The sequence below is a fragment of the Neovison vison genome, chromosome 8 (assembly GCF_020171115.1).
Source record: "Neovison vison isolate M4711 chromosome 8, ASM_NN_V1, whole genome shotgun sequence".
Lineage (NCBI taxonomy): Eukaryota > Metazoa > Chordata > Mammalia > Carnivora > Mustelidae > Neogale > Neogale vison.
In genome coordinates, this window is record NC_058098.1 from 37,121,560 (window position 1) to 37,193,648 (window position 72,089).

The following is a 72,089-nucleotide window of genomic DNA, read 5'->3' on the forward strand; positions in this document are numbered from 1 at the left end:
CAACTTGTATCAGAACTTCCTGTGGTACTTTTTGGAAAGTATAGAATATGGCCATCAACCCTGGATCTGCTGAATCCAAATTAATGGGCAGATGGCCCAGGACTCTGCATTCTTCACCAGCTCATTAGATAACTATTACTAGAAATGTTTATACTTCCCACAATAAGATTTTACCTTTATCTGGGTTAGCAAGCATTTTTTTTGAATAAGAAAATTAATGGATTTTTGTCCATTTGTACATCAATATTGATTTAAACTAAAGGGAGCTCAGTTGTATTAAAACAATGGTTATCCCATTGCCTTCAAATATGCCATGTGGACCCAACGTACCTGTGACCTAGCACCATCCCTACTCCTAGTGCACAGAATTATGCAGTTAGTGAACACGGAGGGTATTTCGCCATGGTGGTGTCAGAGTTTTAGCCTTTACACATTTCAAGCATTTAGGTCCATCATTGATATTCATCAATTTTGTGATTTTTCAGCTGAAGGTGACAGAAGCATTCTTAAAACCAGAAATGGATCAAAGATTAAAGAAAAAACAAATTTATTGATAGAACAGAGAGATTGAGCAGGCACAAGAAGAAAGGACAGCCCATTCAATGCAATTAGCGATGGGTTTTTCAGCCAAAGGGGATCACATTGTAACAGAAGGAAAGCCTTTTAAGGAAAATTCTCATAAGTTGCCTAGAGACAACAGAGCACAAGGATGCTTATTGGGTATTTTGGTGCCATTTTCGCAGAGCAATAAGAAGTATCCAAATGCTCATTTTATGCAGTATATTTTTATATTTTGTTCTATAGCCCATCCTTCCCAGGTTACAAGGCCATATTTAAAACTAACAGCATAAAAATAAAGATTCCAGCCTCTTTAAGCATAAAAATTGCATAACTTTATATTTTACAAATGGATGCATACTAGATAGTGTTGAACATAACACAATAAAAAATTAAAAACACATGTAAAATTTAGACACAAAGAATAAAATACACTAATACACTATAAATACACAAAATTTTAAATATAATATGCTCTAGTATCCTTCAAAGGTGTTAAGGAGGAAAGCATGGACAAACAGGAACAGCACACTGCTGGTTTCTTTGCCTGATAACAGGGAACATCTTACCTTTGTCCAACACAGTCTATCAAGAAGGAGTTTGTGACCAATTTTAATTCAAATGAACATAAAAAGAACTGACCTCCTGGGCCTCTTGTCTTTACTTTCTGAGAAGCAAGTTTCTTTGACAACCAGGTGGGGAATATACTGTTAAACATTTCACCTTGTCTCATATTTTGGCACCCCTGTGTCAGACTCCCTGTGCTGATGGTACAGAGGCAAAGGCACAAAGTATGACAGGAGTAGATCTCGTCAAAACACTGTTGAAATGTATTCACGTGAGGGGAGTGCCAACTTTTGATGCCAACAGCTGTCAAAAGTGTTGGATGAGGGGTTTGAAGTGGCGGGGGGGTGGGAAGTTGGGGTACCAGGTGGTGGGTATTATAGAGGGCACGGCTTGCATGGAGCACTGAGTGTGGTGAAAAAATAATGAATACTGTTTTTCTGAAAATAAATAAATTGGAAAAAAAAGTGTTGGATGATAGATAGCACCAATACTGTCATTTTTATAACAAGGTGGCCTTCCAATTAGACTTTTGTGATTTCTCTGAAACAACACAAATGATGATACCTAAATTTTATCATTACCTGCAGGCATTTCTAGGCAGGCATTTAAAGGTGAGGGGTTCGTAAGATGATTTCCATTGAAATAATACATCCTGTATATCTTTATCCATGAAGGATGAATAGGGACTAAAGACGCTGTGGAGACTGGCTGCTCAGGCAGAAGGACACTTAAGAGCAAACTGAGGGCAATTCCCTTGAAGTCGGCCACTGCACTTGACTCCACATTAACAGATCAGTTGGATGGGGTCTATGATACCTAAGTACAAAGAGATTCCATTAACTAACTGCACCTCCAGTTAACATGACTACCCAACCTTGCAGGCTTTGCTGGATTTTTTTTTCCTAAGCTGAACTGAGCTCTACCTGGCATTAAAGAAAATCATCTAGTATAGGGAACATTTCATAGGATGTCAGGAAAAAAACATGTTTATGAAATTTCAAGTGCACTGCTGAAGAGATGAGCTCTGAATTTTTTTAAGTGAGATTGCTGAATATCTTAGGTTATTATCTGAAAGGCATTTTCCACTGCCCAAAATGAATCTTAAAATGAATGTTTGATATTTAAAACAAATAGATAATTAGATATTTAAGATAATTCTATTTTGAAACAAAATGTTATTTTATGCCATTTTCAAATTTGTGGATACATTTGTTTGAAGTGCATTTTGATATTTCAAGATGGATTGTTAACAAACTTGTTGCCATTTGCCACAACCTATTTGAGTCAGGATCTTTTTTAACTCTATATGCAAAAAATATTTAGAAAATGAGAGACACTACATGATAAGGTTGGTATAAGACTCCAAACGCCACTAGCAAGCCCTGATTTTGTATGTTTTCAGGCAACATCTCTAATAATCTCCTGGTTGCAATTAGTAAGTAAATCTAATGAATTAGAAGTTGCAAATAAGTAAGACAACACTGCTTTTATCTATCGAAGGATCACCTAAGATTTTGTCAGGATCTCATTATAAAAAGCATTTGCAAACCACAGTGCTAAGGCAGGAGGAATTTGATTAAAAAGCATGGAGCAGAGGCTCAGATGAGGCCTGGTACGGGGCAATATGGAAGAAGGGACCCTGAGGAAGGAAGGAAGGAAGGAGCCAAGGAAGGAAGGAAGGAAGCAAAGGGGAGGGAAGGAAGGAAGCAGAGGGGAGGGAAGGAAGCAAGAGGAAGGAAGGAAAGGGGAGGGGAGGAGAGAAGAGAAGAGGGAGGGGAGAAGAGAAGAGGGAGGGGAGAAGATTGGATACGAGCATAAAAAAGGAGATGGCAAAGAGAGATTCACCTGCCAACTTTTGCCAGATAGAACCTCTATCCAGGACACAGAAACTGTTAGTGCAATAAAATTTCAGAACAAGTGTGAAATTGATGGTGTTGCTGTAAGATTTTTTTTTCATCCCTGGATCATATGTGATGAGAGACGTTTTCATGACTACAATCATACATGAAAACTGCATCCTAGACCAGATGACTCTACACCATAGATGAAACCTGACACTTAATGAAGCAAAAACTGATAACCTTTCCAAACAGAACAGGAAATCAAAAATGATTATTCATTTTTATGCCTGAGACACTGCTTCAAAGAACTTCAGTGCCTTTCTCTCTTAGGTTTTTTAAGATTTTATTTATCTGACACATAGAGAGAGGGGGAAAGAGAGTCTACACCCACAAGCAGGCAGAGTGGCAGACAGAAGCAGATTCCCCACTGAGCATGGAGCCTGATATTGGGCTCAATCCCAGGACCCTGGGATTATGAACTGAGCAAAGGCTCCCCATTCTCTTTAGTTTTTGAAGGGGGTGGGGGAAGATGAAAAGTTAAACTTCCAGTTAAGGATGAGTCAAATTAGGATGAAAAAAATGTACAGAACACAGTAACCAGAGGGGGGAAAAATTAGTTGTAACTTCACTGGCAACTCAGCAAAGGTAGAAAAATAAATTGCGTGCTCCATAATTCAGGTGAAAGCCCAAACACACTGGGTTTTGAATACACCGCTGTCTTCTCAAAAAAACAATACAATTTATTATTGAAGCCAGATATGAAGAGGTAACCTTGGCGGCAAAGGGCTTGCAATAGCACTACTGGCTCTTGGGGCATTTTAGCAGTCATAAATGTCTGTCAGGACTCCAGTGATAGGAAAACCATTTCCAGATAACTCAGCTACAAAAAGACCATATCATAAATAAATAAAATCAACACACACCAGAATTATTAAGCAAAATTGCTCTCTCTGACCTGGAGTGGTAGGTTGCCACACCACTGAGCTCTCTTTGGCAGTGAAACAGTAACACATATCAGAGAATTCACAGGTTCATATGACTTTCCTTGGCTAGTGAGTCAAAAATACTTTGAGTTATGCAGGCATAAAGAGTAGAAATTATCTGTCCTCCAAAGACTGTTGGGATGTACTAGTTTTCAAATTTAGATGATAATTTCAAATTCTGATGCCTCATGAACCACCACTGAAGGGGATAAACCTTTAGTGTGTTACTTATTTATTGCTACATTACAAATAACCTTAAAACTTGGCAGCTTAACACAAGAGTATTATCTCACATGGTTACTATGGATCAGGAATTCACAAACAACTTAGCTAGGTTAAGATGTAGTCATATGGAAGCTTGACTGGGGCTAGAGGATCCACTTCTAAGGTGTTGGCTACTGATGAGAGGTCTCAGTTTCTCTCTGATGGCCTGTCTGTGTCCTCACAACATGGTAGCTGGATTCCCTAATGAATGAATAATCCAAGGGAGAGCTATGATATCGCATGATGTATCCTCAGAAGTCCCACATTGCCATTTCTGCAATACCTCACTCATTACACTGGTCATCTTGATTCACACAAGAAGAAACTACACAGAGCATAAATAATAGAAAATGGGGACCATTTGCAAAAGGTTGATATCCAGGATCTATAATGAACTCCTCAAACTCAACACACACAAAACAGTCAATCATATCAAAAAATGGGCAGAAGATATGGACAGACACTTCTCCAATAAAGACATACAAATGGCTATCAGACACATGAAAAAATGTTCATCATCACTAGCCATCAGAAAGATTCAAATTAAAACTACATTGAGATATCTCCTTACACCAGTTAGAATGGCCAAAATTAGCAAGACAGGAAACAACATGTGTTGGAGAGGATGTGGAGAAAGGGGAACCCTCTTCCACTGTTGGTGGGAATGCAAGTTGGTGCAGCCTCTTTAAAGAACAGTGTGGAGATTCCTCAAGAAATTAAAAATAGAGCTTCCCTATGACCCTGCCATTGCACTTCTGGGTATTTACCCCAAAGATACAGATGTAGTGAAAAGAAGGGCCATCTGTACCCCAATGTTTATAGCAGCAATGGTCACGGTCACCAAACTATGGAAAGAACCAAGATGCCCTTCAATGGACGAATGGCTAAGGAATATGTGGTCCATATACACTATGGAGTATTATGCCTCCATCATAAAGGACGAATACCCAACTTTTGTAGCAACATGGACGGGACTGGAAGAGATTATGCTGAGTGAAATAAGTCAAGCAGAAAGAGTCAATTATCATATGGTTTCACTTATTTGTGGAGCATAACAAAAAGCATGGAGGACATGGGGAGTTAGAGAGAAGGGGGTTGGGGTAAATTGGAAGGGGAGGTGAATCATGAGAGACTATGGACTCTGAAAAAACAATCTGAGGGGTTTGAAGTGGCGGGGGGGGTGGGAGGTTGGGGGTACCAGGTGGTGGGTATTATAGAGGGCACGGATTGCATGGAGCACTGGGTGTGGTGAAAAAATAATGATACTGTTATGCTGAAAATAAATAAATTTTTAAAAAAAGAAAGAAAATGGGGCTATTGGGGTCATCTTGTAGGCTGGATACCATATTCCCCCAGAAGAAACAGTTGTGAACCCCACTCTTCTCCTCTCTCTCCTCTATTTTAGAAAAAAGGAAACTAACACCCTCAAGTCCAAGGTGCTAACCAATCAGAGCCCTTCAGCCACTCCTATTACACTATAAGAGGCTTTTGAGAATAGAAGTAACTAGGGGTAACAAGATTTTAGACTTGTATAAATTATTGAAGTACTGAGACCAAAGTTATGCCCCAGAGAATCTGTTAGGAAAGCTGTGGTTGACCACAAGAGAATAATGAAGCAACCCAATAAAGAAAGTTGAGGAGTGCCCCATCTCAGAGGAAAGTTAGTAAATAACAGAGACAAGTATTTAAAAACAAAACAACAACAAAAACAAAAAAAAAAAAAACAGAGCACAGAGACAGACCCCAAAGATCATGTGTGCCCACAAGAAAAAGGTTTTCTGTAAAATAATAATGATAATAATAAAATTAAAGTGATACTTTCAAAAGTGCTTTCATATATACTTTAGAGATCTTAATTTATTCTTTTTCTTATTTTCCATTAAAGTCTTGATTTTGTGTAGTATTCTAAAGGACATAAGGCATCTGGCTTCTAACCAGTGATGTGTTGGTAAATACTTAACACCTGCAACTCCGGGGGGGGCGGGTGGAATATATCTGATTTACAGAATTTGCCAATTCGCATGGTGGAAATATTCATATCATGGCTGATTTCAAGCTACCAACATGATGTCACACGTAGAGCTGGAAAGAAACACAATTCCACAACGAGCTCTAGCACATCTCTATTTACAATACATGCCTAACACACAGACGTCTTTTGCTCTCTTTTTGCTTTCGTCCATCTGACCTTGACTCATGTCTTAGGAAGACATCAGCAAACTTCCCCTTAAAGAGCTAGATAGTGAACATTGTAGGTTTTGTGGACTACACACTGTCTCTGCCACAACTATTTCCTTCTGCTATTGTAGTGCAAAAGCAAACACAAGCAGTGTGTAAATGGACAGGCATAAATTATTTTCCACTAAAACTTTATTTGCACAAACTGAAGACTGGACAGTCTTCCGACCTGTGATTGAAGGTGAGCAGATGCCGTGGAAGCAGAGCCTGAGACAAGTATTCGGGTGCATGGGCTATACTGAGGGAGGACGCTGGTAAGGAAGTAGGGGAGCAAGACTAGGAATGGCAAAGAGATGAGCAAGGATATAATAAGATCTATGGCATGATCTCACAGGAGAGCTCTGGCGCATATCCCATGACAGAGTTGTCCTGCCTTGAAGGAAGAGGCTGGGGTTTTATATGCCCATATCAGGCTGATGTTGGGCAGGCTCCAGAGTGGGGGCTGTGCCATACCTCTGAGGGTCTCCATGTCTGGACAAGGTAGTTCAACCAAGGACAGTTGCTGGAGGTTGCAGAAGTGAGCTGTGACCTATTAGCTGCCCACAGATACTCACAATTGACTGCACCAGTGGTCAAGGGAATCAAGCCTGGTACCAGCTGTGTCTACACAGCACAGGTTCTCTAACTTGAGTGAGAATCCCCTAGAGGGCTTGTTAAAATGTCAACTGCTGAGCTTCACCTCCAGAGTTAGTTTCAGTAAGACTGGGTTGAGATCCAAGAATGTGCGTTTCTAAGTTCCCAGGTGATGCTAATGATCCTAGTCCAGGGACCACACTTTGAGAACCACTATACTACAGTATTAATCCCTTGAGTGTGGAAAGCTTAGATGATCCAACAGCCTTACTATGGCTTTGTATTATGGCTATGTATTATGGATACTATGGATATGTATTATAGATATGTATTATATTATGGATATAATACTATGGCTTTGTATTGTGATCTGAAAGATGAGAGGGAAAGTATAAGGGAAGAAAGAAATTTTTCAAATGATGTTTATTCTCTTTGACTTTGACTTCCACTTATTCAATAAATCTTTTACCTGAGAGACATTTGTAGTAAACCAAATGGATTTAATAATTCACAATCTTATTTAAAGAAAATTTAATAATTTTCTTTTTATTAGTGTACTACTTCTGACTGCTGACATCTTCTACATTCCATGAATCACCCCACAGTATCTTTAAGGTAATAAATTATCAAAAATGTAACTTTTAACCTGAAACTGATCCTATCACCCAGCCTGTACAATGCAGAGGAAAATCCAAACTATCAGATCATCCCCAGGGCTTTCAGGGACAGCTGCACCAGGTAGCTCACCTCTAACAAGCACCAACAGTGGAAACAGGGAAGACAGCTGCTCTCGCCACACCTTGGTACAGGTGGAAACAGAGCTGTTTGGGAAACTGATCAAACAACAGAGGCAGAACTAGAATACTAAATCTGTGCTCTAGCCAGGCTGGGCCGTTTAATCCCAACACCTTGAATTTTCTTTCCTTCAGGGAATCTACTGCTGGCAGCCTCCCGAGATCATCTGCTCTTTGAGAAGGAGAAAAATGACAGTACTCTTGATATTCTCCAACTTATAAACACGTTGTGCATTCTATCTTTGCATCTTTATTTCTCCATTTTCATCTTATAGACAGTCCATGGCTAGGTTTCTATAAGAATGGAACTGCAGAATTACAGAACTGGAAGGACTGCTGAGATATCTAGGATACTTGTGACATCTTGACACCAGAATGACACCTCAGTTTGAAGTGTGATCAAATAATTTGTTCTTAATAACAAACATCAGCATTTATATGTTGATTTAAATGACTTGGAGTGGACCTGGGTTATTTTTATGTCAGTATTCTGGCACTTGCATTCTAAAATTTTCTTGAGTAAGTAAGAAAATCTTGATATAAAAGATGTTTCTGAAATTCTACCTCCCTGCCTACGCCTATAATGGAATTTCACTTGGTAATATCAGTGGGCATGTAGACAAACAACTTTTGGTATAACCTCCACAGTCTAACAGAAATACATGCGGATCACAAAGTTAAAACACATATGGAATTTTAATATTTCTAGTTGTCACACTGAAAAAAGTAAAAACAGGTGAAATTAATTTTAATAAATTTATTTCATTCTATATACCCAGAAGATCATCTCAACATACAACCAATATAAAAAACACTAGACATCTTAAGTTCTTTTTTTCACTCTAAGGCCTGAAACCCATTGTTATCCTCTATTTAGCTCAAAGTCAATTGTTTCAGTGACTTATTACCAAATGAGGCCAATGATGACCATAACAGATGCTCAAGCCTAGATTAATCCTTTTAATTCAATGGTAAAAAACATAATCCGAGGCCCAAAGTGACTTGCCCAAGGTCATGAAGATGATTGCAGAAGAAAAGGGGATTTAATCTATGCCCATTCCTGTGCCATACCAATAAGCCACAGCACCTCACTTATCATCAAGAATGGACTAAATTGACTTCAGGGCAATATAGTATGGGGGGTAAGAGCATAGGCTCTGGGGCCAAAATGGTCAGATTCCCACCCTGATTCTTCCATACAATGTGGTCTTAGGCAAGTTACTCAGCTTCTCAGTACTTATTTCCTTATCTGTAAACTGGGGATGTTACTAACAGTACCTGGCTTCCCCAGGTGTTATAAGGGTTAAGTGTATTTATACATATGCAACACACACACACATATAATCATTTAGATACCCATACAGAACAAAGAAAAGTAACAGGAACTTGGGAAAGGTATGTGCTATGGTGAGTGCTGTGAAGTGTGTAAACCTGGCAATTCACAGACCTGTACCCATGGGGCTAATAATACATTATATGTTAATAAAAATATTAAAAATATTAAATAAAAATTTTTTTAAAGTAACAGGAACATAGAAAGTACTATGTAAGTGTGAGCTGTGTACTAAAATATTTCAAAATCTTCTAAGGCACAATTGTAGGTAAGTACAAATTAAACTCAAACCTATATGCTCTTACCCAACAATCCTGAGCTATGTAAAAAGGAAAAGATCTAGTGTATCATCACAGCATACTTAATAGATTTGACTTTTTAATTAAAAAAAAAAATGTTTGGGTGGGGGGAATGGAGTTCCTGATTGACTTCTATTTCGCAACAAATCTAAACATAAACCTCTCCATGACTTCAGTAACTGAGTCAGTTTGGGTGTTACTGAACTGTTCCTGTAGTTTTCTTCCTCATCTCAAAAGGAATGCAGATGTATTTAGCTATCCTTTCCATCAGAAATGCATACATTATGTGAAACCTAACTGAATACACAAAAATTGTGACTGCCCAGAGACATGAATAGACATTTCTGCAAAGAAGACATCCAGATGGACAACAGACACATGAAAAAGTGCTCCGCATCACTCGGCATCAGGGAAATACAAATCAAAACCACAATGAGATACCACCTCACACCAGTCAGAATGGCTAAAATTAACAAGTCAGGAAATGACAGATGTTGGCGAGGATGCGGAGAAAGGGGAACCCTCCTACACTGTTGGTGGGAATGCAAGCTGGTGCAGCCACTCTGGAAAACAGCATGGAGGCTCCTCAAAAATGTGAAAATAGAGCTACCCTACAACCCAGCAATCGCACTACTGGGTATTTACCCTAAAGATACAAATGCTGTGATCCAAAGGGGAACCTGCACCCCAGTACTTATAGCAACAATGTCCACAATAGTCAAACTATGGAAAGAACCTCGATGTCCATCAACAGATGAATGGATAAAGAAGATGTGGTATATACATATACAAAGGAATACTATGCAGCCATCAAAAGAAACAAAATCTTTCCATTTACAATGACATGGATGGAATTAGAGGGTATTATGCTGAGAAAAGTAAGTCAATCAGAGAAAGACAATTATCATATGATCTCTCTGATATGAGGAATTTGAGAGGCAGGACGAGGAGCTGTGGGGGGTAGGGAAGGAAAGAGCGAAACAAGATGGGATCAGGAGGGAGACAAACCATAACAGACTCTTAATCTCACGAAACAAACTGAGAGTTGCTGGGGTGAGGGTGTAGGGATAGGGTGGCTGTGTTATGGACACTGAGCTATGGTGAGTGCTGTGAAATGTGTAAGCCTAATGATTCATGGACCTATACCCCTGGGGACAAATAATACATTATATGTTAATTTTTTAAAAATTGTGACTTCCCAGATTCAACATGGATCAAAACAGTATTTGTTGCCAAAGCAATTCAAAATAAGAACAAGAAGTTCACCCAAAGTCTGGTTTATAGCTAGAAGTAGGTTTTGGGTTTTTTTTTTTTTTTTAAACAAACAGGTGTACAAGGGTCAAAATAATTTTCTCTATAGCAAAAACACAGAAAATTGTTCTGTATAATAGGTCCTAAAAATAATAGTATCTGATTACAAAGGAAGGTCACTTTGTCTGTCTGAGGGGTTTAGTAGTAGTTGTTTGGGGAATTTATAAGGTGAATTTATTGTGGGTAGATTGTGAAATGGGGTCATAACCCCATAGTTTATTTTTAAAACTTTCCTACACTAAACAAAGCTATAGAAATCCATAATTTCACCTCAGCTGGTGACATTTGTTCTTGGAATCCACAAAGTTTTTATGTGCTAAAAGTTGGATTATTTCTCAGGGGCTATGTTTAGATTTATATATAGTGCCTGTTCCCTGAAGAGGCTAAAGTCCTTTTACATATCACCAATGCTATCCTTTGAACTCCAAGATAACCCCTTGGCTGGTGGTTTCGTCAAGAATGAGGAGATTTGGTGTGATTTGTAGAGATCCAAAAATGTTTTTCTACAGCACATGATGGCCATACTATGCCTTAGGGTTATGACTGGGCCTACTGGTCTAATTCCCATTGTTCACTGGGACTATTTGTCTTAGGTAGAACACAGTTTCCCATACAAAAATAATTTTAAAAGTGGACTATGGTCACTACATGCCAGATTTTTCTTCCTCCAGCTGAAATTTAAACACATCTCATTATAAAGCTGTATTAGCTTTCTTTGTCCCTACAATTCAGCTTTTTTTTTTCAATTCAGCTTTTTTCCTTCTTGATTCCAGTCCAGTCAATCTATCTTGACATAGATTTTAGTAACCTTTTAACATCTATTCTCCATGCTCAAAGTAATTCTTCAGTGGTATCACTGTAATGTTTAAAGTCCACTTGGAAAACCTATTACTATTTTTTTTAACCAATAACTTGCAAAAGATTTGGAAAAATCAATAGTTTATTTTCTCTCCAACTCATTTGAAGCAAAATAGCACAAATAAACAATTTCACCAATTCTAGTAATTCAGGGATAGGTACATTAAATACATTTTCAGGGTCATATGTGTAGTTGGTAAAAAAAAAAAGTACTATTATGATTTGGCACTAACACTGTAGAAAAATGAATACTGTAGAAAAATGAATACTGGATCTAGAATCAAAGGAGTTGAACACAAGGTCTGTTCCACATTGCTGACTGTGTGAATTTGGCAAGCCCCAGAATCTTTCCTAGCCTTCATACCCCCAAACATAGAACAGAAGTTAGAAGTCCAGTGGGGAGGTCATTTATCTTCCCAGCTGACCCTTCCTGATGACACTTAATTTGTTCCTACCCCATGTCATCCTCACAGGGCTATCAGTCATGGGTCATAACCTGGCAACAGGGCAAGTGACGCACTCTAATCCAATCACATTCTCTTCTCCAAATTTGAATCACAAATGCGAGTTCACAGAAGGGTAAGTGAAGGCAGTGAGTCAGTTTAGGATTCTATGAATTCCAAATATTTCACTGAGGACTTACTAAGTGCCAGACACAGTTTGTGTATTTCACTTACATTACCTCATTGTCTTACAACTACCTGACCTATAATACCTACTTCTGAGACAGGATATTGTTTTAAACTGGATTTCTCCAAAAAGCAGAATCCATTGGGGGTGAGTAGGCTCTCCAAGAGGTAATTCCAAGAAGCATGTGGTGTTTGCAGTGAGACAGAAAGAGAGAAGAGCCATTTTCATGAGGCACAGTGTGAAGTCCAACCTCTCCAAGGATCCCACATCATGAGGAAAACTATTTACATGCTTTGCGTGAGATTTTTGTATGGTTTTCTTTTTGATTATAGTATCTCGTGGAAATCAAGAGATTATATTTTCCGGTCAACATGGAATGAAGCATAAATGAAGATGAAAACAGAAGCTCAGAAACCAAAGTAATCTTTAGTACTCCTAGAAATCATGGGATGAACTTTGAGATTTCACAAGATAAGGAACAGCTGAGAATATGAAACTGCAGGTTGCACTTTTTTTCCCTATATATTTAAGATCTGGAAGACCTCAGATAACATCTAACTAAACTATAATAAGCACCAAGTCACATCTGTCCATTTCTCCTGAATTTTCCTGATTATTATTTATTCAAGTTTGGGACTATAGAAATGAACTTCTGGGTCTGGATGGATTTTCAGTAAAATATGCTCTATCCTAAAGGTCAACATTGCATGTAAGTTCACCCTAAATATTAAACCACAGCTGGTACTTCTATAATTTGTATTTTCCTCCCCTATGAAACCACTTACTATACAGCTTTTGCCAAGGGTTTGAAATCCTTCAAGTAAGAAATCTGAAATATGATATTCAAATTCTATCTTTCTTACATATTCCAGTTTGCAAGACAGATCCCAGGAAGGAAAAAAACAAAAAACAAACCAGACTTCACTTTCTTTCCACATGGGGGATGGGGGGGTTACTCAGTGAATAGGCTGACTAAGTCCTGACTACATCATAACTTTTTCCAACAGCATCTTAAATCCAAGTTATTACTCTAAGTTGTTTATCTGGTACTTTGTATTGCTTAACACTTGACACTGACAGATTTAGGACAAAGTATAAGTCTTGCTTTATGCTTGAATCCTTGAACAACCTAAAGATAGAAAACAGTAAAGACTGAGTTGATTCTGAGATAGTTGCAAGAAACACTGTCTTGGTAATAGGAGAGAAAGTATTCATTATAGGGAAATGACCAGGTTCTTAAACTTGGTTATCCATAAAAAGCAAACATCATTCTCACTGCTGCCAGGCAATTCACACCCCCCAGATCAAGACTTGGTAAAGGCAGTCACAGTCGACAAGCATGGAATTGAACACTCGTTTTGTGTTCCAAGGGTTGGTACATGGCCTATGGAGTCATAGGTCATCTGGGGTGTCCCTAACTCTTCAGAGCTAGCAAAGTTTGCTCATGTTTCCAGTCTATCTTCAATGGACTATCAAAGTCTTCCCTGAAGACATCTGAGGGAGGCTTGCATTCTTAATAGCCTCTCTCTGAGCAATTTTTAAAATGCTAATAAAATAATCAAGAAAATGAAAACTAAAAAAGAAATCATCCTACATATTTAGCACCCATTAACTTACATGCTTCCCCCCCACCACTACCACCTCCCTGCCACAATCATATACACACACACGTGCATACACGAGCATGTGTGTGCCTAACACGTGAAACTCACTCTCATCAACATTCAAGAAACAAACATAACAAAAGCACCCAGAATGCACATCTGTGTGTAGCTAATTTCATTTAGGATTTAGAATGATAAATTTTGGGGTTTTCTTGTGGCCAAGGAAAACCCACATGGAATATTAGATATTACCTTTCATTAAACTCTTTTACATTCTGCACCACCTATAAATGTCCACTCTCCCCTTTATGTAGTCACCCTGCTCCATACTATATTCCTGACTGTTCTTTTCCTCATTTATCCCCAGACCCTTATTCACCCTAGGAATTAAAATATTTTCTCCTTCACTTCAGTATAATAGTGGCTCTAGCACCTCGAGCTACATATTAAACACTAGAAGGACAATTCTGGTTGTGGGGTAGAGCCCTGCAATCTGCATTTCTTTTCTTTTTTTTTTTTTTTTTAGATTTTTTATTTATTTGACAGAGAGAGGTCACAAGTAGGCAGAGAGGCAGGCAGAGAGAGAGGAGGAAGCAGGCTCCCCGCCGAGCAGAGAGCCCGATGCGGGACGCGATCCCAGGACCCTGAGATCACGACCCGAGCCAAAGGCAGCGGCTCAACCCACTGAGCCACCCAGGCGCCCCTGCAATCTGCATTTCTGATAAATACATTAGACTGCTCTTTTACAACCTCTCCGCAGAACACAGTTGGAACAACTGGTATATTTACTACCTTCCTTTCATATACTTCTATTCATGGTTCACACAGGTCTTTTGCATGAACATAGAGCTAGAGCAGTGGTTCTCGAACCGTAGCGTGCATCATTGGGAAGGCTAGTGATAGGTCTTTGGGACCCATCACAGGACATTCTGATTCAGTAGTTCTAGAGTGGGTTTAAGAATCTATGTTTCTTGGGGCACCTGGGTGGCTCAGTGGGTTAAAGCCTCTGTCTTCAGCTTAGGTCATGATCCCAGGGTCCTGGGATAGAGTCCCGCATCAGGCTCTCTACTCAGTGGGGAGCCTCTCTCTATGCCTGTCTCTCTGACTACTTGTGACCTCTGTCTATCAAATAAATAAATAAAATCATTAAAAAAAAAAAGAATCTGTTTCTTCTAATAATTTCCCAGGCGATGCTAATGCCGCTAGTCCAAGGCAATCATACTGTAGGAACCACTCAGAGGTTTCATTTTCCTAAAAACTTGTGCTCATGTCCTACAATCTTTGTCTGAAATACTTAATCAACATTTATCCACCCTCATCTATTATGTCCACTTCTATTCTATTTCAATTTACTTCTACTCTTTTGCATGTTTTAATGTAGGCTACCTTTCCTAGGTTATTTTGTCTTTCCTTTCATTAGATTGATTTTTTTTTCATTTTGTTTCCACTAGCTTAGAAATTATATTTTCTGCCTCTCTCCTTCTGTTGGTTTCCTCAGAAACCAAAGAGGAGAACTTCCCAAACTCAAGTTTACCAGTATCTCTGCACATCTTCAGACAACAAAAGGACATTAAACACTTATAAATCCAATTATCACACCCCCCCTCTTTTTTTACCAGGTATTATGTCTTAAAAAAAAAAAAAAGACTTATATTTTGCTAATTATTCCTCCTTGCTTCATAAAATTCCTCAGGAATAGTTTCCCTACTGTTTGAAATACATCATCTAGAATTACTTTAGTGAGACTCTAATGGTGATAAATTATGTTTTCATACTGAAAAATTCTATTGTGTTTTCATTATGAAAAATAGTTTTGGGATTTTGGGGGGGTGGATAGAGAAATCTAAACCAACTATTATCTTCTCCAATATCATTGAAACTATGGTTTTACAGTCTTCTGGCTTCTATGGTTATTGCTGTGAAGTTGGCAGTTAAAATGTCCTTTTCCAGGCTCCATCAATTAGGCAGCTGCCTTCAGCTCAGGTCATGATCCCAGGGTCCTTGCCTGCTTCTCCCCTGCTTGTGATCCCCCCTGGTTGTGCTTGCTCTCTCCCTCTCGCTGTGTCAAATAAATAAAATCTTTAAAAATAAAATGCCCTTTTCTCAGGGGTGGGGGGTAAGTTGTGTCTTATTCACTAAACTTTGAAAATCTTTTCTTTAGCATGAAAATCTTTTCTTTCAATTTATATTATTCTGTTTCAAAATTGTTGGGCATCCTGAACCTGAAGATGTTAGTTCTAGAAAATTCTCTGGTAATATTTCTTCAAATATTTCCTCTTCTCCATTATCTTTCTATGTTCATTCTAAATATATCCTTTAAATCTATATCACAGTTAAAAATAATTTTCTCTTCAGCCAGATTTAATGGCTGAACTCATCCATTAACTTATAAGACTTTATAATTATAGATATATGTTTTTCACATCTAGAAGTATTCCATTCCACTAAATGTTACCAGGTATTTACATAACTTTATTTCTCCTTGCTCACATTTTCAATCTCCTATACAAATTGAAATGCATTAAATATCCATTTTATATTCTGAGTTGGAGAATTCTAATGTCTGAAGTGTTTGCTGGTCTAGTTCTCTTGATCCTGATGATTTTTGCTTTGTGTTGTAAAGTTATGGATTATGATTTCACATACCTGAGAGGTCTTCTGTAGACCTTTTCTGAGACCTAGAACAGAAGGAGAGTTTCTTCATTTACTCAAAGTGGGATCCATGGACCACCAGCATCTTCTTCACCTGAGAGATTGACATACACAGAGCCAAGCCCCACACCCACTGTATCAAAATCTGCATTTTCATCATAACCTTCGATACATTAGAATTTGAAAAGGGCTAGTTTAGGGAGGGGAACAGGATTTATAGAGTTTTTTCTGCCAGGCACCTACAGGCATCACCACACTTTATATGAAATTCTGAGCCGGAGGTTTTTTGTTTTTGGTTTTGTTTTTTTGGAGCACATGAGTCCTAAGTCACATGTGGACTAGTTATGAATTCTCAAAGACAACTTCTTTCCCTTCCACCCACAACCAAATACAAGAGGAGCAAATTTCCCTGCAGTCCCATTAGGAAGCAGGAGGTGGGGCATGTTTTTACCTTTACAGCTTAGAGACAGTGCTTTGTGATCAATTTTAAGAACCAAGAGGTGGGTATTAAGGAGGACACACACTGCACGGAGCACTGGGTGTTATACATAAACAATGAATCTTGGAATACTACATCAAAACTTAATGATGTATGGTGACTAATGTAACACAATAAAAATTAAAAAGAAATAGAAATAGAAAAAGAACAAAGAGGAATCCCCTAATACACTGCCCACAGGCTGCAGCTCTAGCTTCTAACATTTGCAAGACCAGGCGGCCATGAAAACCCAAACTCCATATCATATTGGCTCAACAGATGCGTTCTGCAAATCTCCCACCCCCTCCACCCTGTCTGATTCTTATGTTCACTAGTTTTCAGCTTTCGAAGACTCTGCTTTCTTGCTACCTCGGTGATACATTTGAACAGGTTGTTTTTAAATTTTTTGTTCTAGCAGTACAGTCACTTAGAGTAGTCTGACAAACTCCAAGACACAGAAATCCAAGTCTGAGGACTTCCAGTTTCACCATTAAAGAGAAAGCACACCTGGAACCCCTGGGTGGCTCATTCAGTTAAGCATCCAGCTCTTGGTTTCGGCTCAGGTCATGATCTCAGGGTTCTGGGATCAAGCCCAACATTGGGTTCTGTGCTCAGCAAGGAGTCTGCTTGAGGATTCTCTTCTTCTGCCTCCCCTCTCACCACTACCACCACTCTAAACGTTATAAGTAAGGTAAAAAGTTGGGGCGCCTGGGTGGCTCAGTGGGTTAGGCCGCTGCCTTCGGCTCAGGTCATGATCTCAGGGTCCTGGGATCGAGTCCCACATCGGGCTCTCTGCTCAGCAGGGAGCCTGCTTCCCTCTCTCTCTCTCTGCCTGCCTCTCCATCTACTTGTGATTTCTCTCTGTCAAATAAATAAATAAAATCTTTAAAAAAAAATAAGTAAGGTAAAAAGTAAAGTAAAATAAAATAAAAGGGCACTTGATTAAGCATCTGACTTCAGTTCAGGTCATGATCTCAGGGTCCTGAGAACAAGCCCTGTGACAGGCTCCCCACTTGGCAAAGAGCCTGTTTGTCCCTTTCACTCTGCCCCCCCACCAACTCATTTTTCTCTTTTCTCTCTCTCAAAATCCTTCTTAAAAGATATGGAGACACTTGAGTGACTCAGGTCATGATCCCAGAATCCTGGGATTGAGCCCCACATTGGGCTCCCTGCTCAGTGGGAAGTCTGCTTCTTCCTCTCCCACTCCCCATGCTTGTGTTTCTCTCTCGTTGTGTCTGTCCAATAAATAAATAAAATCTTTAAGACAAATTTAAAAAATAAAAAATAAAGAATGCTTGCCTAAGACATAAATGGAAAAAATCATTCATTTGATGACCAGGACACAAAAATGGTATCTATCACTTACTAACAAGTCTCTATCATACTTTTATCTGGGGTCAAATACAGCGCTTTTCACATACTACTTCAGATTTGAATGAAATCTCCCCCCACCTCAGTTATAGATGAGAAGATGGAAGTTCAAGGGGGATAGAGTTTTATCAAGGTCACTCATCTACAAAGAATGAAGATGTGAACCCACGTTCATCTGAGTCCAATATGCACCCTCTAATCACACTCTATTCTTGAACCATTTCACCTGGGTTCACCTTCCCACTAAGTCCTCAAGCTGATGTCCTATCTATCCAACCTCCAGGACATTCTACTTAGGACTCTCAGCCTACAACTGTTCTTCCACCTTTCCACCTCCTGCTCAAGAAGTTGTGGTAGCTTCCTTGATCATCATGGTGATTCAAAATCCACCACACTATCTAATAATGCCAAATCTATATCTAACGTTTCCTTGAAGGCCCACCCAACTCTTCCAGTCCACAAGAACTTTCTTCCCTACTGGCATTGGAGACCCATTGTAGACCCTAGTAATCCTTTACCATTTCTACATGTAAGCTTGATTTCATGACCAAATGAAATTCCTCTAAGATAAGAATAGTGGGTTGTTATTTTATTTTTACTGCCTTCTCTCTTCTCCCAGAACTAAAACATTTATATGCCACTTAGGTATTTAATGCTCATTGACTAATCATATTTTTGTTCCTTTTAGCTTTGGTTTTTGTTTTGTTTTGCAAATAGTGGTAAGAAGCAAAGAAAACAGAATGATTAGAATCTTAGGATTGCAATTAATTTTGAGAGAGAAAAAAATGCCTGGATTATGAACAGTTTTTGTATTTAGATGTACATTCCAAACGCTGCTTTGGTCGACTCAGTTTAGGCAACAGGTAATTTTTAGAGATGATTAATTCCAGGTGGATCAAACCTTAATATCCTTCTGAGGATGATTCACTTCAATTTGCTGCATCATTACTTTTAGGAGGCAGCAAATGATAGCAAACACTATACACTCTTGCACATTCTCTCCAACTTCCCTCCCAAGTTGAAAACCATTTAAAAATAATTTGAGATAAAGTTCAGTCAGTTAGCTAGTTACAGCATTCTCTTAGGGTAGCATTAGCATTAATTAATGTTTGTGGACTGCTTTGAGAATCACAAATGCTATGGAAGTGACTATTAATTTAGTCACTATTAATTTAGTAAAAGCACAAGCCATGAAAGCTGAAATTTGAGGACAGTTACACACTGCAGAAATGTTTTAATATTTAAATGAACCAGTCTGAAGAAAGTCTCTGACTTCCCCTGTTTATAAATCAGGGAGAAAAGAAGTCTAAAGTGAAGAAATCTTAAATGATTTAGAAGAGAATATGGAAGTGAATAAGAACGAATGTTGACAATCAAAGGACAGCTACACTCAAAGATGATCAAAATCGGGGCACCTGGGTGGCTCAGTGGGTTGAGCCTATGCCTTTGGCTCAGGTCATGGTCCTGGGATCGAGCCCTGCATCCGGCTCTCTGCTCAGCAGGGAGCCTGCTTCCCTTCCTCTCTTCCTGCTGCTCAGCCTACTTGTGATATCTCTCTCTCTCTCTGTTAATAAATAAAATCTTTTAAAAAAATGATCAAAATCATGACTGGGGTTCACACATCCATCAGTTGGAGATTCCTCCTTGTGCTGGGGATTGACAGTGACTTGGGAAGTGAAATATGGAGGAGGAAGAGGGAGAGGAATAGAAAACTAAGAGAAAAGAAAAGGGAAAGAAAATCTCTTGACTGAGCTTAAAAATAATGCTGATGAAACTGGCATTTCTCCATTGCAACTCAGTCTGAGAAGCAATTACATCCCAATAAAGACTCCAAATTGAAGATATCTTCTGATTCTCTCTTCAATAACAGTTATCTTCAAATCTACCCACCATCACTGGTCGGCATGTGGAGCTGGGTGAGATTTTGTTCCCACTCCCACCCTAGGTCAATGGCATCCTTTTGCATCCATCAGATGGCTCCCAGAGTTAAGGCTGGCATCCTAGGCTCTTTCTCACCCCCATCCTCCACTTCAGAACAGACTAGTCCTGCTCCCTTCCACACACTTCCTATGTAACTTTTGTCTTCAGGAAAGGGTCCAGGTATTCAACTTTTCCAATAAAGTCACATTAAACCTTTGTCCCCATATATCTGCTATTCTAATGACTGAGATCTATATGCTCTACCAATGAACATTTCCTAAGAAATGCTGAAACACTGAATTTGTTTCTTGGTGGAACTTTCTAGGTAACTTTGTTGAGGTACCATTGGAAATGAGGGGCATAAATTAAATGGCCTATATAGCAACCTGTGATGATATAGAAAAAATCCTTAAAGAGATAAGGAATGGTCTTCCTTCTCTCCTCTGTTACTTCTAACCATAGCATTTATACTACAGGATATTTTTAAAATTGGAAAAAAAAAAAAGTAAAAAACATAACTCCAGCTCCTTTGCTCAACTATATCTACATCTTGCATTCAGTCACAGTCTCTGTATTGTTTACATTATTACACATAACATCACTTAAGTATATTATAATTTTAATAATTGTATGTTATATAAATATGAATGCTTATATTTAAGCATTTTGTAATACACATAAATATATTTGTAATATATGGAAATTAAATATATTAAATGTATTTATAAAATGTATATATATAATATTTTCCATTGATTTTTAATAACGGTTGTTTAGTTATTCTGTCATGTGGATACCCCATAGCTGTCCTTTAAATTTAAATTTTTACTTCTATTATTTTCACTGTATTTGTCCTTATAACATTATAATAAAGACTTTTGGACAAAAGTTTGTCAGAATTTTTCTTAAATGGCGCAAGGGTTATTTAACAAAGTCATTCAAATTTCATGTTTTCTATTTTCTTTCCCTAACAATGGTTAAATATGCAATTGAAAAGAAGTCTCTCCTAGTCAGCATAATCAGGTAATCTTTGGGAGTATGGAGACCATCACATTTTAACTGCATTTTGCTTCTAGTCATAGATTTCAAAGCCTATTTGAAGAGTATAACAAAATGAATTAAACTGTTACTAAAATATCTGTTAAACGCCCAAATGTGTCAGGCGCTGAGAATACCAGGATGGCACTAGAGAAACCAAAACTTGAAAAATGTATGGTCTCTGAAAGTCTCTTGATCCTCATCTGGCCCATGGAATGGACTCACTATAAAAATATGCATGGTCCTTCCCCTCCTGGTATTCACAACACTGCCAGTGTGATGCTAAAGCACTTTGTGTTTATCCCGTCCCTCTTGAGGCTGGGCTGGTCATGTGACTTGCTCTGGCCAATGGAATACACCATAAGTGACTATGGTTGGTTCCGATGTGGAACTCTGGGACTTCATACACCTTGCTTGCTCCCTTGAAACCCTGCTATTGACATATGAATAAGCCCAAGCTATCCTGCTGGAGGATGACCAGAGATGAAGTGGCCTACAGACATTATCTTTGAAGGCCCAGCCCCCAACAAGCCAGTAGGTGACAACACATGCCAACTAAGGCCAGAAGAAATGCCCACTTAAGTCCAGAATCCTGAGCTAAATGAATGTTGTTGGGGGGTTGGGGTCTGTAAAAAATTTGCAACAAATTTGCTAATTTGTAATTAGCAAATTAATACAGCCCATACCCCAATTGCACCAATATGCTTGGTATCATTATAGATGAAGAGGCAATGTAGCTGTAAGCCATTGGTTTCTCTCTTCCTCAGCTGCCTTTGAGCTTGTTGATGACATTAGAATTTCAAGTAGTGTTACATCCTTAAGACAGTTTTCTACAAAGGGGTGAAAACATTCTGATAAATGACAAAGTTCTGTTTTTCTATCCTTAAAACAATGTTAACTCTCTATATGTACCTTCCCTGGGCTGGAATGCAAGGTTACCCAAGTGATGGAGGCGGCTGAACTGTTTTGGTTTGTCTTGTTTTTTGGTTGATGGTAATGGGTGGTCATTTGCGCTGCCAGGGAAGTAACTGCATAGGCATGCTGGCCCCGAGAGGAAATATTACTTAGCCTGTATGAATTGCCCAATGTGTCCAAGCTAATAGTCTTAGCCAAGGAGCTCTTTTCTGCTCTAAGCAGCAGCTTTGGATTTGTATCTCTGGTTCAGTGCCCTTGTGTCCTCTGAGTTTCCTCTCTTTGGTAAGCCCATAAATAAAAGCCTTTCCTGCTCTTGTCCATGTTCCCATCAAAATCTTTCTTCCACACTCCAGACATCAGTACAGCTCAAACTTTAATGTACATAGAAACCACCGACCAATCTTGCTGATGTGCAGATCCTGATTCAGCTCTGGGGTGAGGGGACCAAGAATCTGCATTTCAAACAAGTTCCCAGTATAACATTCTGAATTTTAAATTGGTGTATGACAAATGAATTAATCCCTACTAACTAAAGGCTGGTTGATGGATAACCTGAATTAGAGAGTGCCTAATCTCACTTAAAATCTTCCTGCTGTTGTTTATACTCAGGTGAGCAAATCACAGACTTTACCCTCCAGAAGGAGACAATGGATCTGACTAGCATTGAAAGTCCCTGTGAGGGGTGCTCCAATAAAGGTGTATTTCCGAGTACAGCATCTTCTACTTTTAATAACTCACCAGAAGTCACTCCTAACAGGATGCAATGGTGGTTCCCCACAAACTGGTGGTTCCCCACAAACTCCAAAATTTACACTTGTCTTTTCCTTGTTTCATCCCCAATTATCCTATTTCTGACCATCTCTTACTCACTCATTCCAGCTCTGCATAGACTCTCCAAATTAAGATACTATTGACCAATGTTCCCAAATCTCCCAATTCCTGTTTAATTTGGTGAGCTCCAGGAGCCCCTACACCTAGAGTACTACATTTGTTGGCAGCTCTGCTACTATATAGTTGACAATTTTGACACCCATATTTCTTTAAAGCAGTTATTCCTTTTTTATTTTCCCTAGGATTTATTTATTTATTTACAGACAGAGATCACAAGTAGGCAGAGAGGCAGGCAGAGAGAGGAGGAAGCAGGCTCCCCACTGAGCAAAGAGACCAATGCAGGGCTTGATCCCAAGACCCAGGGATCATGACCTGAGCCGAAGGAAGGCAGAGGCTTTAACCCACTGAGCCACCCAGGCGCCCCAGCAGTTATTCCACTTTAAAAAGCAGGCCTTAACTCTCCACCAGGCCATGTATTCAATACTGCAGACCATCAGTGCTCCAGGTGGGATCCGCAGATCAGCAGCATCAGCATCACCAGGGAGCTTGTTAGAAATGTAAAACCCCAGCTCCATCCCAGTGAATTAGAATCAGCATTTTAGCAAGACTCCAGGTGACTCTTATTAAAATGTGCAGCATACTAGTGTAGAAATTTCAAAACATCTAGCTGCTCTTGCACTGTGCGTTCCAGGACAACGTTTACACTATGATAGAGAAAAGACCTTGCTTCAAACTGCTTCCAGTCACTAGGTATAGGATCTTTTTTTATGAAGATAGTGAGGATACAGCTGCTTATAAGTGACAATGGAATAAATTAAGATATACAAAAACATTTTACTCGGTGTCTGACATGTTGGTGGTCTAGAATAAATCATTTGTTTTGCTTAATGAAAAATATGAAAAATGTTAAAAGATACTGAATTACAAATGCATTTAAGGATAAAATTTGGCAGGGGTGCCTGAGTGGCTCAGTAGGTTGAGCCTCTGCCTTCAGCTCGGGTCATGGTCTCGGGGTCCTGGGGTCGACCCCCACATCGGGATCTCTGCTCGGCAGGGAGACTGCTTCCCCCTCTCTCCCTGCCTGTCTCTCTGCCTACTTGTGATCTCTCTCTGTTCAATAAATAATTTTTTTTTAAGAATAAAATTTGACAAAAGAATTAGACATTTAAAAGTAGTACTTTATGACCACAGAGTAATAAATGTATCATTCTTAAGAGTTTGCTTTCTTAGCTTGGAACTAAATGACTTTTTGTCATTCAAAAAGTATACAAATGTATACATTTGAAAATGCTGCCCAGCTTGAATTGTGCTACACGTAGGATATCACAGACATTTACTTTACCACTCCTCAAAACTTTACTTGGCTGCTTTGTGCTCACAAATATAGCCAATTATATATTTACAATACAGTATATAGAGGTTTAAAAAGCCAGATTACTGGTGATGGCAGCAAGATGTTGAGCAAAAGTTACTTTCCAAAGCATCCAATCTCAATGGAGAGACATTAAACAAAATCACTTGGAGTTTAAAGTTTTCTTGGAACCCCACTTATGTGGCTACAGAAAGGTAAGTCTCTTTTCAAACGGAGATTGTCCTTGACATATTAATTGCCCACAAAACCAGCTTTTGTGTATCTTGAACTCAACAATGAACAAAAAAGCTCAGCATGATTATCCACTTCAGGGCATTAAAAAAAAAATCAATACAAAGATTTATACAAAGCTTTGTGTATCTCCAAAAATATCTTTATATAAATCTTTGTAGTGCTCTACATCTTGAAAATCAACAATACAGGGGGAAATCCCCCAAATGATCACCCACTTGAATGTATCTCTATCATTTTGAATACCAAGAAAAGAAATCCCACTGCTTTCAAATGCTACATGTAGAGTTCATTAACCAACTTCATGTATTATCCTTATGTTTCCTTCTCAATACTAACAAGAGAGCTAAATACATCCTTTCTTCTTTTTTATAATCCATCTTAACTTCAAATTGCTCTTAAGAAAATATAGTGTGCGCTCTCTTGCGTGCACTCTCTCCCCCTCTGGCAAATCTCAGGACCTCTCCCAAAAGTATCCAAAGCTGCTCTTTGTAGAAATCACTTTAGATTCAAACTTTAAAAATAGTCTAAAAACACATGCCACATAATCTGTTATGTTGCACCACATGACCCTGCCAATATTTGACAATTCTTTTTTTTTTATTTTTTATTTTCAGCATAAAAGTATTCATTATTTTTGCACCACACCCAGTGCTCCATGCAATCCGTGCCCTCTATAATACCCATTCTTAACCCATGATATTGTGGATTTCATATGACTCAACCTAACAGTTTCCTTAATTCACACTTTAAAGAGACACTCCACGCAGACATTTTCTAACTACTGTAATGTCAGTTAGGAAGTATTTTTAAACGGCCAAGAAACGAAGTTGTTCTCTGGCAATCCTTAGGTCACATAAATTAGAAGTCCCTAATTTGAATATTTAAGCTACCTGGTAGGTGGACCAGTCTTATCCTCTTCTGATTGATTCTTAGTAATTGGGTCAGCAGCCAGGAAGTTGAGCCCTCCCTTTCATTAGAGGAAGAGAAAACAAGCTAGGGTGATTTTTGTAAAAGCTTCATTTGGAAAAATTTAACAAAATGGTTTAAAATCTTTTTTCCCTTCAGGTAAGTGCTTTGACCAAAAAACGTCTTACACATGGATCAATTATAATGGAAAAACTTGAATAACTATTCATGTCCCTAACTCTACAACTCAATGATAAACAAAGGTATCAGAATTTTGCTCAATAAAGAGCTGGAGTGTGTCATAGAGCAGAACAGAATCAACCGATCCATCCATCCTTTTATGTTTGCTGTCCAGCACTGTAAGAAGTGTTTTTAATGATTACACAGAGGAATGGTAAAATCCTCAGCTGCCTTCAAAGCCATTAAGGAGATTTAGTCATGTTCAGTAGAGCATTAGACGTTTATGTATTTCATTGCTTCTCAGTTTCCTGAAGTCTTATAAATTGCTGATTTTTACAGAATGATGGTATACAGAATTAACTTTGATGTGGGCTGACCAAAAGTCTATATTCGCTACTGTTCTGAACAACAAGAAAATTTTTTTGAAAACTGATTTGTAGTATCCCTCCTCTTTCAGATGGTAAATGAAATCCTTGGTTTCAGAGCATGGGTCTATGATCCAACGACTCACAAATTAGTACGCACAATCAGAAGGTAGAGAGACTCACCTGCCAGACCCAGAAGAAGCCCGTGGAGTTCCTCAACTTTATAAGATAAGGTCTGTGAGCCCACTCCACAGTGGGTATGAAAGTTTTCCTAAACTCAGTAACCACTGTCATCACGTAAGAAAACCCCTCCCACTGAGTGTCCCAGATAGAGGAATTTCAATTTCATTTCAATTTCCAGGTGAAAGCAATTAACAAGCAAGGCCCAATCTCTTAGGAAAAACTGACCCCAAGCTTGCTACCTCACCTAAACATAACATTATCAGAAGCAAACAACCAACCAACCCTGAATTATCAAAGGTTTATCTGCTTAAAATCCACCATAATCCAAACCGAACACAAAAGCAAGAAAGGGGCCTATTAACACCTATTACACTTCTTTTAGAGAGGAGTAAATCATATCCATGAAGCAGTATTCTTTAAGAATATCTAAATACGTTGAAGGGTAAGCGAATCTGACTTGAGAAAAGGCTTTAAGAATTTATGGGCACTTCAAATCTCCACGACAATGCAAGAAATGATATAAAACAATTATCGTTTTATATTCATATTTATTCATAGAAAGAGCGAACTACCACGAAGTTAGCTCAACACTTTCAAAGAAGGTATAGCTCGAAATATTCCCTGGTCCAGGTGTATTCAAAGTGGGGTTCGCAGCTGAGCATGTATTTTTTTCAAAGGGTGCAGTGGGAGCCCACAAGATGCACTCTGTGACCTTGGGTGTACCTGGGTCCGGATCGAGCGGCAGGGAGACGGTGGACTGAGCGACAAAGTTGTCTCAGAGAAGCGCAGAACCAAGCCCCACACACCACAGCCCTGACCACCCTTTCTGGAGGAAGCCAGACCTCCGAACGGTCCGGGGTTCCAGGCCTGGAAGCAGCAAGTCCTGGGATAAAAACATCCCACACGCCCCTGCAGATCTGGGCTCACACCGCCAATCACGCAAACCCCAATGCGCCTTCTGCCTGACCCCTCCCAGTCCCAGTGCTGCCCACCCAGTGGAGCCTCAGCCATGGGGCCACAGCTGTATAAGGGAGGCCTGAGACCACTAAAGGGGAATGGGCCACCACGCATGATCCGCGGGAAATCTAGACCCTTCCAGGAGCCTGAAGGCCTGGGAAATCTCCCCCAGCCTCTGGAGGGCAGCCCTGGGGCCCCAATCTACACTTTTGGAAAACTAGGCACATAGAACAGGAATGGAAAAGAAATGCAACCTTTCTAACAGTTCAGCTGAATCATTTTATGTCTGTTAAGTCTAATATTAATATATTTTTATTTAAACTTTTGTCTTTTTAAATTTGCTGAGAAATTCATGGGATTCTATAAAAATACCGGCCCACGATGGATGGGAAATTTAAGAAGTAATAAACTGAAACGAGAACAAAAAACAGGTCGTCCCTAACAGAAGTCACTATCAATCTCCAGTTTCCAAATAAGTCTTTTCTAAATCTAGGCGTTGCTAGATGCTTCCATCTTTTTTTTCCCCCCAAAGATTTTATTTATTTATTTTTTTGCCAGAGATTACAAATAGGCAGAGAGGCAGGCAGAGGCAGGAGGAAGCAGGCTCCCTGCTGAGCAGAGAGACCCATATGGGGTTTGATCCCATGACCCTGAGATCATGACCTGAGCCAAAGACAGAGGCTTTAACCCACTGAGCCACCAAGGCGTCAAGGTACCCTGCTTTCATCTTGTTTTTAAAGACACCAGGTGAAAAATAATTTTATGACTGTCCCCTTGGAGTTTCTATTAGTGTTTGGTGCCCTCACTATTAGGAACCCCAGGCTGGTAGCTAAGGTAAGTCAGGGGAGCATTATGATGAATTATGGGGACCCCCCGCGATAGACGTGAGGAGCAGGCTACCACGTTCTTCCTATTTCATTCTCCAATATTGAGAAGAATACTGCCTCGGGACGCCTGGGTGGCGCAGTTGGTTGGACGACTGCCTTCGGCTCAGGGCGTGATCCTGGAGTCCCGGGATCGAGTCCCACATCAGGCTCCCAGCTCCATGGGGAGTCTGCTTCGCTCTCTGACCTTCTCCTCGCTCATGCTCTCTCTCACTGTCTCTCTCAAATAAATAAATAAAATCTTTAAAAAAAAAAAAAAAAAAAAAAAAAAAAGAATACTGCCTCTGTTCTCTATCCTACTTCCCTGCCCACCACAATGCCCCCTTCCTGCAGGAGACGGACAGAAAGTGGAGCTGATTGATTTTTACCTGAGCTAAATTTTAACATGGTTTCAAATAATAAGCAGTCCAGCATTGCATTCATTTGTCTTTTGGTTTTGTTTTGGTTTTTTCCATAACTACCATGAGGCTGGAATCACATTTGCTTATCCAAAGCTCACAAGAGCTTCCCAAACACTTGGATGAGATGCACTCGTCTAAACAGGTCACACCAGGAGTATGGCCCCTGTGTTGGGAGACAGAAAGAGTGTGTTTTGAAATTTGGTTAATTGTGATTGCTTTGTCCTTCAGTCTAGACATTAAGGGTTCTCATCAATTTATCACGAGTGGAATCTTTTAAGTCAGCAGAGGTTCTAATTATGAACCGATTAACCTTAATTAAGACAGTTCTTGTGTAAGCACACCCAGAGAGTTCACTAAACAAACAGCTTGACAAATGCTGTCATTTAAAATCCTTTCCAAACATGTCACTTTCTTAATTAGGAAGTCAAGTTGTGAAGACTCTATATTCACAGACATTATTTGGGAACTTAATGTAGCAAAGATGGGGTCCAGTTCCTCTTCACACTCCTGAAATGCATTGGTTACAGCTGAACATGCTGCCATAGAAGGACCCATAGGGCAGCCCCACAAAGAAGGCTGTTCTTTTTGCATATTTGCTTCAGGTGGGAAGTAAAAATGGTATCAGATTGCTGTAGTTTCATTTTTCAAGGAAAGAGGAAATGAGAGAAGGTATTTCATGGAAATAATGAAAGGATTTAAAATCAATACTTCCCCTGTTTGTATTAAGCTGGAAGTCACACATACACTATAAATGTAATAGAAAATAATGACAAATTTGATGTTAAACTGTGTCTTTGACCTCCTTATGATATAGAATCCTATTTTTAAAGGCGTATTTCTATTTAAGTCATGATTTATGCTTGTCGATGGATTTCTATATTGAACTGGCACATCTCATATATTTTATACTTCTGTTACTTTTTAAGTTACTTTTTGTTTCAATGTATTTAATTTTATCTTAGGATATTTTAAAGTGAGGGGCACCTGGGTGGCTCAGAGGATTAAGCCTCTGCCCTTGGCTCAGGTCATGGTCTCAGGGTCCTATAATCGAGCCCCGAATCAGGCTCTCTGCTCATTGGGGAGCCTGCTTCCACCTCCCTGTCTGCCTGCCTTTCTGCCTACTTGTGATCTCTTTCTCTGTCAAATAAATAAATTTTTTAAAAAAATATTTTAATGTGAAGTCTATCATATATACATGTAGTGTTTTCAGAAAATTTATAATACTTAACACCCAGCTTAAGATATAAAACGTTAATGGGGCATCTGGGGGGCTCAGTCAGTTAAGCATCTGACTCCTGGTTTCAGCTTGGTTCATGATTTCTCAGTCATGGAATTGAACCCCTCATTAGCTCCATGCTCAGCAGGAAGTTTGCTTCTGGTTCTCTCTCCCTCTCCCTCTGCTTCTCCCCATGCTTATACTCTATCTCTCTTTCTAAAATAAATAATTTTTAAAAAAGAAATAAAACATTAATAATTTTAAATCCCCGTGTTTCCATCCATTACTACACTTCATTCCTCCCTTCACTCTAGAAATATCCTCTCCTAAATCTACACAAATAGTTTTCAATATTATGTTTTTGAGTTCCCCCATCTAAGCATAGTATAAAGCTAAATTGTGTGTAATTTTGCAAATTTTTGCATGTATATAAATGAAATCTATTCTATGATTAAATTTTTTATCTCAACATAATTTTGACATTCATCACTAGAGGTGTATAATTTAACTTCACTTGTTTTCATTGCTATACGTTATTCTGCCATACAACTCTATTATAATAAATACAATGATTTACTCTAATTATATTGAACATTTGAACTGTGTAGCAGGCAGAATTCTAGGATGGCCCCAAATTACCAACGCTAGTGGACACATACTTTCTCCTGCCTATCCAATCAAATACTAATCTACTGCTACTGTGAAGAGACTTTTAGGTTTCATTAAAATCCCTAATCAGGGGCCACCTGGGTGGCTCAGTGGGTTAAAGACTCTACCTTCAGCTAAGGTCATGATCCCAGGGTCCTGGAATTGAGCCCCGCGTCAGGATCTCTGCTCGGCAGGGAGGCTGCTTCCCGTCTTATCTCTCTGCCTGCCTCTCTGCCTACTTGCGATCTCTGTTTGTCAAATAAATAAATAAAATCTTTTTAAAAATCCCTAATCGGTTGACTTTAGGTGAGGATGATATTAATAAGTGGACCTGATCTATTCAATTGAGCCCTTAAAGAAGGTCAAAGAGATTCAAACCATGAGAAGACCATGGAACAAGGAACTGCTGGCAACCACTAGAGCTGAAAGAAGCCCCAGGCCAATGGTCAATAAGAAAATGGGAGCCTCGGGTCCACAACTGCAAGAAGCTGAATTCTACCAACCATACAAACTTGAAGGAGAACACTGAACTCTAGAAGAGAGCAAACGCAACCAGGCCAACATCTTGACTCCAACGCTGTGATGCCTTGAACAGAGAATTCAGGTAGACCAAACACAGATTTCTGACCTACAGAAACTATAAGATAATATATGGATCTTATTTTAAGCCACATAATCTGTGTTCTTTTGTTATACAGCGGTAGAAAACTAATACAGGTTGTTTGCACAATCGTTCTATTATAGGCAATGCTGCTCTGAACCCTTTTGTACATGTTCCCTGGCCCACATGTGCAAGAGTTTAAGGCACATACCTAGGAATAGAATAGAATTAAACAGTTACATGATATGCACATTACTGTATAATGTCAAATTATTTTCCAACATAATTTCAATTCATACTTTCTCTAGCAATCAAGAGAGTTTTCTTTGCTTCACATCCTTCGTCAAACATGGTATTGGCAGGATTTAAGTTTTTGCCGGACTAATGACTGTGAAATGATATTTAACTGTAGTTTTTAATTTGCAGTTCTCTGAATTATTAATGACAAAGAGCAACTTTCCATGTTTATATGCCATTCGTATTTCTTCGCCTGTGCAATGCTTTTTCAGGACACTTTTACTTACTGATGCACAGTAATGTTCAATCATTTCCCCACTAATCTACTGAGCCAGTTTGGACCATAACAGTTCTCCAGATTCCTCAGTCTTCTTTTGGATCTCTGTTCTATGCCTGCAGTAGATATTTATCTATTCCTATGACAATATCAGACTGTATTTTATATATATATATAAAATACCTACCTATAGTCCATATTGTATTTATGACTATTTGGGTTCCTTTCATCTTCCATATTCATTTTATAATGAGCTTATCAAATTTCATGTAAAAAATGATATTATTTCTATTATACTGAATCTATAAATCAATTTGAAAAAAATGACATTTATAAGATAGTGAGGTTTTCTATTTGTGAAAGAACATGTCTGTATTTCATTCTTCTTTACCGTTACTGAAGTTTTACAAATATATACATAAGATCTTCTATACCTTTTGTGAAATGTTTACCCTATGTCTTTTTTTTTTTTTTTAAAGCAGTCTCTTTAACAAATGGTGTTTGGAAAATTGAACGGCCATATGCAGAAGAATGAAACTGGACCATTTCCTTACACCACACACAAAAGTAGACTCAAAATGGATGAAAGACCTCAATGTGAGACAGGAACCTATCAAAATCCTAGAGGAGAACACAGGCAGCAACCTCTTCGACCTTAGCCGCAGCAACTTGTTGCTAGACATGTCTCCAAAGGCCAGGGAAACAAAGACAAAAATGAACAATTGAGACTTCATTAAGATAAGAGGCTTCTGCACAGCAAAGGAAATAGTTGACAAAACCAAAAGACAACTGACAGAATGGGAGAAGATATTTGCAAACGACATATCAGATAAAGGACTAGTGTCCAAAATCTATAAAGAACTTATCAAACTCAACACCCAAAGAACAAATAACACAATCAAGAAATGGGCAGAAGACATGAACAGACATTCTGCAAAGAAGACATCCAGATGGACAACAGACACATGAACAAGTGCTCAACATCACTCGGCATCAGAGAATTACAAATCAAAACCACAGTGAGATACCACCTCACACCAGTCAGAATAGCTAAAATTAACAAGTCGGGAAATGACAGATGTTGGTGAGGATGCAGAGAAAGGGGAACCCTCCTACACCATTGGTGGGAATGCAAGCTGGTGTAGCCACTCTAGAAAACAGTATTGAGGTTCCTCAAAAAATTGAAATAGACCTACCTATGACTCAGCAGTTGCACTAATGGGTATTTACCCCAAAGATACAAATGTAGTGATCTAAAGGGACACCTGCACCCCAATATTAATAACAGCAATATCCACAATATCCAAACTATGGAAAGAGCCCAGATGTCCATTGACAGATGTACGGATAAAGAAGATATGGTACACACAAACACACACACACACACACACACACACACACAGGAATATAATGCTGCCATCAAAAAATGAAGTCTTGGGGTGCCTGGGTGGCTCAGTGGGTTAAGCCGCTGCCTTCGGCTCAGGTCATGATCTAAGGGTCCTGGGATCGAGTCCCGCGTCGGGCTCTCTGCTCGGCAGGGAGCCTGCTTCTTCCTCTCTCTCTCTGCCTGCCTCTCTGCCTACTTGTGGTCTCTCTCTGTCTAATAAATAAATAAAATCTTTAAAAAAAAAATGAAGTCTTGTCATTTACAATGATGCAGATGGAGAACTAGAGGTTATTTTGCTAAGCAAAGTAAGTCAATCAGAGCGAGACAATTATATGATCTCACTGATATGTGGAATTTAAGAAACAAAACAGAGGATCATAGGGGAAGAGAGGAAAAAATAAAACAAGATTAAACAAGAGAGGAAGAAAAACCATAAGAGACTCCTAATCATAGAACAAACTGAGGGTTGCTGGAGGGGTGAGGGTTGCTGGAGGGGAAAAAGGTGGAGGGATGGCGTAACTGGGTGATGGACATTAAGGAGGGCATGTGATGTAATGCCCCCTGGGCATTATATAAGACTGATGAATCACAGACCTGTACCTCTGAAACCAATAATACATTATATGTTAGTTAATTGAATTTAAATTAAAAAATGTTTGAAAAAAATGTTCACCATATGTACCAAATAGACATAAATAGATGACAGATAGATAGTTAGATAGATAGATAAATGACAGATTGCTATTGTACATGGCATGTTTTTAAATTGTATTTTTTCTAGGGCACCTAGATGGCTCAGTTGGTTGAGCATCTTCCTTCAGCTTGGGTCATGATCCCAGAGTCCTGGGATCGAGTCCCACATCAGGCTCCTGGAGCAGGAGAAAGTCACTTCTCCCTCTTCCTCTGCCCCTCCCCATAACTTGCTCCCCACCCCCACCTCGCAAAAAAATAAATAAAACCTTTGAAAGAAAAAGAAGTTTTGGCACTACTGATGAACTGATGTACATTAGGTTTCTTTTAAGAATTCATAGACTTTATTACTTACCTCCTTCTATTTTTTAGATTAGTTTTATTTTTGTTTATTTGTTTGTTTTTGTTGTTCATCTTTCTTAAGCTGAAATCTTAGTTCATTAATTTTCAGACTTCTTTAATCTCTAGCATAAAGATTTGGGGCTATTGTTTTTCCTCTATTTGTGTCACACAAATTTTAATGAGTAGTTTTATAATTATTTAATACTAATAAATTGTTAAGTAAACATAAAGTCCTTTCTGTCTTCTCTTGGTCTACAACAAACATGTGAACACACAACATAGGATGATTTTGCCTTTTTAATGTCGTGTTTTACTTCTCTTCCAAGAATCTACCTTCCATATCAGACTAATGGATGAGTCTCAAAGCCCCCAGTTCACTGGCAAAATGTCTGATTGGTCTTTTGGTCACAGAAGAAGTGATTTGTCTTTTTGCAGTTCCTTTCTAAGCTTGGTGATCATTTGAACTTCAGTAGATATACTTCGCTGCTATAAATTATGGAACCAAGAAAGTGCCAATCTTACCTTAACCATTCTATCTCACTTTATTGGACTAACATAATATATAACAATGTAATATATAATATATACTGATGGTAGTATCAGAATGCTTTGATCCCAAACTCTTTAGATTCTTTCCCCCACACATTAGAAAAACGTTTATTTTATTTATATATTATATATATATTATTTATATATAATAAATAATATTTTTCTATTATTTATTAAAGAAAATAGTATCTCTTATACCAAGTAGAACTGACCATTGCTATAGGAAACAACAGACCCCCTCCCTTTTTGCTATGTCTGTGTGACAGAGCTTTAACAAGCTTCATGAACATCAAAGGCTGTACAGAGCTGAAGAAAAGTCTCATAATGCCTTTTAAGTCCTTTATCTTTCTTTTTCAAACCTGCAATGTGTAAGTATTCATTATGCAACGTGCATTCAAATTTCTGCTGTTCAAGCAGAAAAAAATGCCTTTCATCAATTTTAAATTCTTTAAATGTTTCCTAATCCTCCACATGTAGGTTAGAGTGAGCAGCCATTTAGAAGATGGAAATAATTCCTTCTGAAACCTGTATTTAGACAAACTGCAAAGAACAAAAACACAATTGTAAAAGCATAAACATAAAAAGAGAATTTACTAGTAGGCATCAGGGTGTTTTTGTGGACTCTAAACTGTTAGGTCTGAGAAGGGTCTAGAACTACAAGCCTGAAATTACCTATAACTACCTAGTGAGAGCCCAAATATCACTCTAATTCCCCATTATAAATTTTCAAGAGAGAGGAATCTCTATTGAGCTTAGCTTGGGGAAGATGTCTATTCGTTGTCTAATCAATGATAGAGAAAAGGTAAGGACAGTATAAAAAGGAGTTTCTAGATCAATTGCTTTATGTAAGGCTCATGACTTTTGGAGAAGAAAAGATAACTATTTCATTAAAAGGAAAATTTATTCTGCATTAAACTTAAAATTAAAATTCCAGGGGCACCTGGTTGGCTCAGTGAGTTAAAGCCTCTGCCTTCAGCTCAGGTCATGTCCTGGGATTGAGCTCCATATCCGGCTCCTTGTTCTGCAGGGAGCCTGCTCTGCCCCCCTCACCTGCCTCTCTGCCTACTTGTGATCTCTGTCTGTCAAATAAATAAATAAAATAAAATTCCTGACAATTTCTGCGAGAATTTGGAGGGGAAAAAAACCAAAAGTGATTGAAGAGAATATAATGTAATCTTACAGCAGCAAATGAAGAGTAAACATGTAAATAATCAAACTTTCTTTAAAAAAGAAAGAAAAAGACCACATTACAAAGTGTTGATATCAAATCAGGTTAATTAAACAGCAGGAAAAACTACTCTGAGGTGAATAAAGATCTGGCCCAGGAAGTAATTAAAGATATGATTCTAACACATACTGGTGAAAACCTAAATATAAAGAAATAACTTATGACTATCCAAGCACTCAATAGAAATAATACAAAGGTGGAGGGGGAGGATATTTGAAGAGGACAATTAGGTTTGTTTTGTTTGTTTTTTCCCTATGGGGAAAAAGTGTCCTGCTAACTGAGAGAACCTATTTCCTCAGCCTGCAAAGGTCTTAGTCCTCTCCTTACCTGGAAACACTTTTTTTTCCCCCTAATCATCCTTTAGAATCAGCTCAATGATATAGCTCTTTCCCTGGACCTTCAAACTAAAGCAGATTGCCAAGTTACTGTCTTTTTCACAGAAAAAAAAAAAAAATCATTTTCCTTCATAGTATATTTCAGAACTGTATTTATATATTTGTGTCCATTAAGTATCAATCTTCCATATCAGGTTATAAGACTCATAAATGCAGGTGCAGTTTCTATTTTGTTGACCACTGTATACACAGTGAATATCACAGTGTCTGGTAGAGCCTACCCAATAAGTGTGATGGGAAGGGAAGAGAAGGAATAGAAGATGCACACTTTAATGAACTGGTAGCGAGTAGGCAGTTGGGGCAAAAAGAAAAGCAGTAGAGTATTAGTCAACTCAAGCCGCTATGACAAAATACCCAGAAGTGAGGTGGTTTATAAACATAAATTCTCACAGTTCTAAAGGCTGAAAGTCTGAGATCAATATGCCAGTGGGATCAGGTTCCAGTGAGAACCCTCTTCCAGGCTGCATACTGGGATTTCTTATATTCTCACATGATGGAAAGCAGAGAGAAGTGGCAGCAAGCTTTCTAGTGACTCTTACAAAGGCACTAATCCTATTTATAAGGGCTTTACCCTCAGGTCCTGGTCTAATCCTAACTACCTCCCAAGGCACCACCTCCTAATACCATCATGTTGTGGGGTAGAGTTTCAGCATATGACCTTTGAGGGGGACACAAAAATTCAGTCCTTAACAGCTAGGCTGCTGGGCACATTCTCTGAGAAGGGGTCCCAAGAGATCTCTGTCATACTGAATGAATGAGAACAGAATGAGTGAAGAGAAGGCCTCATGCAAGTCTCAGTATGAGGTTTTAGTACTTACAGATGGCTCTGCAGAGTAGATGGAGATATGGATGAAGGAGTTTATGAAAATATAGGCAGAAAATGGAAAAAACGATGAAAGGAGAATATCTTTCTCTGATCCCTAATGAAAATTCTTCCCTTTTAGATTTTTACTGAATAAGTGGAAATTAAGTGTGTGTCCCAAAAAGACAGGTTTGGCTCATAACATATCTCTAAGTAGGGTGTTGTTTTCAAAGAGTTGACAATGAAAGCTATTTTTCCTCGGTGGGGGGGATGTTCTTCATATTATGTCTATTCCATTTTGCTTCAGCCTTAGAAGGATAACTTTCCAGCAAACAACTGCATCCTGAAGTAGTAAACGCTCTCTAGCTCTGTGTGTAATGGGGGAGATTTTACCACCTAACTGACCATTTCTGGGCTTTGCTTTTTATACCACTACAGTTCCTCTGGACATTAAGTGCTCCATCATTTGTTGAGGTGACGGGTAGCATGTCTGCACTTATGTCATAGAATATAGACCCTGGGGACTTGATAGTCCATACCAGGCAGTTCAAATAAGGTTAGGCTAAGTCCCAAGGCACGAGTGACATTCCACTACTAGGAATCCATAGGTGTTCCACTGATAATTGTTGATGGAATTTCCAATATTCACAGTGAAGATGAGCAACTATATGGCTCTTCTACCTTGGAATCATACCACATTCACACAAAATGGTGGCTTCATTTAGCATTCAAGGCTTACAATTAGCAAGGCATGGCTCTCACCCAGTGCTGATGCCAAGTGTTCCTTGCAGATCCCCAGGGTCAGTACTCTGACACCATACCTCCTGATCTAGGCAATGTTCCTCTATCTTGGCTTTTCCTTTTGATTCTTCAGAACAATTCCAGGGTGCCTGGGTGTCTGAGTTGGTTAAGCGTCTGTCTTTGGTTCAGGTCATGATCCCAGGGTCCTGGGATTAAGTTCTGAGTTGTGGTTGGGGGGGCGGAGGTCCCTTGCTCAGCAAGAAACCTGCTCCTCCCTCTCCTTCTGCTGCTCCCTCTGCTTGCGTTCTCTCTCTGTGTGAAATAAATAAATAAATAAAATCTTTAAAAAAAAAAATCCAGCATATCATGATCATAAATTCAGTGCTCATAATTCCCATAAAAATTGTTATTATTTCAGTACATGTTTGTTTTTTAACCCATTAATATGTATAGAATGTGAAACCAAAAAAAATAGAACAAGGAAAACAGACATATGTCAGAAGTCACATTACCAGTCAGTAAGTAAACAATTACATATAATAAATAATGTTATAAATTTTGTTTTATAGGTCATTTATATATACTTATTTTTTCTGCTTAATTTACCCATTTTTGATAGTTTTATTATAATTGCTAATGTTTCTATATTTGTTAATTTATCTTTGTGATTCTCAAGTTTTACTGTTAATAGCTTGGAGGTTATATTGTTGAGTGCCTTCAAATTCATGATCACCATAACTTCCCATTGGCTTGTTCTTTTTTCATAATTATATGGTATCTTAGTAATGTTGTCTTAAATTTTATTTTGCCAGACATTACGTTTTCTAACACTGCTTGTTTTGCTTAGTATTTATTTTATTTTTCATGGCATCATTTCAAATCTTTCCATGTGGTGTTGTTTTAGGTGTATTTTTTTATCTCACTTAGCAGCCTATTTCAAATTCAATTTTACAAAGTGTGACTTTTAGTAGGAAAGTTGAATCGATTTACATTTTCTGTGAGCCTAGTAGAGTATATTTGTATTACCTTATTTGGGGTCTGAGATAACCATGCTTCTTCTTTCTTGCTGTTACTCTCTTTCTCTGCCTCTGCTGGTTTGGTAAAAGGTTGTATATTTTTCCCTTTTTTATTTGCTTTGCAGTAAGTTATTTATTTGTTTTGGTTTCACAGTTACTCCATGTGACCCTCCAGGGTCCTAATCTGAAGCTAAGTTCCATTACCACCAGGCAGGTTGGGCACAGAGCAGATCCAGGCTCAAAGAACTGGCCCAGTTGCCATAGCTCCTAAACATGCAGATGTGTCCCTGTCTTAACCTTTCTTAGGCCCCAGCTTACTAGCAGCTCTATCCCCAAGAAAAGGTTGGCAGAAGAATTATACTTTCCTATCATAAGTGAGGGTGTCATCTCCTGTGGAACACTTTTAGTCCTCTTGACTTGGAAGTAACCAAAAGCTCTTCTAACTTACGCCTACTTCACATTCAAAGTGCAATGAGGTCTTACCTTCTGCTCTACTCACCATTTTGTTTTTCTGTTCTGGTCCTTGATTATGGAAATGCCTGTCTTTTATTGAGTTCAGCCATGTCTCTTTATGTATGTATTTTTTTTTTCCCTTTTGCTATATGATTGGAGCAAAAATGCCATCTTGACCTGAAGATTCTCTATTCTCCTTCTGATTCTATGATTATGGCCTAAACATTGCTCCATCTCTCTCAAGCCATCTCTTTTGAGTCTCAAAAGGCTGTTTTGGAAGTCAGAAAGATGAACAATGACTGTTTCTTCTTTGTATTTTCTCTCTAATAATCTACTTATCCTCAAGGCAAGGTGGATGAGAAGGGGAAAGGTCGTGATGAAAAGGAAATGACAAAAAGTAAAAGCTCAAAAATTACTATTTTGAGATGTTTTTTATATATTTCCTTAATGAGGTATATGCTTCAAAGCCTGGCTTAAGTCACCCATATGTGCACAGAATTAAACATAGACCATTCTAGAAACAACAGCTGAGACTGAATTATTACAGCTTATTGACTTCCTCCAGTATTTTCTATTCCCTCTGGTGTGTCAACAATGGAAACTTGAGGAAAATACAGCATTCCTCTGGCTCTGTTGCCTCTGAGGAATGAGGAGCAGGGAGAAAGACAGTTGTCATAATGGGAAGAGGAAGAGGTAGAAGTGGGCTTACCCCATGGGGACTGTGAAGACAGGGCCAGTTCTTAGCTTCTGTGAGGTTGGATAAAGAGATGCCATCTGAGTAGTAAGACAGGGAAATCTCCAAAGGTGGTATTTTAAAATACATACCTGCTGAGCTGGTCACTATGCTCACATCCATTTGCTCACTTTCCATCCTCTTCTGGCTGACTTTGTGAAACACTTTCCACCTCCAGGACATGCCAAATGCTCAGGTCAGCCAGATTCCACATGGACTTGGATGCCTGTGAAATGAAATATACACAATATGGTACCCATCACTGATATGAGCACATCAATAACAGTAACAATGAACTTCACTTTTAAAAAAATTCTATCTTAATATACATTTATAAAAGTAAGTACGCTAGTGGTGCCTGGGTGGCTCAGTCATTAAGTGTCTTCCTCTGACTCAGGTCATGATCCCAGGGTCCTGGGATCGAGCCCCACCTTGGGCTCCCTGCTTGGAGGAAAGCCTGCTTCTCCCTCTCCTACTCCCCCTGCTTGTGTTCCCTTTCTTGCTGACTCACTCTCTCACTCTCTTTGTCAAGTAACTAAATAAAATCTAAAAAACTTTGAAAAATAAAAGTAAGTACACTGGAAATAGGGGTAACAAAAATTGAAGCAAAGCATGGATGTGCTTTAATGTATCAGTTGGCTAGGCTATACTCCCCAGTCATTCAAACACTAAAGATACTGCCGTGAAGGTATATTAGAAATGTTACTAACATATACAACTGGTAGACTTTAAGTACAAATTATCCTCAAAAATTTGAGTAGGTCTCTCTCACAATCAGTTGAAGGGCTTGAAAAGAAGAATTGATGTTTTCCTGATGAAGAAGAAAATCTGCCTATGGTTTGTAGTTTTAGGTTGTACCCAAGAATTTCTGGCCTTCTCTTCCTGATGGCCCATTCTATAGATTTCAGAGTTACCTAGCCAGTCCTCATAACTGCAAAAGCCAATTCCTTACAATAAATCTCTTGATATATAAGTATGTGTGTTTCTGTGTTTATGTGTGTATATATACCTATGAACTTTTGTGTGTGTGTGTGTGTGTGTGTGTGTGTGTGTATCCTACTGGTTCTATTTCTCTTGTGGAACACTTACTGATACAGATTTTATACTAGAAGTGTTTTGAGAGGAACAGAATCTTAAGAATGAGTTTTCTGAATTGACACTGAGTTTTCTGGAATGAATTTTCTAGTTCATTTAGATTCAAAGGCACTAAAGAATATTTCGAGTGGTAAAGGGGGTACTGATAATGCATTGTATGTGGTAATATAGATAGACAAAATATCACCATTGGATATTCTTTACCAAACACCTACAAAAGGTAAGGTTCTACATAACCATGTATTTGATGCTGTAGAACATTTTATTTGAACTAAAGAATATAATGGGATTGGCTGACTGCTCCCACTTGCTTTGGAGAAACAAAGGAAAGGCAATGAGGAGCTCAGTACTCAATCTTTGCATAAATGACTTGAAAATTTCTATTTCTTCCCTAAAAGGAACCTTTATCTCCTGTAGGTGCAGGGCTGAGATTTCTAAAACCCACTCCTAGATTCTCATCCTGAGAGTGGCTGAATTACAATGAGAACTGAATACTCCACTTGATGGATATCCTCTGTTAAGGTGAGGTCATTAATTGAGAAGGAAAAGGATCCTGAAAATTGGAATGGGAACATATGGGAAGAGCCCAGTGAAGCTGGATACATTGAACTCCTAAATTCTGCTGGATCTTCTTTGTCAGTCGAAGCCATTCTATTTATGTCTGAGGAGGTTAAATTCGCTTTGTCTGAAGAACCCATAATGGCCTCTCCTGAGGTAGCTGTCTTAAAAAGCATTTTGATTCCCCTTAAGAACTATCTCCCCCATTCTTTTTTTTTGCTTATGGACATATAACTACACTGAATTCCCAAAATGCCTCAGTGGGTGAGATGCAATGTATGATCTGTGATAAAGATACTACAACACCAAAACAACTGCATGGTTTTTCCAATTTATATAGACAGAAATTTGGGAATGGATATTAAGGGTACAGGATAATGATGTAAGGAATATAAAATTGGATTGGACAAGATTCATTGACATGGGTCCACTAAGCAAAGTTTCTGCATTTAATGTTGCAGCTCAAGGGGTTAGAAAAGTCGACCAGTTGGTCAGTTTGCGGAAACATAGGCCAAAAGGTAATCTACACTACATGAACTGGAATACTGCCTTGGTATACTGCAGGGGAATGCATCCAAAGTCCTTAGGGGATTAAAATATTAAAATGGATTTTATCATTTAAGATCTGCTCACCTCCTCTGGGAGAGTCCTTTCACCAAGACTGCGAGAAATAAATTTGTGAGGGGAACCACAGCATCTCTGAAGAGCTCTGTGGTTGCTCTTCTCTGTAGGTCAGGAAATACAGTGGGAGCTGCTGCCCATTATCAAAAATCCCTAAATGCAGTAGGGATAATTGGAACCCAGAGTAGGAGAGTCCAAGTGGCACAACTTAATTGCTAAAGACAAGGTAGGTGTGGTTACCATGGATGATGGATAGTAAAAATCAAAGCAGTCATCAGAGTAATCTGATTGTCAGATACCTGTGGTGTTGGCTGATTGATCGTGGTGACTAGAAAACAAGAGATCCCTTGGGGGTCTCTTAATGCTACCATGCCCTGTGATTAAAGTCAATGGAAAATTACAACAATCCAATTAAGGGAAGACTGCTAATGTCCCAGACCATCAGGAATAAAGGTTTAGTTCACCCCACCAGGCAAAGAACCTTGACTAGCTGAGGTGCATGGTGAGGGCAAAGGGAATATAGAATGGGTAGTGGAGGGACGGACCCCTGGATGGCTCAGTCAGTGAAGCGTCTGCCTTTGGTTCAGGTCATGATCCCAGGGTCCTGGGATTGCATTCTGCATTAGGTTCCTGTTCAATGGGGAGCTTCCTTCTCCCTCTTCCTGCTGCTCCCCCTGCTTGTGCTCTCTTGTGCTCTCTCTGACAAATACATAAAATCTTTAAAAGAATAAAATAAAAGAATGGGTAGTGGAGGACGGCAGTTATAAATATTAGCTATGTGGCTAAAACCATGTGGCCAACTGCAGATATTAAGACATTAATGTTATAAGTCTTCCTCATTCTGTTATGTATATGTCTGGGGTATGCATAGCAAATATTTTTGTTTTCTTCTCTCTCATTCCCTTACCATATAACATAAGATGCAGTAATAATAGTTAACTTTACATCATTGTATTTAATTTACAGACTATGAAGGAGAAGATTTAACATCATCCAAGGACTCTATATTCTCTTCTAGGGAAAGGAAGGAAGGAAGACAAGCAGTCGGGTAAGATCAAAGAGGAAATATTTCATTTCCATGAAGACATTCCTCCAATATTTAGTAGTGGTAGAAGAGAGTCTCACAAATTCTAAAATGTTAAGACATGAATTTCTCATCCTAATGTTTAAGAGTATGCTTTCATAAGAAACTAATAATTTTGAAGGGGAAGAGGAAAGAAGGGTAGAGACTTGTGTTAGATTATTTTAAGTTTTTTTTTCCCTTTTCTTTACTTGTTGTTTAACATAAACACCCCATGACTCCTGGAATAGTTGTGTAAGGTCTTCCTCCTTATCAATAATTGCCTAATGAACCACAGACCCCTATCCGCCTAGACCTCTTAGAGGAAAACATGCAGTTGAGAACCCCTGACCTAGACCAGGTATCTCAATTCCCACAAATTGAATTCTGAATGCCAGGGTGCTCCTGGGACTGGAGAGGACCCAACATGAACCTGAGAAGGTTGGCTTTCACATTGGAGAAAATCCACAAGTTCTGGGAGGGTTTTCACCAAACTCAGTCTCTAGATAATGAGGTTCTCTTCTCTTGTGCTAGGTCCCATATGAAACTGGAGCTGTGAAACAAAAGAGATCTCCAAGCCTACTCTGTTCAAAATCCATATCCTGATGGCTGGAGGAGCCAAAGCTAGAGGCAATAGCTTCCGGCTTAAACTCTAGGCCCTTGTCCCTGGAAGTTAAAACTCCTCCAGGAACGTTCCCACTTGCAGTAGCTAACGGCATTCAGGTCCTTTTTCTGAATTTGAGTTTTCTCACTTATAAAAAGGTGAATGGGAAGAGGTAGATAAAGTGCAAATTCATTACTATGTGAAGGCTCTATCACTGGCTGAAGGAAAACCTGCCGAGTTATTATTTTCCGTTTACTTTATGTTGGAGAGATCAGTTCAAATTAGAGTAGGAGTATGTGTATGTTCGTTTGTCTGACTCCAGGGGGCAGCAGCTTCTTGGGTAAAGAGAGGTCAGGAAAACTAAGACTGCTTACAGGCTATACTGTCATCCTCCGTCTCTTAAACCCTGAGGTAAGGAGACAGGTCCACCCAAATGGGCTTTACAAAAGAAACATAAAATCTTCAAAAATCATGCTCCAATTCTCAAGAAACGATGGCTCCCAGGAGATTCTCAGAACATGAAAATCATTGGTGTAATGACAATATTTCTCCTGGAGGGCTTTCCTGAGATTTTCCTGGATGGGTTTTTGGTGAGAGCAGATTTATTTTTAACAAGTGCACACACATCGCATCCTCTTGCTTGATGACAAGGACTTTTTATTTTTCCAAAATGTGCTTAGAAAGTCCCAAAGCCAGAGAAACAGGACTAGGAGGCCTGATGTTACACACCGCATTACAAGTCACAGCCGAAGCTCTTCTGGTCTCTGGTTCCTCCTGTTTAAACCAAGCCGTGTTGCATCAGCACTAGATCCCCATCTAGTAGCAAATCGACTCTCTTTTTTTCCATGTTCATTAGTGGGAAGGAAGAAAGGAAAGTAACTCAAGAGCAGAAGACTCAGAATTGCCAGCTTTTAATTATTCTTCCCCCTGTGTGGCTTTCAGCCCAGTGCTCTCAGGTGGAGACTTTGAACTTCTTGCAGCTAAGAAGTTGAGGTTTCTGAAGGAATGAATATGCAGGGCACACATAATCTACAATTTATTAGCCTGCTTCACTGGTCATTATTGAGATTTGATTGTAATGCTTAGCGGCATTAACATCCTCTCCACATCTCCCTAACAACATTTATGGTCAGTAATAATATTAGTTCAGTCTTTGAGCTGTGCTCTGCGGAACGAATCTGCTAGGGCTCATCTGGCCTCATTACTCCTAACAGGACTCCCATAGTCATGTCACACTACAGTGACACGCCAGACAGAAGGACAGCTTTTGAATCTTTACTCTGACATTCTTCATTTGAGATCCTAGCCCTTCTATTAGTACCCTGCTTCAGGACGTGACGCACTGCAGAAGAGCTCCTCTCCAGGTGAGTGTGGGAAGAGTAAGATGTCGCAACAGTATTGGTCGGGGGGTGGGCTAGAGAAGACTTCCAGGAAGTATGTCCAGGGAAGCCCTTTAAAGTTGTGGACTCCATTGTTGCGCTCCATCCACATGGACTGCTGTGCATTCCCCAGGCTCTGCAGACCTTGTTGCTAATAGTTCCTTCCTGCCACTCTGGATTCTGCAGCTGCCCAGACCCTGCCCCACAAAGGAGCCCATCTACTGACCGACTGGTGCAGAAGAACAAATGCCCAGCTCCTTGGCCTTGAGGCTGGATGAACTCGGAGGGGTCCCTTGTGTTCCAGAGGCCCGTGCAGGCTCCAGCAGAAGCTGAGGTTCCACTTGGAAGCATACAGGTGCTGGCTCCCTGCCTTTCCCTTTCCGCTTTCATGCTTACCAGCCTCTCCAGGGAGCCCTTCCTTGATAAATCACTTTCACAGGAATGCTTGACTCAAGGTCTGCTTCTGGGAGAACCCAAACTCAGAAGCCACAGGCAGCACCTTGGCTCCCCAGCTGTGTGGCAAGTCTTGTGGCTGGCCATTCTACCTCTGAATTCGCTCCACTAGAGCAAGATCTCCTAGAAGCCCAAACTGTGAATCCTCCCAGACCTCCCCACTTCCATTCAAAGCCCAGGGTCTTCCAGCAGCTTGGGTCTACTGTCCAAAACAGCCTAAAGGAATCAATCTTTTTAATAGATGTATTGCTTACCACTGTCTTTTAGGGATGTACTTCCTTTTGTCTTCTCATTCACCATATTAAGTACACATTAGTGGAACTATTTTACTTATTTATTTATTTAGGGTAGTTTTTTTTTTTTTTAATTGAGGTATAATTAACATAGAACATTGTGGTTTTAGGTATATAATATGATTTTGTATTTCTATACATTGCAAAATAGTCACCACAATAAGCCTAGTGAGCATCTGTCATCATATGGTCTTAATTTCTTTCCTTGTGATGAGAATTTTTAAGATCTAGTCTCTGAGCAGCTTTTAAACATGGGATATAGTCACCATGCTGTACATTACAACCCCAGGACTTATTTATCATTATTTTTTATTTTTTAATTACTTTTTTTAATTTGAGTATCATTGGTACACAATGTGACGATAATTTCAGGTGTACAATATCGTGATTCAACAAGTTTAAACATTATGCTGTGCTCACTGCAAGTGCAGCTACCGTCTGTTACCATTCAATGCTGTTACAATACTGCTGACTATATTCCTTATGCTATGCCTTTTGTTCCTGTAACTTATTCATGCCGTAACAGGAAGCCTATATCTCCCATTCCCCTTCACCAAAAAACTATTAGATGTAATAAATGCATACTGTAGGATGGCAGGATACAAAATTCATACCAGAAATTGGAAGCATTTCTTTTTTTTTAATTAATTATTTTTATTAATATACAATGTATTATTTCCCCCGGGGGTACAGGTATCATCAGACTTACACAATTCACAGCACTCACCATAACACATTCCCTCCCCAAAGTCCATCACCCAGCCACCCTCTCTTTTCCCCCTCATCCCCCAGCAACCCTCAGTTTGTTTTGTGAGATTAAGAGTCTCTTATGATTTGTCTCCCTCCCAGTGTAGGGAAGGAAAAAAATGAAATAAGATGGGATTGGAAGCATTTCTTTATACTAATAATGAAGTAGCAGAAAGAGAAATTAAGAAAACTGTCTCATTTACAACTACACCAAAAAGAATAAAATACCTAGGAATAAACTTAACCAAGGAGGTGAAAGACCTGCACTCTGAAAACTACAAAGCATTGATGAAAGAGATTGAAAATGACAGAAACAAATGGAAAGAGTGTAAGAATTAATATTGTTAAAATGTCCACACGAGGCCAAGCAATCTGCAGAGTCAGTGCAACCCCTATAAAAATATCAACAGCATCTTTCACAAAACTAGAACAGATATTACTTAAGTTTATATGGAATTACCAAAGACCCAGCATAGCTGAAAAAATATTGAAAAAGAAAAAACAAAGCTGGAAGGATTATGACTCCAGATCTCAAGATATGCTACAAAGCTGTAGTGACCAAAACAGTATGGTACTGGCACAAAAGATCAGTGGAACAGAATAGAGACCCCAGAAATAAACCCACAATTATGTGGTCAACTAATCTGTGACGAAGGAGGCAAGAATATACAACAGGAAAAGGACAGTCTCTTCAATAAATCATGCTGGGAAAAATTCCACTCACATGTAAAAGAATGAAACGAAACTACTTTCTAACATTTGCCATGAAAAACTAGACCTATTTTATAACTTAGGAAACTGTAAGTTCAGAAAGGTTATACAAATTAAATAAATTCCCATGCCCCACAGATGCAAGTCCATTAAACCAAGCTTTTCACTTCAAGTCCAGGAAATTTTTCACATACTTTGTTACAGAGGCCCCACTGGCACCTAGGACAGGATGTTCCCAGCTAAAGGTAAGTAGTGCCCATATAAGCCACATCATGCTCACATCTGCAACAGGACAGAGATGAGGCCAATCCATAGCCACAACAATGACTAAACATCTCCTTTTTTGACGAACATGACTGACTGTTTCTTTACCAAGGACAACCTCAACCTCACTTTGGCCTTCCTGTCTTCTAGACAAAATTTCCCCTAATTTCTTGACAGTGTCTAATTTAGAAGCAGCTCCTGGTCTCTTCATTTTTCCTTAGATTCATCCAAAGCCCAAATCCTCTCAGAAGCCCTGTCTCCCAACCCTCCTTACTATAATGATCCTAGGCTTTCTCTAAATCTATTCTCCTTTGCTGCAGCAACCTAAATAAACCAGCCTTCATTTACTTTAGGTATGTTCTTTATGGTATCCTTATCTAGGTTTTATTACCCATCGGGCTATTTTTCAAAATAATTTCTTTTAAGAATAATTATGCCATTGCCTAGCACCACGTTTCATGAAACGTTAGGCTCTATTAATTGTAAAAAGCACATATACCTATAAAAAGAAGAAAACATTCTGTCAATCAAACTATGACATAATGCCTCTCTGATAGCCCTGTGCCATAAGCCATTCACATCAGCTTCCTGTGGCTTTGGTTTTTATTTTGTTTTGCTTTCACATATTCTGAGGGACATCACCATTTCTCATGAATTCAGTAGCATTGGTTGGCATGAGAGAGGTTAGATTTTTATTGGTGCCTCAGTAACAAAATTTTGCTACTTTATTTGTGTCTTCCTTTTTTGACTCCATAAAGCAGCTGGCTCGACTCTGTAAGAAAATACGGAATTTTGTCCATTCCACACTCACATCAAATATTTGCCTCATTAATATTGAATGTATACCCCAAAGCTCTACTATGCATTTCTGCCTTCAAAATATTTCAAGGTCAAGTTATTGAAGACAATTTAAACAGAACACAGTACCAACAAGATATATACAAAGTGATAACCAAGTTTTCCCAGGTACAGGCAATGCAGCTAGGTACCAAATTTCACCTGACCCACGAGGATTGTCAAAAGCAAGATGAATCATGATTTGGGCAATATTAGAATGTGGAAAAGCATGCATTTTAGCAGCAATGAAATATATGAATGTAGCTGCAATTAGTTTTTATTTTGAATAGAATTTTCCATCATATAATTAAGTATAGAAGAGAAAAAAGACCTTTTATAAAAAGGAGTCGAAGCAAATAGGAAGGGGGTTAACTGTTCTTTCAACTAAAGGAATCATGTGAAGGCACATAATGTTCCCTGTTTTAGAAAAAGGGAAAACAACCTTTACATCTATAGAGACAAAGTATTTAATGCTGCTTTTTCAATGCATATTCAATTATGTCGTTTGAAAAAATAAGTGGACTTCTAATAAATGTCATGCATTTATTCCATGTACAGGGAGAAGTGAGAAAGGGAGGTGCCTGGGTTCATTGGAAGAGGATTTCCCTTGACTCCATCCCATACCACAAGTCAACCCCTTCTCAACCTCATCCTAACCCTATCAAACCCAATACTGGATGACATCTTACCCAATACTAGATGACCTACCCATTTGACCAAGGTCAAACCTTAGTATACATGGTAGGTGTTATTAGTGCCCCACCCAAAACTCTTTTATTGGGCTGTTATCTCCATTCCTCAGCTGCTGTGAGTTCCGGCTACTAATGACTGAAGGCAGTCCTCTCCTTTAATTGACCTTGGACAACTTAAGTCATTTCACCTGTAGGTAGGGAGAAAGCAAGATAAGTGGCCTGTAAATGGCCTGCAGCCAATGATTTCAGCCAATGAAATTAGGGGACAGTACAAATCAGCTCTCCCTTGTCCCAAGGTGGGAATGACTCTGCGGTGCAATCCACACTCCAGAGGTCTCCATGAGATTACACTTAAAGCTAGATTCCTAGCCTTATTTGACCCCTTCTCCTGTCATAACTTGCTGCCTTCACTTCCCCTGCCCACCCCTCCCTGGAGAGCCTCCCCTCTCAGTAAATGACCTGGACAAGAATCCCCACATCTAGGTCCAGACCCAAGCAATCCCAAAGGTCTTTTGCACTTTCATAATATTAATCAGGTTCCTCTCTTTCTCTCTATGTGCAGTTGGTTTAGCTCCCAGCATCCAGAGCAGGAAGACAAACCTGGCTTCACCTTAGCAAAATTAACTCTGCATCTGTTCTTACTCCTGTCTCATGGGGAACAGCAACTTCAAGCTTCATCCTCCATCCATCTACCCTGGAGTAAGGAGATAAAGAAGTAGCAACTTCTCAGCCACTGCCTAGAGATAATTTTGGAGCTTACAGACAAAGTCTTAAGGAAAAGTCACTTCGGATATCCTGGGCTTTCCGACATCTATCCAACCTTTTAGTAAGTATCGTCCTATATGTGGTTGTAGAAGGAGGCTCTTTTGAGTCCCTTCATCCATCTACTGTCCCATCCCTTAAGCCAGCTGTGTTTGTGATCCTAGACTTACTTTTGCACAGCTCTGTTTTGCCTCCCTCCCTCCTCATGGTGCTTATTTTTCCTAACTCCCATCGTTTTCTACATTCAGCAATAATATGTTGGTTGCTTTTTCTCTGGACAATTCTGAAGACAGAGTCCCCAAGGATTTGAATCAAAAGTCTCTGTGTTGAAGAAAAAAAGAAATATCCTTTTGAGAAGAGATCTAAACATTTCTTTGACATAATGTTTGCTGAAATTCAAACTCATTTATCCTCCTTTCTCAATACTTCATTTCCATTTAAAACACACACACACACACACACACCTTGTTTTCTTTTTGGCAGTTGATTTTACTTATCATTGTATCACAACCATATAATAGATCTTCGGCTCAAGTTACTATATATTTAATTCCTTCAGATTTTTCACTCTTTAAATTCCACTCTTTCCTTCCAAATCATCTATGCTGGCATGTTTATCTTTTTTTTATGTTCAGTGCCTGATTTATAGCTTTCAAACTCATAGAAGATTTATACAAAATATAAATATTTTAAAAAATATGAGAAGAAATAAATTCTCTGAAATCCACTGTTTTGGGAGTTGTTTTTGATCCAACGAGTTTCTCTTCTTGATTTTATAAAGGGCAGTGATTTGGGTAAGATTTTAAGGTCCTAAAGAAGCAGAAGGGCACCCAGCTGGTCAATCATGATGAAATAATTGACTTTGGACCCAGATCAGTTGGAGTAGGGGATGGTAACCTCCCCCTTTCCTCACCACCATGTCTCAAACCATTTGAATCCTGCTTTTTCTCATATCCTCAAAGTGTCAGGGAGAGACTAGCCATGGGTTTAAATCAGGAGTCAGAGATTTTTTCCTTAAAGCACCACATGGTAAGAATTCTAGGCTTTGCAAATGATTTGGTCTTGGTCAACTACTCAGCTCTGGCATTGTGATGCAAAAACACATATAGACTATAGATAAACAAACATGTGTGTCTGTGATCCAATAAAACCTTACTTACAAAATGGCCAGAGGCTGGATTTGGCCCTTGGGCCACAATTTGCTGACCCCTAAGTTAAAAGATGAGGGAATTCTGATATCTAAAGATAAAAATTCTTTGAACTGCTATGGTCCGGGAGGACATTTTAGAGATGCATGGAAACAGAAATGCAAAAGAAGGGTCCTGGACTTTATCCATTAATTTAACATTATTGTTAGTTAAAGGAAAATGGTACTACATTCACCTTCTTCTATTTTTCTCTTCTGTGGTCTGCTGGTGATGAAATCTTAGAATATAAGTGAGTTTCGGTGGGGTGAGGTCCAGAGCTGATGACCAGGAAAGAATTCTTGAGACATCTTTGGTCCAAAATGGTGGTCTATTAAGCACAGGGACAGGAGCCATGGGCAGAGAGAGCTGCTGCCAGGAGGTTGTTAGGAGTGGTCCATTATATGCTTGCAAGTTGGGCGGGGGTTAGGGTTGGTGTAAGTCTCTAAGGAATTTTAGAAGCAAGGTTTCCAGGACCTTGAGGGGCTAGCTATTGTTGGGAAAAAGGTTATTCATTACCATTAATAAAACCTTTGTCGTGAGACCCTTTAGATGTGTATCATCGGGCCATATGTTTGGGAATGATTATCAACATGTATCATGGAGTTGTTAAAGTAGAACTTACAGGATCCTGGTTGGGGATAGGAGAGGGTCAGGCTATGATTGCCCTTTGCCCCTAGCAAAGTGTTAAGCGGGAAGCAGTTGAGTCCCTAGAGGAATGTCACTCTGCCTGTTTTAAGGGCTTGTCAACAGGCTACAGGTAGTAAGGAAGTTTAATAATTTTTCTTCTGCCTTTGTTTCTCACATCACTGGTACCTGCTACAAGAATTCTGTTTTAATGAGACAAGGTGATGCATTCATACTAAGATGAGAATGACTTAAAAAAGCTCAAGCTTGATGTATTACCATTCCCAAAGCCATTTGCAATTTAACAAGAGACTAAGCCTACTTAGCACTGAATGGAAGAAAAAGGGCCTCAGGGAGGACTTCTGTCATTAAGAAGCCACATCAGTGAAGGGGAAGGAAACTAACATTTATTTGGCACTTACTGGGTGCCAATCACACGACTCTTTTATTCATCTCAGTAACCGGTAAGGTATAAACTGTTGTTATTTTCATTTTAAAGATGTGGAAACTGAAATTTATAGTAATTAAGTAACCTGCTCAGGGACAATTAGTTGGTAAGTGGCAGAGCTGATACTCAGTCCTAACCTTCTCTTTTCCCAGTGCCTGTTCCACACACTGCTATGGCCATTTGCAGTTGTTCCAGAGGGTTCTAGAATCCTCTGATGAGATTCTGTTGCAAGCCATGGATACTTGGGGGGGGGTGCATCTTTATGCACTTTTCAATACAATTTCAGAGCTTTACACTATTTTGCATGAAGGTCCTGTTCTCCAGAGATTTAGTCCTTCAGAATTTCTGCAGAAGCCCGGAATGATGTCATGCACCAGCTGCCTATTGACCCTTGGACCCAACATATTAATTTTGTGTGGCCCTAAAGAGGTCAAACCAGCCTTGTGGTTGTGTTGGATCGAGAAAAGGAGCATGAGAGAGGGGAGAGGGGAAACCTTTTCTGGAAATTTGTTTATTTTTTTTAATTGTTTTGAAGTTATTATACATTCCCATGTGCCAGAAAATGGCCTTCATGTTTAATTTAATTTTTTTTAATATTTTATTTATTTGTTTGACAGGCAGAGAGGCAGGCAGAGACAGAGACAGGGGGAAGCAGGCTCCCCGCTGAGCAGAGAGCCCAATGCGGGGCTCCATCCCAGGATTCTGGGATCATGACCTGAGCCTAAGACAGAGGCTTTAGCCCACGGAGCCACCCAGGTGCCCCTTACCTTCATGTTTTAGATGCACAATGTCATCTAATACTCAAAACAACTCCTGGAGGTAGGTATTATTATGCCAGCAGTATACAAAAAAGGATATTATGGTCCATTAGAGAAACAAAATAACTTAGCTTAAGTCACACCCTTAGCAGAGAATGAGCTCAAACCATGGACGTTTATTCTCTAGGGTATCTGTTCTTAACCCCTTACAGATCCAGAAACTTTTCCCATAGACTTGTATGTGGAGCCAGGCAGAGTTCTCTGTGTCCTACATAAAAACAACTGGCAACCTCCATGATGAATATTTATAATTTAAAGTGCTGTTATTTGTGCTGTATACATTGTCATCATTAAAAATGTGAAGGTAAATATTTATAAACAGCTGTACAGAAACCATCTTGTGGGGAAGAATTTTGAACTTAGACTGCCGTATGGAGTTTTGGTTTGGGGTTTTTTTTTTAAGATTTTATTTGACAGAGAGAGACAGTAAGAGAGGAAACAGAAGCAGGGAGAGTGGGAGAGGGAGAAGCAGACTCCCCACTGAGCGGGGAGTCCGATGAGGGGCTCAATCCCAGAACCCTGAGATCACGACACGAGCCAAAGGCAGACACTTAACTGAGCTATCCAAGTGCCCCTGGAGATTCTCTTGGGTGGCTCAGTGGGTTGAAGACTCTGCCTTCGGCTCAAGTCATAATCCCAGGGTCCTGGGATTGAGCCCCACATCGGGCTTTCTACTCAGCAGGGAGCCTGCTTCCCCTTCTCTCTCTGCCTGCCTCCCTGCCTACTTGTGATCTCTCTCTGTCAAATAAATAAATAAAATCTTTTTAAAAAATGGAAATCTACGGACTGACTCTAAATCGAAACCTTCCTCCTATTTCAATTCTGGCTCTCACCACCCAACTAAGGCTTCTTTAGATTCAGCACTAGATCCCCAGGAAAACGACCATGTTGAAAAAGCTTAACCATAATGAAATACTACTTCTCACCTGCTATAGTAGCTAGAGTAATCAAGACACTCGTATCAAGGATTAAAAGGATGTAGATAAACTGGAACTCTCAGATACCTCTCTAGGGAGTGAAAAATGGTACTACTTCTTTGCAAAATTGTTTGGTAGTTCCAAATAATGTTAAATTCATTTACCTACACTACAACTCAGAAATTTCATGTCTATGTATTTACCTAAGAGAAATGATAGCATATAGCTATCCAAAGAAATGTATAAGAATATTCATTGCAGTTTTATTCATAAGGGCCACAAATGTCTATCAACCAACGAATACAGAAGCCATTCATGGTATAGTCCTATAATGAGATGAGGCTCAACAAAGGAACATCCTATTAATACTACTGATAACATACTACTACATGGATGAACATCGAAAACATTGTTCTGAGCAAAAGAAGCCAGACCGAAAACACTGTATCCTGTATCATTTCATTTATTTGACACCTTACAAAGTGCAAACTAATCTAACGGTGGGGAAGTAGATCAGTGGTTTCAGTGGGTGGGAGATTAAAGCAAACAGGCATGAGGGAATTTGTCAAAGTGATGAGTGTTTCTGCACCTTGTTCTGAATCTTGATGAGCAGTGGGTCTAATGGGTATACATATTTGTCAAAGCTCTTTGATACATACACTGAAACATCTGTGTATTGTATGTAAATTACACCTTAATAAAATAAGAGTACTAGAAGGAAAACAAACCAGTTTGGACGATGAATGTCCATCTTTGTCAGGCTTCTCTGACAGCCCGATTTCCTAAGGAACAAGCCCTCACGGATGCTTACAGCCCCTTGCAGCTTCCTCAGCTGGCCACCTCAGGCACCTGGAAGGGTCCAGACAGGAAACAGACACCTTTGAAAACGTATGGCCTCACTGCTCTCTGAATGAAGCCAAAAGTCTTTGCATACTTATAAATTTCAAACACCAGTGAGGATGGAAAGAAGAGGTCTTGACTTTCCCCATGTTCCGTTGCTGGAGTCCCAGACCTGAGAAATGACTGTAATCCTCCTAACATGCCGCTTTGTTTGGGTGGCTTCTCTTTCCTTTATTGCTGATCTGATACTGGTTTGGACTCCACTGGGGGATTCCTCGCAGATCTGGGAGGAGTTGAAAGGGGCATGCCATTACAAAAAGGTACATACCAGAAGATACATATTGTCAGTGGGAGTTCTCCCTCTGTGATTCGGATAAGCCCCTTCCTGGGTAGCAGCTCCCTCCCCGAGGAAGTGTACTGGGCAGAGGAGCAGGGACAGAAGTAAAGGTCAAGAACCACAGTCTTCAGGAGGGAGCTACCTCTGACAATTTCCATGCCGTCATCCAGGCTGACTAACCCTCCAAGCTGCCTAATGAATTTACAGACATATTACTTTGATTTACATAATAATATTTTTAAAAACATGATTGCTTTGGGAAATGGCTTCTTTTTTTTTTTCCCCTTCCTCGAACTGAACTGTGAGTTACAAATACTCTCCCAGAGAGCATCAGAGGAGGCAAATTTGGCAGAGGAGAGCAAACATAGAACAATCCATGCCTTGCCAATGCCAAGAGGAAGAGCAATCTGGATTTATCTGGCAAGTCAATCCTTAACTGCGGGACTGGAGGTTAGGGCAAGGATCTTAAAAAACGACTTTGCATGGCTGTAAAACGCATTCCCCTCTGCTTAAAAACAATGCCGTGTGTGGGTTTCTTTCGCCTCCCGGAGGCCTCCTAGTCCTTCAGAGAGCAGAGCTGCGAGGGGACAGAATGCTTCACGGTGGTGGTTGTGTGGCTGCCAAGAGGATAGTGCGTGTAGCTCCAAAGCCAGGCAGGGTGCCAGAGCCCAGGAGCAGCGACAACCTTCCTCGGTGCACCTGTTCTGCCTCTCCTTGCATCGGGAATGTGCCACTTTCCCCCACCTCATGCTGCTTTCCCCTGTGGGGCTCCATTTTGTCTTTCCCAATGGCAGATGCCCACTGCCTTCCTCCCAGCACTCACGGGGTGCAGGGGGCGGGGATGGCCTTATCAGGCCTGTCCCTCACTCCAGCTCAACCCTGCATCTCAGGTATCAGTCTGCAGCAGGTGCTGTGACATAATGACAAACACTCAGGCCCTCAGTGACTGGAGGCGTCACACGCTGTGTCTCAGAGTTGCCGACATCTCATCAATCACGACCTTGATTATGCTGCTTTGGGTCTCTGGGCTCAACTTTGGACTCCAAACAGAATTTATTGCAGCTGAACATGCTTCTTTCCAACGTGGGCATGGCCACCTTGTTTAAAATAGCATAAACCGGCGAGAAGCTCACACTTGCACATGCAAATTGCCCAACCTTTTGTCTTGTCAATATTACAGTTACAGTGTGTGTCCGGCACCGGAGACTGCTGGAGAATTCTGCTTTCCCACATCCTCCCACCATTTGCTGCAAAGGAAGGATGCATTTCGTTGTCCCTTGGAGTGCTGTATTTGAGGGAAAGCCATGACTGCCAGGGTATGATTATTGATAACAATAGATCCTCTCCTGGAAAGGGAAGCAAAACTCTCCTCTGGTAATGATTGAAAGCTCGGTCCTAACTAGCTGCCGACATGCCTGTGGCTATTTATCAGCGAACATTTGTTAAGCTGGTAGTCTGTGACCAGCCACGTGTGCGAGACTATTTGAGGGTACGCAGATAAGAAAAATATGATTGCTGCCCAGGAGAACCTCAAAATCTAGCTAGGGAGATAATTATGCAAAGATTTATGCAACAATATCTCAACCCAAATTCTTTGCCTGGTAAAGAGGGCATTCTAGACATGGACCAGAGTAGACAGGTCCCTCATCTGGCTTTCCTGTTAGTTATTCCCTTTCCCTGGAATGTTCCTTGTCTTTTCTTCCTTTAGACTTGGGCTAAAATTGTTGTCCTTGTTTAGGGCCCCACCTCCCCCACATATTCCTCTAAATCAGAGATCAGCAAGCGTTTTCTCTACAAAGCCAGATCGTAAATATTTCAGGTTTTGTGGACCAAGAAGCACAGCTATTCTTGCTGAAGGTTTAAGAGTCTTGTTTACATTTACACTTAAGATGGTAAAAGCCATTATTAGTTCATGGACCATACAGAAATAGGTGGTGGGCTGGATATGGCCTGAGGGCTGTAGTTTGCTGACCTCAATCTAAATCCTATTTGTCTTTTAAGACCTAGCTCAAACTCCAGTTGCTTCGTGAAATACATTTGACACTCCACATCCAAAATCCTCCCCTCTCTTAGGAATGTCTAATTTAAGCAATTTGTAGAGCAGGTATTCTTACATTTCTGAATGCCTCCATCAGGCAGTAGTGTTAGAGGAGAAAATAGGAATTTTAAAATCAAACAGAATAATGCTCAAATTCTGATTTCTCAACTTACAGTTGAGTGGCGCAGTGAAAACTACTTAAATTCTCTGAGAACATTATCAAAAGGAAACACATCAAAATATGTTTATATCTGTATAGGAGGTAGTTATTTTTTTTTCATTTCCTTACCTAGGTTTTCTAAAAGTATTCACATCAAATATGTATCCCTTTTATAACACAAATATGCTGATTACCTAATCCACAGTGTTATTTGTACTAAATAAAACATGTCTGAAATGCAAAGGCTCAGTAAATATTTTCTTTCGTCTCTTCATGAATTCTTACTATATTCTCATAAAGGGTGCATGTCTTATGATCAAAACTAAATTGGATTTTTTTTTTTGAGCACAAAGATACCATCTCATACTTAAAGCCATTGATAACACTTAATTGAGACCTTGCATCAGGCTGGTGGTCTGAATTACTTGCTATTAATTTAAGAGGTACATAAAACTCCAGTACATGAAAGCCTTTCAAAAGACTTTGTCTACTTCTTTCTATTTTCTCACTCTATTCAGTTTAATTCGGTGACTTCTCTCACCATCACATCATTAACTTCCATGTCTCTACACCACTAAACATATTTCAGGGCCCATCTTATTCAACTTTGAGTCAGCACTGGATTCAAACACTCCTTTTCTTTTTTTTATTTTAAGATTTTCTTTATTTATTTGACAGACAGAGATCAGAAGTAGGCAGAAAGGTGGGCAGAGAGAGAAAGAGGGGGAAACAGGCTCCCCACTGAGCAGAGAGCCCGAATCGGGGCTTGATTCCAGGACCCTGGGATCATGACCTGAGCCGAAGGCAGAGGCTTAACCCACTGAGCCACCCAGGTGCCCCACTCCCTTCTTTTTGATACTTTGATCACTTTGAATTCCATAATATCAGGCTTTCCTGGGTTTTCTCCTTACTCTCTTATCCCTCGATTTCTATCTCATTTGCAGGATCCTTGAAATTAGGAGATCACTAACTGGTGGCATTTCTGAAAACATAGTCCTTGCTATCATCTCCCTATGCATTTCCATCCTATATACACAGGTTTCAAATAACATATATACATAGATGTGTCACAAAATTTAATCTCTCTAGAAGATCTCCAGGTCTAACTTAATTATCTCATTCAGAGTCTCCTCAGAGTCAGCATGACTCATGCTAAATCCATGACCCAGGCTAATCCCCCAGGCCTGCTCTTAAAGCTAGTCTTCCCTCTGAGTTTTCTATCTCAACACAAGTTGTCACCATTCTTCCTGTCAAATAAGTCAGAAACCTGGGAATTCTTCTGAACACGTAACTACCTCTCATTTCAATAGCTAATTCATCACCAAGTTCTGTAGATTTTATCTCTTTTATAAATCTTGAATGATTCTTTCTCTCTTTTTTATGGTCAGTGCTACCATTGTAGACCAACAAGAGTCATCTGATACCCAGATGTTATGCCACATTACCTCTGCTTCTCTGCTCTTCCCCATCTGTCTCTATATCACAGGGCAATGTTATTACAGTCCAAAATCTAAATGTGATCACATGATCTCTTCACTTAAAAATTCCTATTTACCCTTCATATCAATGTAAATGTCCATTCCTGAGAAATAGCATCTCTTAATTCCATCTTCTAGAGCTTAACCTCAAACTGATTATTCTTGCTTTGGAACTCTTATTTCAGCATAAAATTAACCACTCAGTAGGGTTATTATCTACCCCCCACCCCAGACTACAGGATCTTTGAGAGTATCTAATGTGCCTAGGTTTGTTGATTACTGAAACTCAAGTGTATGGCTTGGAAAATAACAGTGCCTGGGAAATAATAAGTGCTCAATTAATATTTTTACATGAATAAGTGGATGGACACAACAGAAAGGACAATGGAAAGAACCTGGTTATCAAATCTTTCTGGAATACCTGAAGAACCATTAAGTAGTGTTAAGTTAACATATTAATAATTTTATTTAAATAAATGGAGTATTTGGGAAGTTCTAACCTTCACCATCCATTTGCATGGAGTTAAAATGCATTTTTCCAGATTATGTCACCCATCACTTTGTGCCATCAAGTCCTTCTAGATGTCAGATGCAGAGACCCATTTAGAAGAACTTCTCCAGAGAATTGCCCTTTGCTGTTGGAAGTGACTGACTGTGGCCCACTGGAGGGGTAGGTATAACAGCATTGCTACCTTAAATCTGGGTGCAAAAAACTCTAGTGTCTCCAGCTACAGTGATGAAAACTTACAGGCTGGGAGAAAATATTTATGAAAGACACATCTAATAAAGGACTGTTATCCAAAATAAATGAAGTACTATTTTTTAAAAGATTTTTTTAAAGCAATCTCTACACCAACATGGGACTTGAACTCACAACCCCAAGATCAAGAATGGCATGCTCCACTGACTGAGCCAGTCAAGCACCCTGAAAAATATATAAAGTACTCTTAAAACAACACTAAAAAAAAATAAACAACCTGATTTAAAAATGGGTAAAAGGCCTGAACAGGCATTTCACCAAAGAAGATATACAGATGACAAGCATATGGAAAGAGGTTTATCATATGTCCTTAAAGGATTGCAAATGAAAACCATAATGAGGGGCATCTGGGTGCACAATCAGTTAGGCATCCAACTCTTGGTTTCAGCTCAGGTCATGATCTCAGTGTTCCGCAATCGAGCCCCAAGTCAGGCTCCACACTCAGTGTGGAATCTGCTTGGGATTCTCTTTCTCCCTCTCCCTCTGCCACTTCTGCTCATACCATGTCTCCCTCCCCACCCAATAAATAAATAAAATATTTTTAAGATGTAAAGTAAAACAAAACCATAATGAGATACTACTACTCATCGATTAGAATGGTGAAAATTCCAATGGCTGACAACGCCAAATGCTGTTGAGGATGTAGAGCAAAAAGAACCCTCATTCCTTGCTGGTGACACTACAAAAATGGTACAGCCACTTTGGAAGACAGTTTGGCAATTTCTTACAAAAATAAACATACTCTTACCATGTGATCCTGCAGTTACGCTCCATGATATTCACCCAAATGGCTTGAAAATTTATGTTTACACAAAAACCTGCACATGGATGTTTGTAGCATCTTTATTCACAATTGCTCAAACTTGGAAGCAACCAAGATGCCATTCAGTGGATGGAGAAACAAACTGTGGTACATCCAAGCAATTGAATATTATCCAGCACTAAAAAGAAATAAGCTACCAAGCCATTAATAGACATGGAGGAAATGTAAATACATATTACTAAGTAAAAGAAGCCAAATTTAAAAGACTACATAAGGGCACCTGGGTGGCTCAGTGGGTTAAAACCTCTGCCTTCGGCTCGGGTCATGATCCCAGGGTCCTGGGATCGAGCCCCGCGTCGGGCTCTCTGCTCAGCGGGGAGCTTGCTTCCTTCTCTCTCTCTGCCTGCCTCTCTGCCTATTTGTGATCTCTCTGTCAAATAAATAAATAAAATCTTTAAAAAAAAATAAAAGACTACCTAATGTATTATTTCAAGTATATGGCATTCTGGGAAAGACAAAACTGCAGACATAGTAAAACAAACAAACAAACAAACAACAACAAAAAAACCTGTTGTTGCCAAGGTTTCAGGAGGAGGGAGAGATGAATAGGTAGATCACAGATGATATTTAGGGCAGCGAAGCTGTTCTTTATGAAATAATGGTAGATACCTGTCATTATACATTTGTCAAAATCCATAGAATGTACAAAACTGAGAGTGAACTGTAATGTACACTATGGACATTTCGTGATAATCATGTGTCAGTGTAGGTTCACTGACATTAACCAAAGTACCACTGTGATCCAGGATTTCAACAACGGGAGAGGTTCTAGGTGTTTGAGGATAGGGATTACATGGAACTCTCTGTATGTTCTGCTTAATTTTGGTGTGAACCTAAAGCTCCTCTAAAAAATAAAGTCTATAAATTAAAAAAAAATTTAGTATCATTTATGTTGGGTAGAATAGGTCAAAGTTAAAATTCACATAAACCCACATCTTTTGCTTACCTTCTCCTGCCCTGTTCTACTTCTCCCTCTCCTTTCTCCTGAGATAATTTATTATTCCCTGAGAGAATAAAGCACTTAGCCCAAAATCCCCATCTCAGTCTCTGCTTTTAGGGAACAAAACTAAGGCAGATCTGTAGGTGTGACACATATTACTACTCACCTGTGCAGGCCTTTTCTTCTACTAAAAAGACTGGGAAACAGCAAAGTGATTCTTGATGTAGAAGAAAAATATTTAACAGATGTCTAGAATATAGGTGCCATAGAAAAAAGTGGGTCTGGAGAGAGTAGAAAAGAAATTTCATCCACATTATCACCATACCTAGGGAGATGGAAATATGCCAAAGACGAATTCTGCCTACTTTAAAGAGTTGTCTGGGCCCCAGGTCCTAATTCTATAGGACGGAAACAAAACGTTTTCAATTCCTTCCACTCACTGTATTTGTTTCCTGTGGCTGGTATAACAAATATCCACAAACTAGGTGGTTTAAGATAACAGAAATTTATTCCCTCATACTTCTGGAGATGTGAAGTTCAAAATCAAAGTGTTAACAAAGCCTAGTTCATCTGAAGGCTCTAAGGGAGAATCCTTCCTTGTCTCTTCCAGCTTTGTGTGGCTCCTGGGAATCCTTGGCTTCCTTGACTTGTGGCCACATGACTCTAACTTCGTATTACCTTCTCCATTATGTCTGTCTTTTCCTCCGTGTGTCTCTTTTAAGGACATTTTTCACTGGATTTGGGATTCATCCAGATAATACAGGATGATCTCAAGGTCCTTATGTTAATTACATCTGCAAAGATCCTTGTTCCAAACAAGGAAACATTCACACATTCCAGGGATTAAGAGGTGGACCTATCCTTAGTGTGTGTGGGGGATGCATCATTCTGTCTCCTACATTCACCAATTTTTTTCCCTAATTCAATATAGTATTTCTTTGTTTATATGTCAAGTTACAGTCCACCTAGATCTTTCAACTAAACAACCTATTACCATAACAAATAAACATAAGAACAATAATACCCACCATTAATCTTGCCATTTGTGAGGACATGGATGAACCTTGAGGGCATTATCCTAAGTGAAGTAAGTCGGGTAGAGAAAGACAAATACAGTATGATCTCATTTATATGTGGAATCTAAAACAAAACACCAAGTAACCAAGCTCACAGACACAGAGAACAGATTGGTAGTTGCCAGAGGTGGGGGTTAAGGATGGGCAAAATGGGCAAAAAAGTGAAAGTGGTCAAAAACCACAAACTTCCAGTTATAAATAAAGAAGTCATAGGGACATAATGTACAGCATGGCAACCATAGTTAACAATACTATATTGCATATCTGCAAATTGCTAAAAGATGTTAAAATTTCTCATCATAAGAAAAAAAAAACTTTTGTAACTATGTGTGCATGTTAACTAGACTTCTTGTGATGATCATTTCAGGATGTATACAAATGTTGAATCCTTTGTACACCTGAAGCTAATATCTGTTATGTCAACTATACCTCAATAATAAAAAATCCCCTTTGTTCAATACATTTTTCTTATGTCCCAAACATACCCTGTGAGATGTTATCATTTTTATTTTGCAGCTGAGGACACTGAGGCTGCAGTGAGTTTTAATTTTTTACCTTTGCTATTGCAACCTTGGTATTTCCATTGTGCTTCTTGCCCCCTGTAGGAGCTAGAATCAGAAGGCTCTCCAACAAGAAGGAATTCACTGTGATCCCTGGGTTACTGTTTTTGAGTATAAGGCAAAGAATAATATCTTAGTAGCATAGTAGGTTAAGAAGGGTTCAGGTTGGCTTGGACAGACCTTCATTGCAGTTTAGAGTGTTTTGTTTTGCTTTTTTCCTAAGATTTTATTGATTTGTTTATTTGTCAGAAAGAGAGAGAGAAAGCACCCAAGCAGGCAGAGAGGCAGACAGAGGCCAAGAGAGAGGCAGGCTCCCTGCCAAGCAAGGAGCCCGATTCGGGACTCAATCCCAGGACCCTGGGATCATGACCTGAGCCAAAGGCAGTGGCTTAACCCACGGAGCCACCCAGGCATCCCTAGAGTATTATTTTAGAAGGAACAAGTGTCCTGGGTCCTGCAGAAGTAGCTGGAGTTCTCACTGTGTTCTCCTTCTAACTTAGTAAATTTGGACAAGTCACAAATTTTTTCTAAGACTGATTCCTTACCCATCAAATTAGCATGTTCCCACATTGTTCACATGGCTGTTTAAGAAATAGCTTGAGTTAAAAGCAAAATCACCTTCACCAGGCCCAGGACACACCAATACACCAATACAATCCTTCCTTATGTATTTGCAGGCCACAAGGAAGAAGACACCCTGGGGAGCTTCACATTTCTCCACCACATTAATCCTTGACAAAGATCTCCCACCCTCCTCGGTCCTGGCTTCCTCCTCCAACACACAGCTGAGAAAGAAAACTGAGATCCTGAGAACATAACTGTTCCTTTCTGATCTCAACTGTTGCTTCCTCTGCTTTCATAGAAGTCCTTTTCTTGAATTACTCACACTCATTTCTAAAGGATCACAAGTCTGTATCTACCTAACATGAGTTGCAGAGTCTTTTTTTGCTTTTTACCATCCCCCACCATCACCACCAAATGGCTGAGATTTAATGCGTGAACCTCTTAGACGAGAGAGACAACAAGTTCACTGTTTTGCAGAAAAAGAAAGGCATTCAGCAAATCCAGGTCACCATTAAGAGGCTTCAGGGGTCTTGCCCCCCTTACCCTTCCAAGTGCGGAGCCCAGACCAGCATCACCAGCATCACCTGGGGGCTTCCTCAGCAGACCAGCTGACTCAGTGCCTCTGCCCCGGCGCCCATCCATGATATGGCCCTCAACAAGCCCTTCAGGTGATTCTGACTCACACTAGAATTTTAGAAGAACTTTGCTACACCAGTGGTTCCCAAACCCGAGCATGCAGATTCACCTGAAGGAGGTCCTTAAAACAGAAGACAAGACTCCACCCCCGGGGTCTGATTCACAGGTTTGGGGAGGGGCCAGGGAATCTGCATTTCTCACAAACTGCCAGGTGGTACCCTGGCTGCTGGTCCAGAGAACACGATCTGAGAGCTGCTGTACTATCACGCATCCTAAGGTAAATGCATGGGTTTCCCTTCTCTTTTGGAATATGAAGCCTTGAATAGGGAGTACTGCCAAAAGGAAAAAAAAAAATCTGTGATTTGGAGGATTGTGCTTATGCTTGACTCTCCCACGAGATGTAGGTTCTCCTAGGCTACTTTACTATCTATTAAGAGCCTTTTCCTCTATTCTCTACAAACAGGAAGCCACCAAATCTTCTCTTGTAGCCCTCAAATTCTCTCAGACCCATCTTTTGCTGCCTCTGGCTGGTTATTTTTCCAAGCTGCTCCTTTCTGCTCCCAAATCCATTCCATTTCTGTCTTCTTCACACTATCATGGAATACACCCTCCCTAAGCCACATTTTGGTTACATCTCTTCCCATTTGTAAAACTTTCAAGGACTCTTTAGTTCCCACCACAATCAAATCTAGACTCTTCCTTCTTGTTTTCAAGACCCTCTATCAATTAATTTCCCTTTAAAACCAGTCCTCTCGCTCACTCACTTTCTCACTCTCTGCTCAACCTGGTCCTTTTACTGAGCTGCACACAGATAAGTTCATTTTTCATCCTTGCTTCTCTCTTCACTTGGAATGTTCCTCTTTTCTCACCTAAAGCCAACACGTCCTTCAAGGCCCAGATGAAGTGCCATTTCCAGCCCAGGTTTGCACACCAGCCACCACTTTCTCCTGTCCACAGCACACGCTGCAAATGAAAAGGGTAACTCAAGCTGAGAGACCAGATACCACCTCTGAATCCTACTTAACACAACACTCCAGGCCACTACTACCGATCACAGTGGGCACAGAACATAAATCTTAGTTTTCCATCCCTTTATGGTTTTTGTTATTCACATGATCCCAGAATCCACAATGTGGTATCTTTTTTTTTTTTTAATTTTTTCAATTTATTTATTTTCAGAAAAACAGTATTCATTATTTTTTCACCACACCCAGTGCTCCATGCAAGCTGTGCCCTCTATAATACCCACCACCTGGTACCCCAACCTCCCACCCCCCCACCACTTCAAACCCCTCAGATTGTTTTTCAGAGTCCATAGTCTCTCATGATTCACCTCCCCTTCCAATTGTGGTATCTTTTCATTGTTATTCACTAAACTGTAAGCTCACTTAGGAGAGGGATAAGGCTTAAGGGATAAGGCTCTCTACTCCAGAATTTCACGTAGTCCTGACTGGAAGGCAAGAGCTGAGGAATACATTTGTTTTCTAATTAAACAGAAAGTACTGTAACAGATGCAATGATGCTTACACTCAATCTGGCTGACTTCACTCTATAGAGATCCATAGTCACCTGAATTCCTTATCTACCACCTCGAAGAATAATACTAGAGGTACTTGCTTAATTAATTCCTTAGGTTTCCAAGAAGAAAACAAAGTTTATCCTCATCTCTTCAGTAGGGAGGGAAGCAGAGAGATATGAAATTTATATCAGCTCAAAAACAAACCGGCACCAAATAAGGCTGTAAACCAAGCATTGTGTCTAACATAAGAATAATAGTATAAGATAATGGGAATTTTTGACAGTGGCACCATATAAACACTGAGCCTTATCTTGGTTTGAATTAACATTTACAGGAGCTAGGTTTTTTTCATCTGAAATAAAATCTTGACCTTAACTCTGTTTTTTTTCCCCTTCATATCTTTGACATACGAAATACTGAGGGAGATGTGGAGGAGGCATAGAGGCTGTGATTAAATCTGTTTCTCGAATCCATTATCTTCTCACTTTTCATGAGCTCTAATTTAAACATCTTATTTATAGTGTAATGTTCTTTTTTTTTTTTTTTTTTTTTGTTTTTTTTTTTTTTTTTTTTTCCAATTTATTTATTTTCAGAAAAACAGTATTCATTATTTTTTCACCACACCCAGTGCTCCATGCAAGCTGTGCCCTCTATAATACCCACCACCTGGTACCCCAACCTCCCACCCCCCCGCCACTTCAAACCCCTCAGACTGTTTTTCAGAGTCCATAGTCTCTCATGGTTCACCTCCCCTTCCAATTTACCCAAATTCCCTACTCCTCTCTAACGCCCCTTGTCCTCCATGCTATTGGTTATGCTCCACAAATGAGTGAAACCATATGATAATTGGCTCTCTCTGCTTGACTGATTTCACTCAGCATAATCTCTTCCAGTCCCGTCCATGTTGCTACAAAAGTTGGATATTCGTCCTTTCTGATGGAGGCATAATACTCCATAGTGTATATGGACCACATCTTCCTTATCCATTCATCCGTTGAAGGGCATCTTGGTTCTTTCCATAGTTTGGCGACTGTGGCCATTGCTGCTATAAACATTGGGGTACAGATGGCCCTTCTTTTCACGACATCTGTATCTTTGGGGTAAATACCCAGGAGTGCAATTGCAGGGTCGTAGGGAAGCTCTATTTTTAATTTCTTGAGGAATCTCCACACTGTTCTCCAAAGAGGCTGCACCAACTTGCATTCCCACCAACAGTGGAAGAGGGTTCCCCTTTCTCCACATCCTCTCCAACACATGTTGTTTCCTGTTTTGTTAATTTTGGCCATTCTAACTGGTGTAAGGTGATATCTCAATGTGGTTTTAATTTGAATCTCCCTGAGGGCTAATGATGATGAGCATTTTTTCATGTGCCTGATAGCCATTTGTATTTCTTGATTGGAGAAGTGTCTGTTCATATCTTCTGCCCATTTTTTGATGTGTTTGTCTGTTTCGTGTGGGTTGAGTTTGAGGAGTTCATTATAGATCCTGGATATCAACCTTTTGTCTGTACTGTCATTTGCAAATATCTTCTCCCATTCCGTGGGTTGCCTCTTTGTTTTTTTGACTGTTTCCTTTGCTGTGCAGAAGCTTTTGATTTTGATGAAGTCCCAGAAGTTTATTTTCGCTTTTGTTTCCTTTGCCTTTGGAGACGTATCTTGAAAGAAGTTGCTGTGGCTGATATCGAAGAGATTACTGCCTATGTTTTCCTCTAAGATTCTGATAGATTCCTGTCTCACGTTGAGGTCTTTTATCCATTTTGAGTTGATCTTTGTGTACGGTGTAAGAGAATGGTCGAGTTTCATTCTTCTACATATGGCTGTCCAGTTTTCCCAGCACCATTTATTGAAGAGACTGTCTTTTTTCCACTGTATATTTTTTCCTGTTTTGTCGAAGATTAATTGACCATAGAGTTGAGGGTCCATATCAGGGCTCTCTACTCTGTTCCACTGGTCTATGTGTCTGTTTTTATGCCAGTACCATGCTGTCTTGGTGATCACAGCTTTGTAATAAAGCTTGAAATCAGGTAAGGTGATGCCGCCAGCTTTATTTTTGTTTTTCAACATTTCCTTAGCGATTCGGGGTCTCTTCTGATTCCATACAAATTTTAGGATTATTTGCTCCAGCTCTTTGAAGAATGCCGGTGGAATTTTGATCGGAATGGCATTAAAAGTATAGATTGCTCTAGGCAGTATAGACATTTTAACAATGTTTATTCTTCCGATCCAAGAGCATGGAATGGTCTTCCATCTTTTTGTGTCTTCTTCAATTTCTTTCATGAGTGTTCTATAGTTCCTCAAGTATAGATCCTTTACCTCTTTAGTTAGGTTTATTCCCAGGTATCTTATGGTTCTTGGTGCTATAGTAAATGGAATCGATTCTCTAATTTCCCTTTCTGTATTTTCATTGTTAGTGTATAAGAAAGCTACTGATTTCTGCACATTGACTTTGTATCCTGCCACGCTGCTGAATTGCTGTATGAGTTCTAGTAGTTTGGGGGTGGAGTCTTTTGGGTTTTCCATATAAAGAATCATGTCATCTGCGAAGAGAGAGAGTTTGACTTCTTCATTACCAATTTGGATACCTTTTATTTCTCTCTGTTGTCTGATTGCTGTTGCTAGGACTTCTAATACTATGTTGAATAAGAGTGGTGAAAGTGGGCATCCTTGTCTTGTTCCTGATCTCAACGGGAAGGCTGCAAGCTTTTTCCCATTGAGGATGATATTTGCTGTGGGTCTTTCATAGATAGATTTGATGAGGTTCAGGAATGTTCCCTCTATCCCTATACTTTGAAGCGTTTTAATCAGGAACGGATGTTGGATTTTGTCAAATGCTTTTTCTGCATCAATTGAGAGGACCATGTGGTTCTTCTCTCTTCTCATATTAATTTGTTGTATCACATTGATTGATTTACGAATGTTGAACCATCCTTGTAGCCCAGGGATGAATCCCACCTGATCATGGTGGATAATCTTTTTAATGTGTTGTTGGATCCTGTTGGCTAGGATCTTGTTGAGAATCTTAGCATCCATATTCATCAGTGATATTGGTCTGAAATTCTCCTTTTTGGTAGGGTCCTTGCCTGGTTTGGGGATCAGGGTAATGCTGGCTTCATAGAAAGAGTCTGGAAGTTTTCCTTCTGCTTCAATTTTTTGAAACAGCTTCAGGAGAATAGGTGTTATTTCTTCTTGGAAGGTTTGGTAGAATTCCCCAGGGAATCCGTCAGGTCCTGGGCTCTTGTTTTTTGGGAGATTTTTGATCACTGCTTCAATCTCGTTATTAGATATCGGTCTATTCAGTTTGTCGATTTCTTCCTGGTTCAATTTTGGTAGTTTATATTTTTCCAGGAATGCATCCATTTCATCTAGGTTGCTAAGCTTATTGGCATATAACTGTTCGTAATAACTTCTGATGATTGTTTCTACTTCCTTGGTGTTAGTTGTGATCTCTCCCTTTTCATTCATAATTTTATGAATTTGGGATTTCTCTCTTTTCTTTTGGATTAGTGTAGCCAGTGGCTTATCGATCTTATTGATTCTTTCAAAAAACCAGCTTCTAGTTTCATTGATACGTTCTACTGTATCTCTGGTTTCTCCCTCATTGATCTCAGCTCTAATCTTGATGATTTCCCTTCTTATGTGTGGAGTTGGTTTGATTTGTTGTTGATCCTCCAGTTCTTTAAGGTGTAGAGACAGCTGGTGTGTTCTGGATTTAGTGTAATGTTCTTAAGAGTTCGCTGGATGTATTTAAATGGCGAGAGTTAATTGGGACTGTTCTAGCAGAAATCGGCCTCAATCTCATCTTCCTAGGTGGCAGCTCCTCTCTGCTCCCAAAAAATAATGTAATTTCCTCCTTTTGCAGTCTAATTTTCATGTTCATTGCTACTGCTCTGAATATTGTGACCTAAGGCTGTATGAGTTTAATAATGTTTTTAGTTTTAATATTATCACTAATATTGGCAATCTTTACATCATAAATTTGGTGTCTTCCTACAGAACGTCCCACAGTTCTTAACATAAAAATTAAATAAAGTCTAAAGCAAGGAACAGCTTAAAAATAGTAAGGATTGGGAATTGAAAAAAAAAAGTGAAAGATAAATGCTATGTTTTAAATATGTATTGAGTGAGCTTGGAAAAGGAGCAGAAACTGTTTTCCAACTGCACCAAGAGTTGCTTTACCCACCAACTCTTCTTCCCAGGTAATATGTGCTTTGGAGAATAAGTACAAGTTTATTATTTGTGGCTAACGGAGTAATCAGAGGCCCAGGATATAGGGCCACATGCATAGAGTAATTCATATACCAATTTCTCTTGTTCTCCCCCAAATCATCTATCTCGGGTTGAGTTCTCTGAAAGCAGATCCTGAGACAAAGGTAAGTTGTTTATTAAGGACCTGGCCTGGGAGAAACCAGTAAGAAACTGGAAAATAAGACAGAGAAGGGGACAAGACCATAGTAAAGAGAGATTTGGGGTGAGGTTTCAACCTCTGTTCTCTGGGGGAGCTCCCACTGTGAATGACCCCTCTGAGATTATCCTTCTTTCAAACGAGTGGGCTTTCATACTCACCAGTCATTGGGTACTGGTAACCCCCAGGGACGCAGCCTCCCAGGCACTTCTGCCTCCCAGTATGTCTGGGCAGAACATCTCCAGCAGCCCAAGAGTAGATCTATGAAGAAGACCGTGGGTACCTGGTATTTGCACCAATCATCTTGCTCATCTAATCAGCTGCAAGGGCCCCTCTTTGCTTCTTCTACGAATGGGTTCTTGGGGAACAGCTTCCAGCTGTGCTCCCTTCATCCCATCAGAACCCACCAGGCAACAGTGTGCCAGGAGCGCCCAGGCCTACGCCATCTATACCAAGTAGTAGCTCCCAAAGCTTTGGGAGTTACTCGCTATCTTCTCTTCCTCAGGTTTCCCCTCTCTTCAGTCCTGCTACTGCAACATAATGCGTGATAAGGACAATTGAAGTGTCTTAAAACTATAACCAATTATTAGTGTAGGGTTTACAGGTTAGCAAGAGGAACTGAACTAAGCTGGCGAGATCATCTGGTCTTGCTGTGTTCCCTCACGTATCTGAGGTCAGCTGCAGGTCAGGTAGGAGACTTGTTAATTCTGGGTGTACCCTGTCTCATCCCTGGGGTCTCAGCTGGGACAACTGAAATGATTCACATCTCCTCTACATGGAATGTGTTCTCTCATTCTCCAATAGGCTATCCCAAATTTATCTCAGGACCACAACAGAGACACCAATAGGAGAAGTAGCAGTGTGTAAAGCCTCTTGAGGTCTAGGCTCAATATAAGTTCACTCTCCCTTCCTTCACATTCTATTAGTCAAAGCAAGTAACAGAACCAGGCCAGATTCAAGAGGCGAAAACTAGATGCAGAGTCTTATTGCAAAGGGTATGGACTGGACACAGATATAAACAGTTGGGCCTATTTATTGTGACACACCACAGCCTCTCAATGTGCAACCCTCTTACTTCCAGAAACATCAACTTAATTCCATGATAAGGCTAATCTTCCCAACTGAGGCCCAGGTGGAGGTTTTCTTTATCTTGTCTCCCTCCACCCAAAGATGCTATACTCCAGTGTAATATCTTCTCTACTCTTGAGTGATGTTTTAGTCAACGTTCTCCAGAGAAACAGAGCCTATAAGGTTTCTAGAGATAAATAGAAAGAAATTTATCATGAAGGATTGGCTCTTCTGAAAACACTCTCACAAACACACCCCAAAATCTTATTTACCTGCTACCTGGGCATCCCTTAGCCGGGGTCAGATATGCACATAAAACAAACCATCACAGCCATGTAAAGTAGGGAGGGGGAGTTCAGTTTATATCTTCTTTTCTCTGGCAGCATAGACAGAGAGAAATTACTTCCAGTAGCTTATCCCTCTAGATACATTCAGCAAGGCTTATCTTTTGTCCATTTTACATGTGTGTTGGGGCTGGAGGGGTGGTTCTTGCAACTTGTTATCTCCCTGTGACACCCAATGACTGAGAATCACAAAAGGGAGTGAAGAACATAATTCTATTCTTAGCTGCTGGGTGTGTTTAGTTCTTGTGCCAGGAGATCATTCCCAGTGATTCTCAATTATGAATTCATAATGATGAAGGTTCTTTATGTGCCTTCATAACCATGGGTCCATTCTAAATAAAATAATTCATAAATGAAGGCTGTCCACAAGGTGTAAAGATGAGGAAAAATTTATACAAGCTTCAAAGGATCAAATGTACCCAAAGAATTTCTTCATAAGGTGTAAAATACATTACACATTTCATTAGTTCTAAGATGCTCATTTTTCATATTTTAACCTCTCTGAAATTGGGATGCATCTAAAAATTGACAGTCTCTTAAAATTATTTGGCAGCATTTTCTTAATGGCCTATAAAAAAGTGGTGAATCTTAGGATTGATGTCTTAGATTTAATGATATAT